Raw genomic sequence first — 72,089 nt, 5'->3', positions numbered from 1 at the left:
TTGTTTCCCGCTCCGGGTGACTGTCTGTGAGGAGTTGGTGTGTTCTCCCCGTGTCCGCGTGGGTTTCCTCCCACAGTCCAAAAACACATGTTGGTAGGTGGATTGGCTACTCAAAAGTGACCATAGGCGTGAATGTGTGTGTGTGTTGCCCTGTGAAGGACTGGCGCCCCCTCCTGGGTGTATTCCTTCCTTGCGCCCAATGATTCCAGGTAGGCTCTGGACCCACCGCGATCCTCAACTGGATAAGCGCTTACAGATGATGAAAGAATGAATTCATTGAATAAACTTGCCTAAACAACATTATTGGACATTTGAGTTATCTGTATTGTGTTTTGTCATTAATACACCCACAGTTTGTATCTTCACTTTGCATATTTTAATTGTTTTTGCTAGACAGGTTGCACGTTTTTTCTATAGTTTTGAGTACAAACAAAAGTGACTTTAAATTTTTTGATTTACATATATAGACACAGCTTTGTTAGCTTAAATATGTTAAGCTTTGTTTTCCTGCCATCAAGGAAAAGGGATCAGATATTTGGGTAATGGATAACTCTCAGAACAACAGTAACAGCCACATGTTTGTAGGAATTGGTGTGTATTGCACAGGTAGATATGGGCAGAAAAGATGGGAACTGATCTAAATGCAGCAACAAATGGGTTACAGTCAGTATCTGTAAACCTGCAAAGCGCACCTGTATGGGAGGTGTACCTGGTAAAAAGGTTAATGAGCATAATTAAATGGCTAATTTTGTTCATACGTGCAAAGTAAACAGGACATTAAGTATAGATTTAGATTTATAGATTTATTATGCACTTTGCAGAGTATTTGTTTATTTTATTACCCAGAAATGGATGATTATTTAATTTAATAAGCTATTTTGTAATACCTACCTTTTGGGTTCCATTGGCTGTATTTCAGGGTTTACAAGTGATTTTTTATTAAAGGTGTTTAAATAAAAATCCAGTTATTTATACAATTGAATGTGTGAGTGCAATCAGTGAGTTATTACAAGACAGCCATAAAAACAATTGGCCATTGAAATATTTTTAATATTGAACAATAATGTTTTGTCCATATGGTCATGTAAAATGTAGGTAATATTGTTCTGTACCAGTGGAAATAAGCGGTAAAACAAAGAGCCATTTAGGAGCCGAAAGAGCCAGCTCTTTATGAAGAGCCGAGCCAAAAGAGCCGAAATTCCCATCACTATTCCTTACAAATGTGGCACCATTGAAAAGAGAAATTTACAGGCTTCTCAACGGTATAAGATTTATTGCCAAGAAGCACTGTTACAAGAAATAAATAATCTACAAACGCAAATTTCTATATAAATATTTATAATATTAGAAATAACCAGACATTGTGAATACACACACAGACATTCAGTGTTTAAAGAAACTTTATGAATGAAACTCTGCACTTTGGGATATAATATCTGTACTACACCTTCTGTAATATCAATTTCAGATTCTTGATAATCTGACAATAAAAAATAAAAATGCCATAGGACATATACCCCAAAGTTCATGTTTCCACATGTTCATCATGTCACTTGCTATGTTCACAGGGCCATGACAAAAATTCCACAATGACATTTCTTCATATTCAGGATATTATTAGTCTGTTATATTGTGTCTTCAATGGGTCTTTCATATTTTTGGGACTGATTGAAAATAAAGATATAACGCCCAATGAATTTAACCATTTGTATCGATCCAAACATCGATAATATCGATACCAACGCTGGTATTGGTATTGATCAATACTCGTGTAAAAAGATCGATACTCAAGCTTTTTTTCTCTCCCGCTGCTGCGCACGCGGACTCATTAAAGTGTACTCTCTCTCTCTCTGGGTGTGACTCGTAGCGTAGAGCAGCGCAGAAAAAAAGTCACAGATGCAGTAAATACATATTCTACCCGATCTGATTATGTTCTCATCCATATCACAGCTTTCTTGTTTAGAAATACACAGTTCTAGGGATGTTTACAAAACAATAATTTATTGGTTGTTTTGAAAGTATTTTACAACGTTATTTATGGGTCATGATTTATTGATGTTCACTAATGAAGTGATTAAGTTTAACTTAATCCCGCTGATGCAGCTGAGATCACTAATAAAACTGGAGAAAGATCACTATTAAGTAATTGTGTGTTGTTATGGTAATGTTTTTCTCATATTTTAAATGCATACATTTATTTATTTAACACTTAGATCCACGTGAAAATGTATTGCAAGTACTTTGCTAAACATGGATAGTTAAGATAAGGACAGTTATCTGTCCTCATTCCATCGATGGCCTCGTTTTTCAGAGGATATTGAGTTGTGCATGTTTTGGATGTCTTTGAATATTCCCAATTTTCAATTTCACTAAGTTGCCAATCAGTGATTGTTAAACAAGTTAAAATCAAATTTGACATGTCTTTCCATTGTTTATTTTTTCCCTTTGCTAAGTAAATGTGAGGTACCTCCCCTCGAAACCATTGACTCTGATGTGAGGTTAAATTTACTGCACAGTCCGCCCATTGCTCTCCAGCAAATAGAGTGATTACAGAGACTAACTCACTGTCTCTACCTTGGGACACACACATTTGTTCCATATCAACAGGCCAGGTGTCCACACTAGCAGTGCAATGCACTGACATTATTCATTCATTCATTATCTGTAACCCTTGTCCAGTTCGGGGTCGCGGTGGGTTCAGAGCCTGCCTGGAATCATTGGGCGCAAGGCGAGAATACACCCTGGAGGGGGCGCCAGTCCTTCACAGGGCAACACAGATCACACCTACGGACACCTTTGAGTCACCAATCCACCTACCAATGTGTGTTTTTGGACTGTGGGAGGAAACCGGAGCACCCGGAGGAAACCCACGCGGACACGGGGAGAACACACCAACTCCTCACAGACAGTCACCTGGAGTGGGAATCGAACCCACAATCTCTAGGCCCCTGGAGTTGTGTGACTGCGACACTACCTTATCACTGACATTATCGTAATTAAATTTTGCCTGTAAGTTATTTAAAAAGGGTAACCATAGGTTAGATTTTTCTAACTCCCATCCCATCTAAACGTGTGTAGGATTGGACGAAATAAAATAATATAATAAAATAAAATGAAAGATTAAAAGATTTATATGGTTATTTTAATCATTATAAAATTAATGACTGATTTTTTCACCAAAACAAGCCTTGTAATGTGTGAAGAATAAATATCTCTACTTTTCTAGGTTGTTTTGATATCATTTGGTTCCATAGCTTTTAATATTTATTTGGTTATTGAATTCATTCATTGAAAACAAACAGATAAATAAATTTTTCACCAAAATTAACCTTAGTATGTAAGCAATAAAAGTGTGTACATTTGCAAGTTGATGTGACATCATTAGGTACAATAAGGAAAGAGATTAATATTTGGACATTAACATTAAACACCACACATTTATTCTAATTGTGCGACGGTCCCTAACGCTGGAGCTGGGCGCAGGGGCAAAAACAGTGATGATCGGCTGCGTTTCTGGTTTAATCTCAGCAAGTACAGTTTAGTAAATAAAGGTTATGGATGGCATTGTTTGGTTTCCTGCAACTGTACCGATGAATATACGTTTGGTAATTGGCGAAAAAAAAGCGGAATTACGAATGTCGAATATGAACCCAACTTTACCGCAGTGACTGTTTAACACACAGAATGCACTCAGAGGTCTTTCAACAACAAATAACACCGTTAAAACACCTTTAAACCTTAGTGTCTAATTGCGCACCCCCTGACTCCATTTTGTTTTGCTCCCCATATGTAAAAGTCCTAGGCTCAGAGCGAATATCACACTTTGTACTGATTTTATCCAGGTTACTGCATATAAATAAAGTCTTTCGTGCACAGAAAGCACTCAGAGGAACACGGCCTGGTTTGTGTACGTTATCGACAGCGAGAAGTAAGTCGTGTTTTAATCAGGTGTGACGTCAGCTGCCCAGGGGTCCTTGGGAAGGGGAATTAGGACGGGGATGTACAGTTAGTATTTAGCAGTGTTTGTCTAAAGAAGATGGTGTTCAACTTCAGATTAGCTTTGTGTACTACCTCAAACTCCTCTTTCCACTTGAAAGAAAATGGCCTAAATCACTTAGTTCAGAAAAATCAAAACATATCTCTGGCTGAAAATAGCAAAAGAACGTGATGACAGGTACATTCCAAGAAACACACTTGAGCAATCGTCACAGTGGAATTTGTAGAAAATAATCAGTAAATTTGCTAAACACCAAGAATTTGTGAAGGTATAACTTTGAAGAAGTATTTGTGGGAGAGGAAATTTTCTACAACCAAAAGTTCCACTGTCACATGTGCTCATGAGTTTTGCTCTAAATATACCTCAGTATGAATGGCACATGGGGTTAATGGGTTCATTTTCAAGAGCACATATATATATAATATGAACAGAGTCCACAGGTCATAGTCTACCAGAAGCAGTGCAACGCCTGAAAACCGCAGCGCACCAGCACGAACACACAGCACTTAGGACACACTCCCTCGGTCGACACCAACCACAGTCCCATCCGACAGAAGTGGAGAAGACTGCCAAACTGCGGCCATGGATGGGAGGTTGCAAAAACCTAAAAACTCCTGGATCCTATGGAAAAATAGACCCATGCGGAGACATGGACAAAACTGACCAATGCTGCTGTAGAGAGAGGGCAAGACTGCCCACTCAGTTATCATACAAACACAAACATTTCATAAATAAGTCATTAAAATATACAAACAACAAATGTATTCATATATACACTGCACCATTTTGGGTGTAGAAATTTATTTCATGTCACACACACTGTGCACTACAACTTTTTTTGTACCTCCCATTGTTCAAACAGTTATTTTCAACTTAAAGCCAAGGGGCTGCACGGTGGTGCAGCAGGTAGCGTGTCAGTCACACAGCTCCAGCTTTAGGGACCTGGAGGTTGTGGGTTCAAGTCCCGCTCCGGGTGACTGTCTGTGTGGTGTGTTCTCTCTGTGTCTGCGTGTGCTCCAGTTTCCTCCCACAGTCCAAAAACACACGTTGGTAGGTGGATTGGTGACTTGTGTGTGTGTGTGTGTGTGTTGCCTTGTGAAGGACTGGCACTCCCTCCAGTGTGTGTTCCTGCCTTGCGCCCAGTGATTCCCAGTAAGCTCCGGACCCACTGCAAAGCTGAACTGGATAAGCGCTTACAGACAATGAATGAACTTAAAGCCAAAACTGTCATTGATAAACAGTGGTATTGGCCAATACAATCGGGATATTAAGTTGCATATCATTTTGTGTCTACTCTGAACTAATTTTACCCTCTCTCATTACCTACGCTTTACTTACAGCTCAGCCAGAAAACAAAATGAAAACCGTTGAGAACTGAAATATAAATGGAGTAAATGTATTATAATTATATTATTACATCGTGTACTTACAGTACGTTTTGTACGTCTTACACAATGCAACGTCCTTAACTGAGAACAGACATATTCAAGGAATAAAACATTCTATTTTAGGAGCTAGATTCTGAATTTGAGTTTTCCATTGCACCTTAAACAATGCAGCAGAAACGTTCTGACAACTAAATCTTAATTCCACTTCAAGTGGCAGCTAACATTCGGGTACATATCATTTACTTTTGTGAAACCCTTCACCTCCATCATAACGGGGCCAAAACTCAAAAGTAACAGGTTTTTGAACTGAAAGTGAGACTGAGAAACGCAACTGAGAAAACGCACAATTAAAAGCAGTAAATAATTATTTATGAAAGTGAGATTCAAACCTGACAGTTAAATGACAGATATTAGAACGAGCGGACATTTGTAACACTAGAGAAGCCCTGAAGGGCCTGATAACTTCTTTCATTTACTTTTTGCTGCACTGATCAAGAATCAGTCCGGAGCCTACCAGGAATCATAGGGCACAAGGCAAGAATACATTCTGGAGCAGGCGCCAGTCCTTCACAAGGCAACACACACACACACACTCACACTCTCTCACACACACACACACACACACAAACTCACACTTATGGATACTTTTGAGTCACCAATCCACCTACCAGCATGTGTTTTTGGACTGTGGGAGGAAACCGAAGCACCCGGAGGAAGTCAACGCAGACACAGGGAGAACACACCAACTCCTCACAGACAGTCACCCGGAGGAAACCCACGCAGACACAGAGAGAACACAACACACTCCTCACAGACAGTCACCTGGAGGAAACCCACACAGACACAGGGAGAACACACCACACTCCTCACAGACAGTCACCCGGAGGGAACCCACGCAGACACAGTGAGAACACACCACACTCCTCACAGACAGTCACCCGGAGGAAACCCACACAGACACAGGGAAAACACACCACACTCCTCACAGACAGTCACCCGGAGGAAACCCACGCAGACACAGGGAGAACACACCACACTCCTCACAGACATTCACCCGGAGGAAACCCACACAGACACAGGGAGAACACACTACACTCCTCACAGACAGTCACCCGGAGGAAACCCACGCAGACACAGGGAGAACACACCACACTCCTCACAGACAGTCACCGGGAGGAAACCCACGCAGACACAGGGAGAACACACCACACTCCTCACAGACAGTCACTCAGAGGAAACCCACACAGACACAGGGAAAACACACCACACTTCTCACAGACAGTCACCCGGAGGAAACCCACGCAGACACAGGGAGAACACACCACACTCCTCACAGACAGTCACCTGGAGGAAACCCACGCAGACACAGGGAGAACACACGACACTCCTCACAGACAGTCACTCGGAGGAAACCCACGCAGACACAGGGAGGACACACCACACTCCTCACAGACAGTCACCCGGAGCGGGACTAGAACCCAAAACCTCCTCACACAGTCCCTGGAGCTGTGTGACTGCGACACTACTATTCTGAATAACAATTTATGATTTAATTCATGAATTATATAAAGTTAAATTATTGTTAAACTAATGACTGACAAAGAAGTAGTTTAGCAAACGAAACAGGTAAAATGTAAATTAAAGACAAAACGCAACAATGTCCAAATCATTTAAACCCTACATTTCATTTAAAATAGTACAGAGCATGGGTGGCTCATAAGTTAGGGCAATGGGGTGATGGAGGAGTTGCCCCAGAGTACTTTAGTTATAGACAACGTGAGGCTTGTTCCAAATTGTTCCCACTACTCGATTTCCTACATTGTTCACTATGTAGTGAAGAATACAGTGAATAGGGCGTTATTTTCCAGCACAACCCTGTAAGAACCATTGGAGCCGCTAGAGATCTGGTCAGTATGGCTACCATTGAAACTCAACAATGTAATGTAGCACTAATGCTGTCCCATACAATCACAGATACTGGCGTCTGAATTGTGCACTTATAACAAGCTGGATGGTCCCTCTCCTCTTTAGCCTGGAGGATGCACAATTCATGATTTTCAGATTTTGATTGGTCTGACCACAGGACACTTCTCCACTTCACTTCAGGCCATCTTACATTAGCTTGGGCACAGACTGCGTATCTGCATCCTGTTTAAATCTGTTTTTTCTTTTGTTTGTTTGTTTGTTTTTGCATTTGTGAGTTCTAACTTGCTTTTATGACTACAGTGATCAACTGTGTTCACTGACAGTGTTTCTGAGCCCATTTAGTAATTTCAGTAAAGAAATCTGTTTTCAATTCTGTACCATTTGAGGGCCCAAAGACCATAGCCAGCTAGTACTGGTTTTAGCCATTGTTTCTTTACTATTTTATGTTCAGAAACATTATTTTGGAAATTTCTATATTTATTTATTATAGAATTATTACGTCATTTGTTCACTGTCCCAAATTGAAATGGAATGTGTTGCTGGCATCAGCTTGAAAATGGGTAAATATAAATATATATATATATATATATATATATATATATATACACTGTCTTTGGTTTATTTTCAATTAAATACAGGTTTTGGATGATTTGCACATCATTATATTTAAATGTTTTTAGTTACATTTAGTTCAGCATCATTGGAGTTAGAAACTTAGCACTGATAAAGGACTAAAATAGAATAAACACAAAAGTGTATATATAAGAGAATAATATAAATTTTATGGCCTTAACTGCACTGTGTGCTGAAGTGGCTGTGTGAAACTGTCCACAGCTCTGTGTGTGTGTGAGTGACTGGGTGAGTGTGTGAAACTGTCCACAGGTGTGAGTGTGTGAGTGACTGGGTGAGTGTGTGAAACTGTCCAAAGGTGTGAGTGACTGGGTGAGTGTGTGAAACTGTCCACAGCTGTGTGTGTGTGTGTGTGTGTGTGTGTGGAATGATTCCAGGTAGGCTCTGGACCTACCGCGACCCTGAGAAGGATAAGGGTTACAGATAATGAATGATTAAATGTGTATTGATTGTGTTAACAAAAATGCATACATTTTTTAAATATACTACATATTTTTTAATTTTATGAGTAATTTTGGTGATGGGTGCACTTTTTTTGGTTTAAAATTTGCCCCCAAAAATTTCTGTGCACTTGCCAGGAGGAGAGAGACATGTGAGCAGTTTGAGGAGTGATTACTGAGTAAAGTCAGGAATCACTGATTTATGATCTTGTGAATAATACTTCAATCAGCCATAACATTAAAGCCACCTCTATGTTCCTGCCTTCATTGTCAATTCTAACAGCTCCACTGACTGCACACATGCACTTGGTAGATCCACAGTTACAGACTGTAGTCCATCTGTTGCTCTCTATGTGCTGTTTGCCCCATTTCATTCTGTTCTTCAATGGTCAAGACCCAAAATGTCAGATATGATTTGGGTGGTGGATCATTCTCAGCTGCAGTGACACTGATGTGGTGATGATGTCTTAATGTGTGTTGTGCTGGTATGAGTGGATCAGACACAGCAGTGCTGCAGGTAAAAGAGTGTAGAAACAAGCAGGTCATTTTTAATGTTTGGCTGATCAGGGTTTATAATAAATGAAGGATGATTAAGAGAAGTGAGATTTCTGGTGAAGTTCTGTTCTGAAGGTGTTTTGCATCGACAGAGGACACGCTTCTCTGAGTGCTCCATGCTTCAGTGCTCTGGGAGTGTTTATAGTCCTGAGTTTAACACTTCATCACTGAGAGCTGATCCAGAAACTTCTTCACCCACAGCAGCCATGACTTTAATCCCCATCTTCATCTGGACCCTGATCTTCTGGACTACAGGTCAGACTCTGTTTCAGATTTGTTTTTAAAGAGTAATATCACTAATATATTGTTATTTTATTGTTTTTATGTTCAAACTTATATGGTCCTATTCTTTTCCAGAGTCTGCTGGTCAGGTGACTGTGACTCAGACTCCTGCAGTGAAATCTGTTCTTCCAGGAGATACAGTCACTATCAGCTGTAGGTTCAGTCAGGCAGTGTACTATCACAGCTCAAATGGTCACTACTTACACTGGTATCAGCAGAAACCTGGAGAAGCTCCTAAACTCCTGATTAAATATGCGAATCAGCTCCAGTCTGGTTTTCCAGTTCATTTCAGTGGCAGTGGATCTGAAACTGACTTCACTCTGACCATCAGTGGAGTCCAGACTGAAGATGCAGGAGATTATTACTGTCAGAGTTTCCATTATATCAACAGCAAGAATGTGTTGCCACAGTGAAACAGAGCCGTACAAAAACCTCCTTCACTCCAGCTGCACAACTCAAACATCATCAGTTCAGTGAAGTCGCCCCCCGCTGGTCGTTCAGTAGAAACTGATACTTGTTGTAGCTCCTGTTGTCCATGAAGTGCTGGACAGTGTAGAGATGACCACAGCTGAGAAGAGTAGTCCAGACCTGCTTAAAGAAGTCAGGTTATAAAATGTAAGATAAAGCACAGTGTTTTTTTTTTATTTCTAACGTGTGCTTCCTCTCAGAGTTCCAGTTCACTTTCACAGACTGCATCTGTTTAAACGTGAGAGTGATCTCCTCTTCCTCTGACTCCAGCTCAGTGTTTAAAGCCTTGTGTTTGAAGCACAACATTAAGACCACCTGCCTAATGTGCTGTTTGAAGAAAGGGGGGATGTGTCAATATGACATTTATATCAATGTCCACATCCAGTGTCCTCCAGCAGAATATCATCTGTAGCACCTCATATTATTCCCCCGGGACATCAGAATTCAGGTTTGACAACCTAAGGCTTCACATATATTAAGCTTCATTCATTCATTCATTATCTGTAACTGCTTATCCAGTTCAGGGTCACGGTGGGTCCAGAGCCTACCTGGAATCATTGGGCACAAGGCGGGAACACACGCTGGAGGGGGCGCCAGTCCTTCACAGGACAACACACACACTCGCAAATTCACTCACACCTATGGACAATTTTTGAGTCACCAATAAACCTACCAACGTGTGTTTTTGGACTGTGGGAGGAAACCAGAGCACCCGGAGGAAACCCACAGGGACACGGGGAGAACACACCAACTCCTCACAGACAGTCACCCGAAGCAGGACTACCTGCTGCACCACCGTGCCGCATATTCAGCTTCAGAAAAATGAAAATGAAACATCAATGGGATCATGGTTCAGTTCCATTGTATACTGATTGTCTATTTTTCTTCTCAACAATGTTTTGTTAATATAACCATTAGGATTAGATTTTCAAGGGTAATTTTAGAAAAGGAACAAAGGACTTGTCTCCATTTTGCTGTGTACACTGATTGTCTATTTTAATGTTCTGTAAATATAACTTTTAGGTGTATAAATACGTTTAAAGCATTTTCATTCATTCATTCATTGTCTGTAAGTACTGATCCTGTTCAGGGTGGGGGTGGGTCCGGAGCATACCCTGAATCACTAGCCTCAAGGCAGGAACACAACCTAGAGAGGTAGTCAATGCTTTGCAGGGTGACACACTCACACATTCTCACCTAGGGACACTTTTGAGTCACCCGTCCACCTACCAACATGTGTTTTTGGACCATGGGAGGAAACTGGAGCACCCAGAGGAAACTCATGCAGACATGCGGAAAACACACAGAACTGCTTACAAGAGCAGGGCTTGAACCCACAACCCCAGCCTAAGCACCCTGGAGCTGTGTGACAGCGACACTACCTGCTTCGCCACCGAGTATTTTCATGTAAGGTGTAATTGCAATTCAAACATTATTTTGCCCATTTTTCATTTGAGGCATAGTAAAACAACAAATAACATTCAAGTATTAATACATTACTTTCAATGAAGAATGCTCTTAGGCATCACTCAGTACAACATCATAATAATTGCATCTCCCATTAAGATAACACAGTAGGATAATCACTTCATTATGACATCACAGCATCTCAGTATTCTATCATGACTTCACATTAGCTAAGTCTAATTTTATGACATCACAGTGGCTAAAGTGCTGGATCAGACACAGCAGAACTGCATGTAAAAGAGTGCAGAAACAAGGACGGCGTTTTAATGTTTTGGCTGATTAGTGTTTATAATAAATGAAGGATGATTAAGAGAAGTGAGATTTCTGGTGAAGTTCTGTTCTGAAGGTGTTTTGCATCAACAGAGGACACGCTGCACTGAGTGCTCCATGCTTCAGTGCTCTGGGAGTGTTTATAGTCCTGAGTTTAACACTTCATCACTGAGAGCTGATCCAGAAACTCCTTCACCCACAGCAGCTATGACTTTAATCTCCATCTTCATCTGGACCCTGATCTTCTGGACTCCAGGTCAGACTCTGTTTCAGATTCAGATTGGAGAAATTCCTCAAGAGGATCTTTAAAATATAATTTATATGATTTTACTTACTGTGTAAAATAGTTTTTCTTTGTCTGTTTCCCAGAGTCTGCTGGTCAGGTGACTGTAACTCAGACTCCTGCAGTGAAATCTGTTCTTCCAGGAGACACAGTCACTATCAGCTGTAGGGTCAGTCAGGCAGTGTACTATCACAGCTCATATGGTCACTACTTACACTGGTATCAGCAGAAAATCCTGGAGAAGCTCCTAAACTCCTGATTAAACTCGCAAATCAGCTCCAGTCTGGTTTTCCAGCTCGTTTCAGTGGCAGTGGATCTGGAACTGACTTCACTCTGACTATCAGTGGAGTCCAGTCTGAAGATGCTGGAGATTATTACTGTCAGAGTTACCATTATATCAACAGCAATAATTTGTTCACACAGTGAAAGAGAGTCGTACAAAAACCTACTTCAGTAAGGGACTGCACTGCTGCAGTGAAACCTACTGCAGGTAATGAGTTGAGGATGTGAAACTACACAGTCACACACAAACATCTACAAATTACAAAGATCTACAATGTGTTTTCAGTAAAATAATCTGGTCAGTTCAGTTACTGCTTTAGCTTCATTAGTGATAGTCTAATGCAGATGTTCCCAATCCCAGTCCTGGAGATCCCACACTGTGCACATTCATCCTGCATTGTCTCATTGAGCACAATCCAGTATCAAATGAACAAGCTCCTCATGGGCTGGGTCAGCCGTGTAGAGCTGGGAAAACACAACAAGACACAACACATAAGGTCTCCAGGACCAGGACTGAGCTCCACTGAACTAAAGAACCCTCCGCAGGACAACAGAGTCACAACTGAACAACATGAAATCCCTCTGCTGCAGTTCACTTCAGTTTAACACTGGTTTATTAATTTCCTCACAATGCGGTTAATCCCTGACACATTCATTTATATTAAGGTCGTGGTCGGTCCATTGTTCAGAGCATAATACCATCATTAACATTCTAGAGCTCTTAAACATTCTTAAGACAATAACCCTTAAGACATATGTATAACACTGTAAAAAGTAACACTGGTTTATTCATTTCCTCACAATGCGGTTAATCCCTGGCACATTCATTTACATTAAGGCCGTGGCCGTGGCCCTTATATTAAGGGGTTATTGTCTTAAGACAATAACCCTTAAGACATATGTACAACACTGTAAAAAGTTTCACCAGCTTCAACGTAAAAACAGTTCCAAAGGGTTCAAAAGCTGCTTTAAAATATTAAGCTAAATCCAATTAGATTGATTATTTATTTCAACTTAAGACTTTCAGTCAAATTTGGCTTTGAATTACTTTCTGCAAGTTGATTTGACTTTAAACTGCTTGTTTTTTGACTTAACTAAATACACTGAAAATACACATGACTCATTCCAACATAGGTACTTTAGTTAAAGAAATATTGACTTTACATTTTTAAACTTAATTATTGTGACAACCAGTGTCAAGAAGAATGTCCAGCATCATAGCTGCCTTTAACACTTCTTATTAAAACTCTCTGAAAATAACATAAAGGAATAAGCAACAAGCAGCATTTGACTGAGGCTGGTAAAGAGACTCAGCCGGACCCTTACCAATGCTGCAGTGTTTCACCCTGAGGGTGAGGGCTCAGACAAAACACTGTTCTCACTACAATGAAAGATCTAATAGGTCCAAACAACAATTAACAACCTAACCTAAAAGCATCATATATATTATTCCCACCATCACAGCACAAAACAATTAAAATAAAACCTCAAAATGTAATTTAAAAACTTGAGTTTAAAAGGCTGAAAACTCTAAAGTTAAGGCAAGGGACAAAAATGTTGTCATGACTTATTGCTTAACAAATGTTTTAAAGTGCACCATCTCTTTAATGGCACAACATAGGTCTTTACAGTTCCACCTTCAGTAACTTCAGCTCAATTTTCCTGACTTTGCCAGCAGCCATGAGGAATGTTTTGATGACCCATGAAGTGCCTTGGGCCAGTGGTTAGTTTTTACTTGGCTCTGACTAACACCACCTCCTTTTAATGTTGGGTTGACTGTTCTGCCATTTGCTTTGACTCTGAAGCGTCAAGAGGTACTTGTGCCTCCATCTTTCCCAGAAGCAAGAATCTGAACCCTTGTACACTTCTGATGTTACAAATCTGCCTGGAGGTGGAGGAGGATGAGGCTTCTGGGTCAGGATCTTTGCTGAGGCTAAAGGGAAAGTAGTGTTTGAATCAGTAGTAATTAGTATCAGTAATCTTGAGCTGATGAGAGCAGAAACCTCTGCCATAAAGTTTGGGAGAACCTCATGAGTGAACCTGGAGGAGTTGTTTAGTACCAGCATGAAAACTAAAATCCACTGTGAAAACACAATCATTCTTTACCATATGAGAACTACGAGGCTCCTTGAAAACCTATGTGCAGCCTTTTTCACTGAGGTACCTGGATACCTTCCTGAAGTTACTGCCACAGTGTGAACAAATCTGTTGAACAGGTCCATTAAGAAAAAAAGAAGCTCAATAGGGCATTGATAAAACTGGAAGTATCTACTGACTCAATCAGCTCTATATGCACTGCACAGATGCTGAGACATGTGAAAAGGACTGTCCATCTGCAGTGGATAGACACCTTCCAGGGAACAAATTTGTCCAGACTCACATTTAAGAAGGGCACTGTTACAGCCTAGGTAAACTGCAAGAAAAAAAAAAAAAAAGTCTCCCCCAACTCCTCCCACTCTATCCCACCAGACCAAGAAAACCACACAATGTCACAAGATTCAAGTCTCAAGATGTTTTAATGCTATAATGGAAGCAAAACGTCAGGAGTGATCTAGTCCCAAAATAATCAAAACCCCTTTCCACCCAACATATATAACTTAACCTAACCAAAAACAATTAAGAAAGAAAATACAAAAACATACCCTAACATAAACAATTCAACCCATTTAAGGAAAAGAAACTACACCCCCTACAGCTTCCAATTTAGTAGGATAACTATTGTGTTAACCCTACATTAAGTAGTTGAATTACACACAATCCTTAGTCTGACAGGAAGAAGCAATGGTTAGGGTGAAGAGGGGAGGCCCCTTTCAGCCAACCACCAGGGCTTTATATCTGTTCCGCCTTAATCCTGTCAGCCAACCAGAGCACTGTTCCAGCAGTAAATCAGCAGCAGCACCTGAGGAGAGAAACACAAAACACACAAATAAGTCACTAGACACAACAGACACTTCAGTACTTAGGCAGTCAGCAATTTTGTACTCAGCAGTCTTGCCACAGAGTTTATTCCATATGACTTATTTGTGTAATTATGTAACCAGGGTGCTTGACTCTAGCGTGGTAATGGTGTATGAGGAGAGAAACAACATGACTATAACCTGAGATAATAAGAGGACACTTCTCAATGGTATCAAGTTTGGCCTGTGGAATCCAACCTCAAATTCTAAGCAGAAAAGCTTCATCCAAGAAGGGACTAAGTGTGTGTTTGTGTGTTCACTAGCACAGATGGGTTAAATGCTGAATCAGTTACCCTAAGAGGATCAATAAAGTGACGCTACTTTTCAGGGCAAGAATACTTCCTGAACTGAACCCTAGTTGAGTACGCATGTGTGTGTGTCCATATATATATATATATATGCAGCATATAAGTGCTCATCAGAAAGTAAAAATAAACCAGGTGGTTAACTAGCAAATACGACTTCACTCTATTCAGGTGCTTTCCTGAAGATCCGTCCCACTATACTCAGATAACACTGAGATTAATAATATAGTCATCCTAATTTTTCCCTGTTTAGTGAAAAAACACAACCTCCCTCCCAAAGATTCTGTGGAACATCTGTTCTATATTTGGTTTGTAGGCCCCATGTTCAGGTGCACCTTACTGCATGCTTTATTTATCTGCAAATGTGATCTTGGTGAGTGAAAGGACAGAGGATCTACACAGCTGTTGGAATCACCAATTACAAAAGTTTAACAGACAGTGTTTCTGCCGTCATGATGCAACGACATCAGCCTCTGTCCAGCAACTACCTTGTTAATCCCAGAACATCCCTGAGAATGTGCTGACACCTCTTTCGTTTCTGATGCAGTGGAACATGAAAAATGAACACCCCAAAAGCAGGTGGTTAACAAGTTTTTCAGTTCCCAAGTAAACATTTCTTGAACAGTTTAGTAAAAGTAAAAATTTTTTAATTTTAAGTTATTTTTTAAATGTCATGTAAGTTAGATTTTACAGTGTACTGTAATCCCTCACTACTTCGCGGTTCATCTTTCACGGATTCACTACTATGCAGGTTTTTTCAAGGGGGCTTATGGCCGCTATATCCCGGATATTGAGGGAAAATCTAGGAAAACCATGAAAGATGAATAGCCAAAAAATTTCATTAATATTTACTTGTATTAGACTAGGCCTGTAGGTGACAAAATATATCATTTACAAGTATTTCTTACATACAGTACATGTATTGTTCATGTCCACATCCGAGTGAAATTTACTGACGCTAAATAAAACTTAGGAATTACTCTATTAAAGAAACTGGTGGGATATCACATGTAGTTCCAGCTGAAAAACATTATAGAATGACTGTTTCATACAAAGGGTGGGTTTTTAACAGCACAGGGAGGGTTTTAAAAGTCCAAATACTCGTTAAATACTTAGAAAAAATATCTTTCCTCTACTTCGCGGAAATTCGTTTTTCCGAGGCATCGGAAACGAGGAACAACCGGAATCGGAACAATCGGAAACAAACGAGGGATCACTGTAATACCAATATTAACAGCTAATATCCATTTTTCTGTTATGATTGTAGAGGATTCTGTTAGTATAACAGATGGGAGGTGCAGGCGAAGTGCCCCTGGCGTAGAGTTTTCTTCACAGGCGCGAGTGAGCTCTCCTCACAGGCACGTGCGAGCACATTTACTCACCAGCGCAAGTGAACACAGTTCACCGGCAATTAAAACACGTTCTCCCTCAGTTGGGAGTGTGGAGAGACCAGGAACAAACGCGACTGAGTGAGCCTTGGAGAGCTGAGCAGCAGTGAACTTGGGCTCCCCCTTGGTGGGATTATATGGTTATTTTGAATAAGTAGATTGCTTTGCTGCCAAAGAATATACTTATCTTGCTTGCCTGCTTAGGAAAGGTCAATTCTTATATCAAAAGGACATGAACTCAGTCACAGGATAACAGGGCATGAACCCAGTCACAAGGTGAAAATAGGAAACTCCTGAAGGCCACCGTTTAACCATAAAGATTATGTCCAAACGGGTGGCAACAATGCAAAACAGGAACAACGTCCTGAGTAGAAAATATGCTTACATCATTAACTAAAGTATTGAAAATGACAGCTTATCAATAGAGGAAGTCAAGGGAGGATAAATATGTGTGTGTAACAACTGCATGTCAGATCTCACTCGTACTGCGCTGTGAAGTGACATCTCCAGAGATCTCTGTCCATTAATCGTTTGAAGAGTGCACCCACTGTTGCCAGTCTTTCTTCCATGCATCAAAAAGAATACGCTGCGACACCCTCTTTGCAGTCAAGGTCTCATTCAAAGTTTCCATTCCACCTCAAATGGTACCAATAAACATTGTGTTTTAACACTGATTAAGGTAAATAACACTGAGAAAATTAAATAAAGTGTCCTGAATTTAAGTAAATGCCCTGGATGGAAACAACACACTGCCACTGTTCAGAGTCCTGTTGGAACCTTCTAGCAGTACTTTTTGTTCTCCAAATCGGAAAAGCCAGTCCAGTGTTGACACATCTCGTCTCACTATGTGCTAGCAGAGTTATGACACGGAATGGGTGCTAGTCCTTCACAGTGAGACACACACATTCCCTCACACCTAGGGACACTAATATTTGTTTCAGTCACCAATCCACCTACCAACATGTGTTTGGACCGCAGGAGGAAACTGGAGCACCTGGAGGAAACCCATGCAGACAGGGGGAGAACACACCCAATTCCTCACAGTCACCTAGAACAGGCCTCGAACCCACAACCCCAGGTCATATTAGTATCACTTCATTAGTGATAGTCTAATGCAGATGTTCCCAATCCCAGTCCTGTACACATTCTTTATGCATTGTCTGACTGAGCACAACCAAGTAACAAATGAACAAGCTCCTCTACAAATTACAAAGATCTACATTGTGTTTTCAGTGAAAAATCTGGTTAGTTCAGTCACTGTTTAGCTTCATTAGTGATAGTGTAATGCAGATGTTCCCAGTCTCAGTCACAACTGAACAACATGAAATACCCCTGCTGGCAGGTCACTTCTGTTCAGTCATGTTTATGGTTTTCAGTTCAGTTTTCAAGAAGGATAAATGGAGCAGACAATGCCATATTTTTTAAAATAATGATCCCCGTTCAGATGAGATAAGAAACTGTGTTCAGATAAAGATCTATAAAGCACATTTATTATCTGCAAACAGCGGCACGGTGGCGCAGCAGGTAGTGTCGCAGTCACACAGCTCCAATGGCCTGGAGGTTGTGGGTTCAGTTCCCGCTCAGAAGACTGAGTCCAAAAACACACGTTGGATTGCTGACTCAAAATTGTGTGTGTGTGTGTGTGTGTTGCCCTATGAAGGACTGGCGCCCCCTTCAGGGTGTATTCCCGCCTTGCGCCCAATGATTCCAGGTAGGCTCTGGACCCACCGCAACCCTGAACTGGATAAGTGGTTACAGATAATGAATGAATTATCTGCAAACAGATAAACTCAGAGATCAACAAAACTTTTTGAACAGAAACACATCCATCATTCACATCTTTCCTCTATTTCTCAGTCTAATTACACAGAGGTATTTACTGCAGCGCTTTTCTCACTGCAGGTTTGTTGGGTTCTTTCAACATCCCCCAATAAATTTAACCGCTGGTATTTCCCACTGTCAAGCCCTTCACTTTGGCTTCAGACACAAAATAGGTACGTAGACCATTTAAAAGCACAGATGTGATTAATATGGATCAACACTACAACTGTATACACACCACAAATAATGAACATGTAAATAATCAAAACAAACAAACAAACAAAGGTATAGTAAAAGAATGAATCACTTTACTAAATTCTCACTACACTAATAACCCACCAAAGACTTGATAGCGCTTTATGACTATACATTGTTATAAAATACACTTATATTGTCAGAGTTCTCTGAACTTTGTGTTACGTCCCACAATGGCTCTGTTACAGTACAATACCATACACAACACATTATACAAACAACACAAATTTCATTTAATTACATATATCACAATCAAAAACACTCAAACAGCATCTCAATTCATCATATACGTCATTTACCCAAATGAAACATCCACAACATGTGTCCTATCCATTGACTGACACTCTTGATTAAGCAGCAGTTCAACAGTTCAGCTGAGATGAGTATCATTTTAGTTAGCAACTAGTCTAGAAAATAGCAGCCAGGAAACATCTTGAGCTTCGGGGAGGAAAAAACCTACCTATCGAGCAAGTACATGTAACATGTGTCTGGTTTAGTGTTCTGTTTTGTATTGTTTCTTGTTCATGCTCCCCTTGTCATGTGACTGTTTCCCATCTTGTGCCTGGTTCTAGATTGTTTCCCCTGTCATGTAATTACTCTTCCCTGGTGTTTCTAATGTCACGTGTCTTGATTAGCTCCCGGGTGTTTCTTGTCTGTAGTGTCTTTTAATAGCCTTTGTCAGACCCGCAAGTAGCACATTGCCAGTCCTCAGTCTATGTTTCATGTTCAAGTCGAAAGGTTTCTGTGTTGCTTCTGTTTATTGTTTGGTGTTCTTTGCTTAGTTCTTAGTCCCTTGACCCTACCACTATATGCCAGTAAACAGCTCGGCATGACTTAAATCTGGTACACTCCCAAATCTCACCTGCTGTGTGAGGGCCCTCACTATTAAAAAACAGGTGTAAAGGGGCTAGGTAATTGTAGAACTAAAGAGTTCAACTGTATGGTCAGTGGAGCTGAAAAAATGACCAATGTCTATAGAACCAAGGAGGTCATGGTTTGGCTGATCAGGGTTTGTAGTGAATAGAAGGATAAAATAGATGATTAAGAGAAGTGAGATTTCTGGTGAAGTTCTGTTCTGAAGGTGTTTTGCATCGACAGAGGACACGCTGCACTGAGTGCTCCATGCTTCAGTGCTCTGGGAGTGTTTATAGTCCTGAGTTTAACACTTCATCACTGAGAGCTGATCCAGAAACTTCTTCACCCACAGCAGCCATGACTTTAATCCCCATCTTCATCTGGACCCTGATCTTCTGGACTCCAGGTCAGACTCTGTTTCAGATTCAGTTTGGAGAAAGTCCTCAAGAGGTTCTTTTAAATATTATTTATATGATTTATATAACTGTGTAAAAGAGTTCTCATTCATGTCTGTTTTCCAGAGTCTGCTGGTCAGGTGACTGTGACTCAGACTACTGCAGTGAAATCTGTTCTTCCAGGAGACACAGTCTCTATCAGCTGTAGGGTCAGTCAGGCAGTGTACTATGACAGCTCAAATGGTCACTGCTTACACTGGTATCAGCAGAAACCTGGAGAAGCTCCTAAATTCCTGATTAAATATGCGAATCAGCTATTGTCTGGTTTTCCAGCCCGTTTCAGTGGCAGTGGATCTGGAACTGACTTCACTCTGACCATCAGTGGAGTCCAGTCTGAAGATGCAGGAGAATATTACTGTCAGAGTTACCATTATATCAACAGCAAGCATGTGTTGCCACAGTGAAACAGAGCCGTACAAAAACCTCCTTCACTCCAGCTGCACAACTCAAACATCATCAGTTCAGTGAAGTCGCCCCCTGCTGGTCGTTCAGTAGAAACTTATTCTTGTTGTAGCTCCTGTTGTCCATGAAGTGCTGAACAGTGTAGAGATGACCACAGCTGAGAAGAGTAGTCCAGGCCTGCTTAAAGAAATCAGGTTATAAAATGTAAGATAAAGCACAGTGTTTCTTTTAATTTCTAACGTCTCCTTCCTCTCAGAGTTTCAGTTAACTTTCAGACTGCATCTGTTTAAACCAGAGGTGATGGCTCTAAGACTGCAAGGGAAGCTCAGCTTCCCCTAAAATGTCAAAAAATAAGTGATCAAATATATATTGTTGTGTGTACATGTCATTGAATAAATATATATTACAATGCGCTCAACTTTTGTTCAGAATCAGCTTCTTATCAGCTTTCCTCTCAATGATTCCCGCAGCCTCACAGTGCTTTAAACAGCGTCCACAGAGTTCAATAGCGAAGCAGCGAAGTACAGCGAAACGAGACGCGTGATTGGATAAATGCTGGGCTTTGTCCCGCCCATCGGACGCTCAGCGTCTCTGGGGGTCTATGGGGCAGTGTGCTGGCCTCGGCTGGCCCGGACGCTCAGCTTGTGCATGATGATTGAATGATCTGTCTGAGGCTGAATCCCTTTTAGATTGACAGCAAAATGAGTGAATCAGCGATCCTTTGGTGTAAAGATTCGTGGGAGCATTACATTTTCATTCTGTTCTGAGTTGAACCGGAGAATTTCTTAAACCTCTTAGCGGCATTTTCTTTGTTAAAAACGACTAGCGACAAATCGAGCTTCTATTTCTGGCTTTATTATTTTTTTTGTATCTGCTTGTGTTTGGAGACTGACTTCTATCACTCTTTCTGACTTCAATAGCAGTTTCTGTCCAGCGGGTGCTGCTGAGCCCTTTCACCGTCACAAAGCACTCACAGGCGGACACACTTCACATGGGCCAAGGCCGTTTAAGCAGCCTAGCTCTGCTGGCCATGGAAAAGTCCCTGGAAAAGACGCCTTATTGGTACGACAGGGTCACAGATCATTTTCTTGAAAAGGAACGGAGGGTAGAATTTACGTATAAATAAACCGACACATTTTATGATGTAGGCAGGAATTGAGCTTCCCCTCCTTGAAAGACCAGCATCCGCCACTGGTTTAAACGTGTGAGTGATCTCCTCTTTCTCTGACTCCAGCTCAGTGTTTAAAGCCTTTAGGTCACACACAGCTGCTCTGTTTGATCAGTTCTCAGACCTGAACCCAGAGGTTTCCATTTTAAACAGATTTGGGTGTTTAGGTTTTCAGCACTGGGCTTTATTTCTTACAACAGTGTTACACTAATGAAGCACAACATTAAGACCACCTGCCTAATGTGCTGTTTGAAGAAAGGATGTGTCAAACTAACATTTATATCAATGTCCACATCCAGTGTCCTCCAGCAGAATATCACCCAGAACACACTCCCTTCTGTGGCTTCTTCTCACAATACATTCAGTCTGAGGTCACCCACAATGTGCAGAATACACCTGGAGTTTATGACAGCACACCTTCTGCACCAGTGCATTCACCACACATCTCTATTAGGTAGAGCAGTATGAGAGACAGGGACTGAGCCAGGTTTCTCAGAAGGGGATGGTTAAGAGGACAGAAGTGACCACAGTGGCAGAATAAACCTCAGTGTCACACCCCTATTTTTATAATCTCAACACACTGGGATCTTTCAGGACCTTAGAGACTCAGCACCTTTAAGTTATGTCTGATCTGAAGAAGGCACTATTTACACAGTACAGTGCTCCTGTCACTGCACTCAGGCACTGGGATCCATACACAACACAGGGACAGCGTCCACTGTTGGCCCCAGCTAAAACACTTCCAGCAGCCACCCAGAATTTTGTAGAAGGTCTCCCACCCAAGCACTGGCCAGGCCCACACCTGCTAGCTTCAGTGGATTAGCATGCTCTGATGCTCAGGTGCTATGGCTGCAGGCTAAAGCATGGTCATAAGAGCAGCACAGTGGCTTGGTGGTGAGCACGTTTGCCTCCAAGTGCTGGCATCTTGAGTTCAAGGCCCATCTAGGTGGAGCGTCCATGTTCTCCCTGTGTCTGCTAGGTAATTTTAGAAAAGGAATAAAGGACTTGTCTACGTTTTGCTGTGTACACTCATCGTCTATTTTAATGTTCTGTAAATATAACTATTAGCTGTATAAATATGTTTAAAGCATTTTCATTCATTCATTCATTGTCTGTAAGCACTGATCCTGTTCAGGGTGGGGGTGGGTCTGGAGCATAATCAGAATCACTAGCCTCAAGGCAGGAACACACCCTAGAGGGGTAGTCAATGCTTTGCAGGGTGACACACTCACACATTCTCACGTAGGGACACTTTTGAATCACCAGTCCACCTACCAACATGTGTTTTTGGACCATGGGAGGAAACTGGAGCACCCAGAGGAAACTCATGCAGACATGCGGAAAACACACAGAACTGCTTACAAGAGCAGGGCTTGAACCCACAACCCCAGCCTAAGCACCCTGGAGCTGTGTGACAGCGACACTACCTGCTTCGCCACCGAGTATTTTCATGTAAGATATAATTACAATTCAAACATTATTTTGCCCATTTTTCATTTGATGCATAGTAAAACAACAAATAACATTCAAGTATTAATACATTACTTTCAATGAAGAATGCTCTTAGGCATCACTCAGTACAACATCATAATAATTGCATCTCCCATTAAGATAACACAGTAGGATAATCACTTCATTATGACATCACAGCATCTCAGTATTCTATCATGACTTCACATTAGCTAAGTCTAATTTTATGACATCACAGTGGCTAAAGTGCTGGATCAGACACAGCAGATCTGCATGTAAAAGAGTGCAGAAACAAGGACGGCCTTTTAATGTTTTGGCTGATTAGTGTTTATAATAAATGAAGGATGATTAAGAGAAGTGAGATTTCTGGTGAAGTTCTGTTCTGAAGGTGTTTTGCATCGACAGAGGACACGCTGCACTGAGTGCTCCATGCTTCAGTGCTCTGGGAGTGTTTATAGTCCTGAGTTTAACACTTCATCACTGAGAGCTGATCCAGAAACTTTTTCACCCACAGCAGCCATGACTTTAATCCCCATCTTCATCTGGACCCTGATCTTCTGGACTCCAGGTCAGACTCTGTTTCAGACTCTTTGTTTTTAAAGAGTAATATCACTAATATATTGTTATTTTATTGTTTTTATGTTCAAAATTATATGATCTTATTCTTTTCCAGAGTCTGCTGGTCAGGTGACTGTGACTCAGACTCCGGCAGTGAAATCTGTTCTTCCAGGAGACACAGTCACTATCAGCTGTAGGGTCAGTCAGGCAGTGTACTATCACAGCTCATATGGTCACTACTTACACTGGTATCAGCAGAAACCTGGAGAAACTCCTAAACTCCTGATTAAACTCGCAAATCAGCTCCAGTCTAGTTTTCCAGCTCGTTTCAGTGGCAGTGGATCTGGAACTGACTTCACTCTGACCATCAGTGGAGTCCAGTCTGAAGATGCAGGAGATTATTACTGTCAGAGTTTCCATTATATCAACAGCAAGTATATCTACACACAGTGAAACAGAGTCGTACAAAAACCTCCTTCACTCCAGCTGCACAACTCAAACATCATCAGTTCAGTGAAGTCGCCCCCTGCTGGTCGTTCAGTAGAAACTGATACTTGTTGTAGCTCCTGTTGTCCATGAAGTGCTGGAAAGTGTAGAGATGACCACAGCTGAGAAGAGTAGTCCAGACCTGCTTAAAGAAATCAGGTTATAAAATGTAAGATAAAGCACAGTGTTATTTTAATTTTTAATGTGTCCTTCCTCTCAGAGAGTTCTAGTTCACTTTCACAGACTGCATCTGTTTAAACATGTGAGTGATCTCCTCTTCCTCTGACTCCAGCTCAGTGTTTAAAGCCTTTAGGTCACACACAGCTGCTCTGTTTGATCAGTTCTCAGACCTGAACCCAGAGGTTTCCATTTTAAACAGATTTAGGTGTTTAGGTTTTCAGCATTGGACTTTATTTCTTACAACAGTGTTACACTAATGAAGCACAACATTAAGACCACCTGCCTAATGTGCTGTTGAGGAAGGGGGCATGTGTCAAAGTGACATTTACATCAATGTCCACATCCAGTGTCCTCCAGAAAAATGACACTTCTTACTTAGATCAACATCCTACCTCTTTCCCAAGCTGTTGATTAACCATTCTTACACTCTGCTGTTCTCGACTGGTGTTGTAGCTGGTGCACACAGTGCCATTGTCTGTATTAACCCTGTTTTCATTTCATTATTGTCTTAATTTACTTCTTCTCTGTAACCATCCACCAGACTCTCATTAGCAATACACTCTTTGTCTCTCTTCTATTTCTCCTCTTTCTCTCTCTCCCATGTCCTGAGCTGATCAGTGCTGTTACCCTGTTCCTGCCCTTTGTGCCGTGCTTTCTTTATCCAGCTTTTCCCCCTCATGCTGACATCTTGACATCTGTGATGGTCAGGTCCTATGACTGCTGGCTAAAGTATGGTCATAAGATCAGCATGGTGGCTTGGCGGTGAACACGTTTGCCTCTTAGTGCTGGGATCTTGGGTTCACGTCCCATCTGGGTGGAGCTTCCATGTTCTCCCTGTGTCTGCTAGGTATTTTTTTACAGCCACTGTCTGATCTATCAAATCAAATGAAATCAAATTTATTTGTATAGTGCTTTATACATGTAACGACACCGAAATGGGGCAGACGCTTGCAGATGAAGACAGGATTTATTCACACAGGGAAGGACATACACGAAGCCGAAGCTAACATACACGATAACTGAGAACACGAACACACAGTGACAGTAACGGAAGCCAGAAGACACCGGAAAACACAAACACGAAAGGAACAAGGTAATCGAAGTCCGAAAATAGCAGCTCAGTATAGCACCGTAACCGAAGGCAATACTTCGCAAAGAGCCTAAAACGGTTTGTCCTAATATACCCTCAAGCCGAGTTATCCAGGTGACACAGATTAGAACTCCGGGGATGATGAACGAGAAAGCCCTCCCTGATTGGCTGACTGAGGGCATGTGACAGGAACTTGAGACAGAGTGGGATCCTGGGAATTGAAGTCCAACCTGTCTTGAGGGTTACTAGAGAGGTAGGGAGACTCGTTAGGTATGACAATACAACTGATGTTGTCACAAAGCAGCTTCACAGAATTCTGGTAAGGCAATGTTTTGACATTCATTCTTTCATTCATTCATTGTCTGTAAGCGCTTATCCAGTTCAGGGTCACGGTGTGTCCAGAGCCTACCTGGAATCATTGGGCACAAGGCAGGAATACAGAAGTGAAATAGCTGCTGAAATTTCTGTTGTGTTCTGAAGCGCCACACAGTGGAATACAATATAGTTGAGCAGGAACACACCCTGGAGGTGGCGCCAGTAATTCACAGGGCAACACACACATTCACTCACACACTCACACCTAAGGATACTTGTTATTTTGGAGTCACGATCCACCTACCAACCGGAGCACCCAGAGGAACCCACGCAGACAGTGGGGGAACACACTAAACTCCTCACAGACAGTCACCTGGAGTGCGACTTAAAACCACATCCTCCAGGACCCTGGAGCTTAATTCGTTTGACACTGGCACATTTTGTCACAGTTTAATCTAAAATAAAAATCCCAAATTGCACATCATTCCACATCATTTTTCAAAATCTCTTGAGGCCTATTCACATCAGGTAGGACTTTTTTCAGAAGAATAAAACAAATGTGGGACTTTCAAATCCTGTGAGATGAGTGTTAGAACATGAACGACGGAAGAAGAAATGGATTCCTTGAGTAAGAGTGATTGTAAATTCAGAATTTTCTTAAAGCCCTGCAACTAAAAGGCTCAATTCCTAAAACCACTCCAGCAACTAACAGAACCTTGTAGAAGAGCTGAGGCATTTCCGCAAGAAGTTTTTGAGGTTGTCCTTTTCCCTTTGTGCTCTGCCATGAAGTTCTTCTAGCAGAATGCTTTTTACATTTTGCATTTAAGGTAATAGTATTTATTACTATTTATGGTGAGCTAGAACATAAGTCAAACCGATAACATTTTGCAGGCTCTGATTAAAAAATGGAGTCAGATTCAGACTCACTGATACACACGTGTCCATTCTCTAAACTTTTAAATTTTAAATTTAAATATTCATATGAGACCCAGTGTAAACTGACACTTAGCCTAAGAGGCTGAGAGGTGTGGCAGCTGTTATTTACTTCACACGGTGTGTGTATGTGTGTGTGTGTGTCTGTGTGTGTGTGTGTGTGTGTGTGTGAGAGAGAGAGAGAGAGAGAGAGAGAGAAACTTGGATTTGCATGGGTGGTTTCACACTCCTAGAATAGATCAGATCTTTGTGCAGATGTTCAGTATCCCCCCTAAACTCACGGTCACTTTACAGGAACTACTCAGTGTTTCCTCCACTTCAGTTTGAGTTCATAAACCACTGACCCTCATTACAACTTTACATTACCACTCTCAGGCTTTTCAAAATATATTTTATACCTCTTAAAAAGTACCATATAACATGATTTCATAATCATAAAAGAAACACCCTCTTCACAGCTCCTCCGTGTGATCTGGAGGTGCAGGTGCCTCATGTTTGTAGATTAAGATCATGAGATCAGTAATCCAGAAGAATGTATGATCATAAATCAAATCACTGAAGCCCTCCATAAACAACAACGGACAGTGAATGTGAGGAAGATATTTTATTTATTGATTGGTTCAACAATTCAAAAACAGATTCCATAAAGCAGACTGGGACGTATGTGCTCTAACACTTGGTCAGTGTTTCGCTGACCGTTGCGTGTGAGTCCTTGCTGGCCTCACAGATGACTGTGCTCTGGAGCCACTGCTGCTGTGTGAGGGTCAGTGTGCTGCTCCAGCTGTAGGAACCCCCATCCTTCTGCAAAAGCGCAGGACTGTTACTGACCCCTGAGCTCTGAACGGCACCGCCCACCTTCCAGCTCAGCGTCCAGTCTGAGGGGAAGCCCTCGGAGCCCACACACAGCAGAGTCACCTTCTCATCCACAGCTGCACTGGAGGGGGGCAGCACTGTGAGGGTAGGTGCTTTGTCACCTAGGACACACACACACACACTGTAAGAGTCTGATAGAAGGAGGTAGCTATCAGTCATCAGAACTGTGATGCTGGTGGGTGTATGTCCTAAAAGGGGGTTTATTAGCAAAGACATCTAGCTGACATGTGCCATGGATGAGTTTAATCTCAGGCTTATGCCCAGCTGTTCTCAAACATCCCATTTGATTTCATGCACAATTAAAGGTCTATATAGATGAGTTCAGTAATTGGAAAGTTCATCTAAAAACATTTAGATATATGGTATCTAAAATTTTCCACTTTTATTAAGAATCAAAAACCTCTTTCGGGCATGAGTTTATCAGCCACAAGATGTTAACTGCCTGTGTTTCGTTTCTCTAATTCTCGACAGAGCAGAACAGAGTTCAGTGGAGCATGAACGTCACTTTCAAATTCATACACAACTGGTGTAGTAACTCAATAAATAATTAATGACAAACAACTTTGACTCAAACCCTAATGAAATTTCTCATTACTTTCCAGAAAAAAAGCATCTGAAAGAGGATCGGATAAGAACTGTCTGATCTAATGAAACTTCATGATTTGACAGATGGTTCATAGGATTTTCATGCAGGGTCACACAGCTGTGACTTGTCACTCACACAACATTCGCACTCGCAAATTAACTACAAAAACAGACAGGGATGATCTTTAGTAAATTCCCTTTGTCTTTTTTACTGTGGTGTAGTTGTTAGGTTTAAACATAAAAAACATAATTAGCGAAGAATATCTCAGAGATGTGAGGTATTTATCTGCTGTTATTTCTCTTGTTACAACATTAACAAATACATTTTTCAAACATTTTTCTTTATACATAGGCTGTGTGACAAACTGTCATCAAATAAATCACATTTATTATATTTATTCATACTTTCTTTCATCTTTTTATGAATTCCAGAAGTTACCACTACCTCACAATGTATATTTTTTATCATAAAAATGAATCACATTTAAAAATATTTATAAATAAGAAGGTGATTAATTTTTTTTCAGCATTTTACACTCAGCAGTGGATTAAATACAGTTAGAGTAACACCTCTGCTCTTTAACTCTTCTGATATCCACCATATGTTGAGAAAATTTAATTGTGATCATAATTTAACATAACTATGATAATATTGTCATATTGCCCAGCCTTAAATAATAATAATAATAATAATAATAATAATAATAATAATCATTAATACTAATAATATTATTACCTTTTAAATGAGTTGTGAAACACTTCTGAAGACACTATCTTTCCTTTCACGTAAACATAAGCATGCAACATATAATAAATGTTAGAGCCACAACTCGTTCAGAAAAGACTTTTCTGAAAAGACTAGAATTTTGGAAACACTGTCACTTGATTTTGAACGCTGGTTTGTGTGTGTGTATATATACATATATATAAAGCATATATATATATATATATAGTTTTTTTATTAAGGGTCGGCAGCATATCTGTCTTGTTTATCTGTACTACATCTGTATGAATGCACATTTCTGCACATTTCCTTCTTTATTCAATAAAACAACTTAATAGTTCTTCAAAACCAAGTCATATTTCATTTAAATAAAACACAAAAAAAAAAAACAACAGGTAAAAAACCCTAAATTCTTATTTTTATAACTCATTCTCACAGAAGATTTCAGAAATTAGTTTTAATAAATATATATATTTACTCACGTCCTATAGAGAGTCTGGTTCCTCCACCGAAAGTCCACCACAGTGATACAAACTCATTCAGAGGCTGTACAAAAACCTCCTGCTCAAAATTCACACACACACACACACACACACACTGACTGTGAACTGTACCATAGGGAAGCCCAAGAGATTTCTGTATCATTAAATGATAAATATAGATTGATTAGCATTATATTAAGGTGTGTAATGTAATATTAACCTGTGATGACTATAAAACTCAATTTTGGACACCAACACAAACACATTGACATTTTACAATAAATAGTTGAAAAAGGTTGGATCTAGTTTTTGCCATAATGCCAAAAACTCTAGAGCAGTGGCGGGCAAACTATGACCCGTTAGGCTGTTTTATCCTGCCCTCTGAGTGTTTACACAATTGTCCTAAAACTGCATTAATTTCACCTTTTTCCTGCAATACCCTGCATTCAACCAGATGGTGCGCTAAAGCCGTGTCTATTAGGTCTACTGATATTTGCCATTACCCCTCTGGATTCACCGATCACGGCAGTGTGATCTAACCACTCGACTGGTTTAAGACGTCACACAGGCTCTTGGGCTGAAATGTTTCCCCATCCCTGCTCTAGAGTCTGAAACACAGATCCTCTACTGAAGCAACTGATTAACAGAAACAAAAAAAACAAAAAACAAACTCGTACTAGTCTTTTGATGTTTATCTTAAATGTGTTGCGTCTGGTTCACATAATGTACCAAATAAAATTGTAAAAAATAGATATCTGTATTGTTCGAAATGCTACCTAAAATAATTGGTCATCTTTCTTTGTAATTTATAGTGAAAGAAAGATAATATAAAAAAGTGAGATTCCTGGTGAAGGTCTGTTCTGAAGGTGTTTTGCATCGACAGAGGACACGCTGCACTGAGTGCTCCATGCTTCAGTGCTCTGGGAGTGTTTATAGTCCTGAGTTTAACACTTCATCACTGAGAGCTGCTCCAGAAACCTCTTCACCCACAGCAGCCATGACTTTAATCCCCATCTTCATCTGGACCCTGATCTTCTGGACTCCAGGTCAGATTACACTCAGTGGACATTACACTCTCTATGTCGAAATGTTTACAGGCATCTGTCCATCCAGGTATTATTCTGAAATGAAGGGTATTAACAGAGAGTTTAGCTCCCTTTACTGTAGTAATAGACTCTACACTAGATACTGGTTCATTGCTGAGTATTTGATTGCATTCAGTAAAAGGAGTATTAGAGCACTAAAGCTGTAGTCGCTGAAATGTATCAGGGGTTGGATGTTGGATGATTAATTCTGATCCACTCCAACTCATCCTAAAGGTACTGTATTGAACTCCACTGCTCCACAGATTTTTTCTCCTCTGGCTTACACTTGGTTTAGAGCGTGGAGACTTTTAGCACGTGTGACTCCTCCTTTCAGAGATGATGCAGAGTTGTTCACTTCTCCCATTAATCTTTTTTTTTTTTTTTGTATTTCTATTCATTTTGTGATCCTCTCTAGGATCCACTGCTCAAGTGACAGTGACTCAGAATCCTGCAGTTAAATCTGTTCTTCCAGGAGACACAGTCACTATCAGCTGTAGAACAAACCCAGCAGTGTATCAGGGCTTGAGCTACCAGCCATTGTCTTGGTATCAGCAGAAACCTGGAGAAGCTCCTAAACTCCTGATTCAGAAAGCAAATGAGTTAGTTTCAGGTATTCCAGCTCGTTTCAGTGGCAGTGGATCTGGAACTGACTTCATTCTGACCATCAGTGGAGTCCTGTCTGAAGATTCAGGAGATTATTACTGTCAGAGTTACCACAGTGGTAATGTGTTCACACAGTGAAACCGAGTCATACAAAAACCTTCTTCAGTAAGAGACTGCACTGCAAGAGCAGAGTTGAGGATGTGAAACTGCAAAGTCACACACTAAAGACACACACTATCTTTTACAAAGATCTACAATGGGTTTTCAGATAAAACAGTGAGTTTAGTCACTGTCTTAGTTTCATTAATGATGGACTAATGCAGACGTTCCCAATGCCAGTCCTGGAGATCCCAAACTGTGCAAACCGCGCCCTGCATAATTGGCACCCCTGGTTAAGAAGTTTTCTTTTAATAATATTGGACTTCAAAAAAAGAGAAAAATCTAAGCTTTAATTCAAGTGCCTTTATTTGGTGGGGAAAAAAAAATCACACATTAAGAACTAAATCTTTTGAATGAAATCATGTGTGCCACAATTATTGGCACCCCTGGTGTTAGTAGTTTGTACAACTTCCTTTTGCCAAGAAGACAGCACTTAATCTTCTCCTGTAACTCTTCACAAGATGGGAGAATACAGAAAGAGGGATCATCAACCATTCCTCTTTGCACAGCCTCTCTAAATCTTCCAGAGTCCTGGATCTTCTCCTATGCATTCTCCTCTTCAGCTCGCCCCACGTGTTTTCTATTGAGTTGGGGTCTGGGGACTGAGGACTGAGGAGAGGAGCTTGATTTTGTGCATTGTGAACCGATTGCGTCAATTTGGCCACATATTTACGGTCATTACCTTGCTGAAAGACCCAGTGACGACCCATCTTCAGCTTTCAGACAGAGGCCACCAGATTCTGATTCAAAATGTCCTAAAATTTCAAAGCGTTCATGACCCCATGTGTCCTTACACGGTTCACAAGTCCTTTGGAGGAGAAACAGGCCCACAGCATCACCGACCCTCCCTCATACTTAACAATGGGCATGAGGTATGTTTCTGCGTATTCATCCTTGGTGTTACGCCAGACCCACTTAGAGTGTTTGTTGCCAAAACGCTCTATCTTGGGCTCATCTGACCAAAGCACACGTTCCCAGTTAAAATCCCAGTACCGCTTGGCAAACTCCACCCTTTTAAGCTTATGAGTATAACTCAGAAAAGGCTTTCTCCGTGCATGCCTCCCAAACAGTTTGCTGGCATGTAGAAAGCACCTGATGGTTGTTTGGGAGACCTCATAACCCCAAGATGCTACCATTTGATTCAATTCTCTTACAGTGAGCTTTGGAGAACTTTTTACTTCTCTTACCATCCTTCTCACTGTGCATGGTGGCAAGATACACTTGCATCCTCTTCCAGATTGAGGGCATCTGCAGGTGAGTGGCTATTTTCTTATAGCCATTGCCTGATTTATGAAGGTTGACACACATTACTTGAATAGTGTGTTCTCTAGTCTTTCCATGTTTAAGAGTGAGTAAGGGAAATATGCCTCTGTGTAACGCCATATTTATACCCCAGGGAAACAGGAAGTGATGAATTACTAATTTAAGGTTCCTAGATACTTTGATCCACTTTATACACTACAGTAGAAATGACATAAATTGTTCAAATACATTTATTTCAAAGACATTGTTAATGGTGCCCGTAATTGTGGAACAGGTCGTTTTATGGGAAATAATTATTTCTTGGTCTGGGTTTTTTCTTTCTTCTTTTTTCACTTGAGTTGAACGTTGCTTTTTCTACATTTATTTCAGAGTGAGATTATGCCTCTGCAATAAAAAATGTATATATATATATGAAGTGCATTTTTGTAGGAAAGGTGCTGATCAAATGGACAGTTTCCAACTTTCTGATTTACCTTTATTGGGATGGAGGAACAATCAAAGGCACACGTGATAAGACTCATAGGTGGGCTTTGGAGGTCCTGGTTTGATAATGGTTTGTACTTTGTCTAAAAAGATTGAGAACCATTGCTCTAAAGGAAGAGAGCAGGCACGTGCACAGATAGACCCCTAGTGGTGCTCAAACACCTGCTCGTTTGCCCTGGAAAAGAAGAGTGCCATTTCTGCTGACGTCCAATATTTTTTCTTCATTCATCAATAAATAAAAATAAAAGTTACCCTCTCTGTCTTCAACTCCACCCAAAAATGTTTTGATATCTGACGGGCATTTATTTGAGTTCTTATTTGAGAATTCTGTCCAGATCTGATCCATGACACACACAAGCTCCCACCTTGCCCCTCCCTCCTCCTCCTCAGGTTAGCACTCATGCAGTGCTGAGCTCCAGGCCAAACTGCTACACACTTCTATAACCTACAGCATCAGACAGACAGGTAATGACAGTGTTTGTGCATTCCCTGACATTGTTTGATGCAAAATTAACCACAAAACTAAACATTATAGCACCGCTGAATACTTTACGTGGCTATTGGCCCAACGTATCTTTAAAAAAACAAAACAAAACGGTGGGGCGTTCAGACGTCACACCCGCCGAAAATGCTTGCCTTTTGTGAAGTTATGTAATATCATAATTTTGGGATTAAGACCACGCCCCAGACTCTTCCCCTCAGCCCTATATATAACCTGCAAACTAATTTCCCCGTTGAACAAACTTGCTCCCACCTCCACCCCGTCTCCACCCTTTTCTCGTATTCATTTATTCAACGGAGGTTCGGCTTCATACGCATTCATAAGGCACCCTCAACTCCTCCTCAAAGCCTTGTGAGTTCACCTCCCTGTTCCAGCCTCTACAGGTGTGGTCTGTACTAGCAAAAGAGGATCCATGCATCATGCATAACCAACAGGTGTTGTACTCATGTGTCATGAAATAAGTGCAATTTATGCAATTTGACAATTTGAGTTATTTGTTTAGATGTGTATTGTGTTAACATATATATACTACTTTTTTTACTTTTATGGATAATTTTGGTGATGGATGCCCTCTTATTGGCTGCCCCCAAAAATATCTTTGCACGTGTCAGGAGGATAGAGAAATGTGAGGAGTTTGAGGAGTGATTACTGAGTAAAGTCAGGAATCACTGATTTATGATCTTGTTAATAATACATCAATCAGCCATAACATTAAAGCCACCTCCATGTTCCTGCCTTCATTGTCAATTCTAACAGCTCCACTGACTGCACACATGCACTTGGTAGATCCACAGTTACAGACTGTAGTCCATCTGTTGCTCTCTATGTGCTGTTTGCCCCATTTCACCCTGTTCTTCAATGGTCAGGACCCAAAATGTCAGATATGATTTGGGTGGTGGATCATTCTCAGCTGCAGTGACACTGATGTGGTGATGATGTGTTAGTGTGTGTTGTGCTGGTATGATTGGATCAGACACAGCAGTGCTGCAGGTGAAAGAGTGTAGAAATAAGCAGGTCATTTTTAATGTTTTGGCTGATTAGTGTTTATAATAAATGAAGGATGATTAAGAGAAGTGAGATTTCTGGTGAAGTTCTGTTCTGAAGGTGTTTTGCATCGACAGAGGACACGCTGCACTGAGTGCTCCATGCTTCAGTGCTCTGGGAGTGTTTATAGTCCTGAGTTTAACACTTCATCACTGAGAGCTGATCCAGAAACTCCCCATCTTCATCTGGACCCTGATCTTCTGGACTCCAGGTCAGACTCTGTTTCAGATTTGTTTTTAAAGAGTAATATCACTAATATATTGTCATTTTATTGTTTTTATGTTCAAACTTATATGGTCTTATTCTTTTCCAGAGTCTGCTGGTCAGGTGACTGTGACTCAGACTCCGGCAGTGAAATCTGTTCTTCCAGGAGACACAGTCACTATCAGCTGTAGGGTCAGTCAGGCAGTGTACTATCTCAGCTCATATGGTCACCATCTACACTGGTATCAGCAGAAACCTGGAGAAGCTCCTAAACTCCTGATTAAACTTGCAAACCAGCTCCATTCTGGTTCTCCAGCTCGTTTCCGTGGCTGTGGATCTGGAACTGACTTCACTCTGACCATCAGTGGAATCCAATCTGAAGACGCAGGAGATTATTACTGTGTGGGTGTTCACTGCCCCAGTAGCTGTGTGTTCACACAGTGCAACAGAGTCGTACAAAAACCTCCTTCAGTTAAAGAGACTGCACTGCTGCAGCTGAGGATGTGAAACCGCACATTCTGGCTCTTACACATCCCTCAGAAATGAAAACAGCCAAGTTGTCCTTAATGCCTCTTTTAGTTTCTCCTAGAGAACCCTGTAGAGCATTGGTTCTTAAACTTCTTAGCTCAAGTACCACCCATTATCAAAACAATACCTCTAAGTACCACCTATGAGTCTTATGGTAATGTGTAAGGCAGGAATGTAAAGCTGGATTGGAGGGGTGTGGGTCTGGGACGGTAGACTTCACTGCTGAGCCTTTTGGAGGTGTTGTGGGCTTAATTCAGTGAAACACAGATGAGGGTGGGTGCCTACCTGATGACCCCTGTGAAGAGCTAGTGACACATTGGCTGGTTGGTACTCAAGGGCTGGGATCAATGAGTAACCGTAGTTCTTAAGAACAGCTGGTTGCTGATCAGATCATAAACAGCCACAGCAACCTTAGTGTTGAGGGGTAGGATTCCAACAACAGAAATTTTGTGGTTGCAGGTAGAAAGAGGTAGGCCCCATGTGAAGCTCTAATGGATTGGCATAGGATATTTTACACCTTCTCTTGTATATGATTGTAATTACACAAATATGTGCCCTTGGTTATTCCTCGGTCCCAAACTTACATAAGTGGCGCTGCATGTCTCATAGTGTGGTGTGATTGATTTACCAGGGTTGGGCTCATTGCTCTTTACATATGTCACTTTCAGTCATGAAATTAGCATCAATTTATTAAAGCCATTCATTTTTTAACCACTGTTTCTGACACTGCAAAAGAAGGAATCTGCAAAGAAAGATCTAAGCAAATTTAAGATATGGGAGTGTGACATACAGACGTAATGTACTCTATTAAAGCATTATGGAATATGTAATGTACACATGAAAACTCAAGATGTTCAGTTATTAAACAATTAATGTATTATTTAATAAGAAGTACATTTTTCAAGGTCATTTGGGACCTTGAAATTAACTTTTTTATACATGAACCTACAGCTTTTATGATTTCCAAAAATGTATATATAAAGCCGAATAAGATTATTGGGTCACCATACCCAATGCCAGGTGTAACCTAGTGTCAGGATCACGGGGGGCGGACTGACTGAGGCGGATGCACTTGCTAAAACACAGAGAACTTTAATTAAACAAAACAGAATACTACAGAACAGACTTCAGCAGAAAGGAAACACAATGACTGAAAAACAAATGAAAACAACGGAAACAAAACAAGGATGTGAAAAACAATGAAGTAGAAACAGCAGAGACAGACAGACTTGAGAACACAACCGACTTGACACGATACAAAGAACGAATGACCAACAAACAGGAAGTGCAGGAAGGGGACTTAAATACAAAACACAGACGAGACGCACCTGAGACAGATAACAAGGGGGCAGGGTAACAAATGACGGAAGGAGGCGGAACAAAGGCGGGACTAGAACAACAACAAACATAGCCATGTGCTAAAAGAGCACATGGCCCGGGGAAAACAGACATGACGAGGGCATGACAGATGCTCCCCCCCCCGAACGCGCAACTCCCGGGGCGCGTACAACTAAACCCCCCAGGAGCTGGCACAGGAGAGGGCACGGAAAACAAGACAGACTTAGACAAGACAAGGAACCATGGGAGACAGGACTCAGGAGAGGACGGGAACAGACACAGGAAATGGAGCTGGGAACTTGACAGGACTGGAAACTGGGGGCTGGACCTGGGACAGGACAGTAGACTGACAAAGTGGGGTGACAGGAGATGAAACAAGAGACTGGACAGGTGACTTACAAAATGGAACAGGAGACGGGACTAGGGACTGGAACAGACTAGACAGGACGGGAGTGGAAACACAAGGCTTGACAGGAGACTGGGGTTGGACATGACACTGGATGGGAATGGGGACTGGACATGAGGCAAGACAGGTGACAGGACTGGGTGCTGGGACTGGACAGGAGACGGAATGGAGAACTGGGAATGGACAGGGGACTGAACTTGAGACAAGACAGAGGGTTGAAACGGGGAACGGACTGGAGACGGCACTGGACAAGACTTGGCAGGGGAACAGGGACCGGGACGATTACGGGGACAGAAATGAACACAGTGACAGGGACTGGGACAGAGACAAACGTAGACACAGGTACAGGGATGAGGACAGGGACAGAAACCAGGACAGGGACAGACAGGGGAACCAAGACAACATGGGGGTGCCCAGGACTGGCCAAAGTCTGTGGGGCTGTCCAAAAGCCAGCCTGGGCACAGCTCTAGGGATCTACGGACATGACCAGGAGCGGCCGAAGCCACAGTCACAGGGGCAAAAGTGGCCGTAGCCACAGTCACAGGGGCAGAAACAGCCGTAGCCACAGTCACAGGGGCAGAAACAGCCGTAGCCACAGTCACAGGGGCAGAAACAGCCGTAGCCACAGTCACAGGGGCAGAAACAGCCGTAGCCACAGTCACAGGGGCAGAAACAGCCGTAGCCACAGTCACAGGGGCAGAAACAGCCGTAGCCACAGTCACAGGGGCAGAAACGGCTGAGGAAGCCGCCTTCGCTGGAACAGGTGCGGACGTGGGAGGCGCCGCTTTCAAGGAGACAGGAGCAGTGGGTGCCGCGTTCACGAAGACAGGAGCGGCAGGAGGCGCCGTGTTCACGGAGACAGGAGCGGCTGAGGAAGCCGCCTTCACTTGAACAGGAGCGGCTGAGGAAGCCGCGTTCACTGAGACAGGAGCGGCGGGCGCCGCGTTCACGGAGACAGGAGCGGCGGGTGCCGCGTTCACGGAGACAGGAGCGGCAGGCGCCGCGTTCACGGAGACAGGAGTGGCGGGCGCCACGTTCACGGAGACAGGAGTGGCTGGGTTCGCCGCCTTCACTGGGACAGGAGCGATTGGAGGCGCTGCGCACACTGGAGCAGCAGCGGTAAGCCGTCCTCGGAAACAGGGGGACCTGCGACGACGTCCACGGAGGCAGGGGAACCTGCGACGACGTCCACGGAGGCAGGGGCTTGTGCTGCTCGCCGGGCACGTTCCGGAGCTGTAGAGGGTTTAGGGGGTTTGACGGGTACACTCATGAGGGATGTCATCAAGCATGGACCCCCCAGAGGTGTGCCCCTGTTAGCCTCCTCTTTCTTGTCCTGAGGATGGAGGCTAACAGCCCCAACCCTCAACCCCCCCCCAAAATATTTCCCTGGACCTGAGGGGGTAATCCACCATCGAGGGGGTGACTCCAGCACGTTTCTTACAGCGATTCTTTCGCTTCCTGCTGGAGTAATCATTCGTCTCTTGAATCGAGTCCTCTGTTAGGGGATAAGGAACCGCGCCGGGCATGAGCTGGAGCCGTCGACTCCATTTCCGAGGCCACTCTTAAAGCCTCCTCCACACAGGATCTTTAGGGCCTGTACGAAATGGAGTCCGGCGAATAGCTCACCTCGCAAAAGGATAGTCTGTGCTAGCTGCGTCCTTTGTTGGGTCATTCATGCTGTCAGGATCACGGGGGGTGGACTGACTGAGGCGGATGCACTTGCTAAAACACAGAGAACTTTAATTAAACAAAACAGAATACTACAGAACAGACTTCAACAGAAAGGAAACACGATAAATGAAAAACAAATGAAAACAATGGAAACAAAACAAGGATGTGAAAAACAATGAACTAGAAACAGCGGAGATAGACAGACTTGAGAACACAACCGACTTGACACGATAAAAAGAACGAATGACCAACAAACAGGACGTGCAGGAAGGGGACTTAAATACAAAACACAGACGAGATGCACCTGAGACAGATAACAAGGGGGCAAGGTAACAAATGACACACACGAGGAGGCGGAACAAAGGTTGGACTAGAACAACAACAAACATAGCCATGTGCTAAAAGAGCCGGGGAAAACAGACATGACGAGACGAGGGCGTGACACCTAGGAGTGTATAAAGCCCACTAGCATGTAGCTTCAATGAAGTGGAACTATGTTCTCTGGTGTTACGGAACTCCATGAGTTTGAGTGGAATTTGTGATCCAAAACCAACCATCAACACCTGGATCTAACTATACTAACTGCATCTAACTTCACTGACTGCTACTCGTCCGTGTTTTTACATTATAGAGTTATTTCAGTGACAGACCATGCCCAAAACTACTCCTCCTACACATCTCAGTCCCCATAAATCCTACTCTCACTGAAACCCATCACCTCCCTCCTTTGAATGACTGCTTTCTCCTGTGGGAGAATGGGGTCTGGCTTCTGGGCCCAGAGCCACTCAGAAGTTGCCCAAAACCTCCTCAGAGTCCATCCAAAGGCAGATGATGATGAGCCAACTTTGGCAGAGAGGCTGAACCACTTCTTTGCACGTTTTGAAGTGGATAGATCAGGAACAGCAGCAGTTCCACCATCCAACTGCAATGGCTACAGCTTCATGGTGAAAGAACATGAGGTGAGGAGCACACTGAAGGCAGTAAATCCCAGGAAGGCTGCTGGACCAGATGGAGTTACTGGATGTGTCATCAGAGAATGTGCAGACCAGCTGGTTGGAGTCTTTACCAAGATCTCCAATGCTTCTCTATACCAGTCCTTCATCCAACCATGTCTGAAGTCAGCCACAATTGTGCCGATACCAAAAAAGACCAGCATCGGCAGCCTAAATGACTTTAGACCAGTCGCCCTGACACCAGTTATCATGAAGTGTTTTGAAAAACTGGTGAGACGTTACATCAGGTCCTGCCTCCCAGCCAACCTCAACCCATTTCAATTTGCATACAGATCGAACAGGTCAACAGAAGATGCCATAGCAAGAGCGCTCCTCGACACCATTTTTTCCACCTGGAACTGCAGTGGCGCTATGCCAGGCTGCTCTTTGTTGACTTCAGCTCTGCATTCAACACCATACTTCCAGACAGACTGACAGTTAAGCTAATGGGCATTGGTCTTCCATACACTATATGCAGTTGGCTAAGGAATTTCCTCACAGACCGTGTACAGAGAGTTAGAGTTGGCTCACATCTCTCCACAGCCCTTAACATCAACACTGGATCTCCACAGGGTTGTGTGCTGAGCCCACGCCTCTATACACTGTACACGTATGACTGCATCAGCAGCCACTCAGACAACGTCACAATCAAGTTCGCTGACGACACTACTCCGGTCGAACTGATCTCTGAGGGCGATGAAACGGCATACAGGGGAGAGGTTCAAAGGCTAGTGGAGTGGTGCTCAGTGAACAACCTGGTCATTAACACCCCCAAGACCAAAGAACTGATTGTAAACTTCAGAAGGAAGAAGTCCAACCTGCAATCAATCTGCATCAAAGGACAGGATGTGGAGAGGGTGTCCAGCTTCAAGTTCCAGGGGGTGTATATGGAAGCAGATCTCCAATGGGGTTCTAACACTTCAGCGGTGGTGAAGAAGGCCCAGCAACGTCTTTATTTCCTGAGGATCCTTATGAAGCTGAATCTGGATAAGAAATTGCTGACTGTCTTCTACTGCTGCTCCGTGGAGAGCGTTCTGACATACTGCATCTCTGTGTGGTTCTCCAGCTATACCACAGTGCATTAAAAGACCTTACAGAGGGTCATCAACACGGCACAGAAAATCATTGGACACTCTCTCCCCTCCCTTGAGGACCTCTACAGCACTCGTTGCCTCAGGAGGGATTACACTATTATCAAGGACTGTACACACCCAGGTCACCAGATGTTTGAACTGCTGCCCTCAGGCAGATGTTACAGACAACTTAAAACAAGGACAAACAGTTTGAGGGAATGTTTTTACAACAGGGCCATATCTTTGTTAAACAAACACCAAATAGTTCAGGTATGAACAGTCCTGGTTTTGTTTAAACTGGTTCAGTGCAATAACGGATGCTGCTAAAAGTTACATTGTGCAATAAGCGATGCTGTAGTTGTTAACTGTGTACATAGGAGAACTCATAGGTAATTATTTATGTTATGCTCTTAAGTCCTTTTAAATACCAATAGTAATGTATAAACAGATCTGGTTTGGTTTAAACAGGTTCAGTGCAATAACGGATGCTGCTAAAAGTTACATTGTGCAATAAGCGATGCTGTATTTGTGGATTGTGTACATAGAATAACTCATAGTTAATCATTTATATTAGGATCTTAAATCTGTTTACTGCTTCCTTAAATATTGTTCTTTTAATTGTTCCTTGTTTTAACTCCTTTTTCTCTCTTAATTGCACCAAGGGGAGGGGGTGCTGTAACCCAATTTTGTTGTATAATTAAAATGTACAATGACAATAAACGTTCATTCATTTATTCATTCATTCATCCTAATGTCCCAAGTTGGGTTTGAGTGTAGTCTGTGCAAATCATAAATATAAATAATAATTAGGGAAGGCACAGTGGCGCAGCACGTAGTGTCGCAGTCACACAGCTCCAAGGACCTGGAGGTTATGGGTCCAAGTCCCACTCTGGATGGGACGCCCCCACACCCGTGTCGGCATGGGTTTCCTCTGGGGGCTCCAGTTTCCTCCCAAGGACCAAAAACACACGTTGCTAGATGGATTGGCGACTCAAAATCATGCAAAGATGTGAGTGTGGGAGTGAATGTATGAGTGTGTGTTGCACTGTGAAGGACTGATGCCCCCTCCAGGGTGTGTTCCTTCCTTGCGGCCAGTAATTCCAGGTAGGCTCCAGACCCACCACGACCCAGAACTGGATAAGCGCTTACAGACAATGAATGAATGAGTGAATTAATAATGATTAGTCTTCTTAGATCTTTAAAATGACCCAATATTGAAATACTGAAAACTCTAATCTTCATGAACAGGACAGCTATTACTGTTCCTTTGAGACCAACGTGAGCTGCAGTTCTCTGTTCTGAAGGGTTCTAAAGGTCTTTTTTTTAAGTAAGATTAGAGATTTTCTGACTAAACCAGCAATAATTTTAAAACCACCAACATTCACTGTCCATTTTATCAGCTGCACGGCCACATATGTGCACATGTGGTTTTTCTACAGTTAGAGACTGTAGTTGATCTCTTGCTCTGCACATTTTGTTTGCCAACTTTCAAGTTTTTCTTCAATTTAAGAAGCAAATAATTACTGATTTGATTTTGGGTGGTGGATCATTCTCAAACCTGCAGTGACACTGATGTGGTGATGATGTGTTAGTGTGTGTTGTGCTGGTATGAGTGGATCAGACACAACAGTGCTGCAGGTCAAAGGGTGTAGAAACAAGGAGGTCGTTTTGGCTGATTAGTGTTTATAATAAATGAAGGACGATTAAGAGAAGTGAGATTTCTGGTGTTCCTTGAAGTTGATGGTCACCACGTCAGTCTCACTGCAGTGCTGACAATGATCCAATACTGAAATCAAACCTGCTCTGAGAGTGTCCTGATAATTGAGAATAAAGGTAAAATTTGGCATAAAAATGTATATAGAGCAAAAGACGACAACTGTCTGTAATTGTGCACATGTGGCCTGCGCAGCTGATACTGTGACTGTAGAAACATGGAGGTGGCTTTAATGTTGTTGATGATTGTTGTTTAAATCAGAAAATCATTTGCTGATTTTTCATTGATTCAGTGTTTTACTCTGTAATCACTCATCATACTCTTAAAGTTTATCTCATTCTTGAATGGATGGAATTGTCTAGACCACACAGAGCATTTCTACATCTCTCAACTGAGCTGCTGTGATATCATAATCGGAGATATATTTTATGCCATAATAGTCCATAAAGCTACTATGTATATTATATTTATTTATTTTTTATTGTGATAAAGCTACTATGCATTGTGATATGTGTGTTGGAGATTAGGTTATTGTGTCACAATGCGAGATTCGGCCACTGAGATGTCATAAAATAGGACTTAGCTAATGTGAAGCCATAATGGAATGCTTAGCTACTGAAATGTCATAATGAGATATTCAGATACTGTGATGTCATAATAGATTAAGCTATAATGTTATGAAGGGAGATTAAGTCGAACACCTCCATACAATCCTGCAGTGAGAAGAGAGCTGGCAGTAAATACCTCTGAATGATTAGACTGACATATGGATGAAAGTTGTCTGTGAATTAATGTGCCCCTAGTGAGGGAAACTTCAAACTGGAGGAGCAGGTCAGCCTTGACCTTAAGCGAAGGAACATCTCACACCCTGCAGAAACTGACGACATAATCTCTAAAAACAACCATCATCTGTCCAGAAGTGGTGTGTGAACTGGGTTTGTTCAGTTGGTAGAGCATCAGTCTGTGATTCAGTCCACACCCTTTAGACATACAGAGGGAAAGTGTACCCTCACTTAAGAACAAGGCTGCTCTGTTTCTCCTGGATGGAATGAGAACACAAGCAGACCAGAGGCTACAGTGTAACACTGATTTTGTTGAGTTACCATTTAATAAATTTGCTTCAAAATTTAATGTTTCCAGGACACTCAATTCTTTATCTCATATAATGATTTGAAATCACTACTTCAAAAAAAAAAGACGTTAGACAATATAACAATTAAAATATTGCAATGAGAAAAGATATGATTAATAATGTTTTAAAATTATTATAGAAAAATTTATACAAACAATAAAATAAAAAAAAAGAATATTAAAAGATTATGAGAAGTATTATACTCAAGTCTGAAGTCTCCCTGTACCCCAAGTTAATGGCACCTTGAAGCCATTAACCACTTCTTAATGGATTTCAATGTTTGTCTGATCAGGGAATACAATAAAAGAAAGATGATTAAGAGAAGTGAGATTTCTGGTGGAGTTCTGTTCTGAAGGTGATTTGCATCGACAAAGGACACGCTGCACTGAGTGCTCCATGCTTCAGTGCTCTGGGAGTGTTTATAGTCCTGAGTTTAACACTTCATCACTGAGAGCTGATCCAGAAACTTCTTCACCCACAGCAGCCATGACTTTAATCCCCATCTTCATCTGGACCCTGATCTTCTGGACTCCAGGTCAGACTCTGTTTCAGATTCAGTTTGGAGAAAGTCCTCAAGAGGTTCTTTAAAATATTATTTATATGATTTTTATAATTGTGTTAAATAATTCTCCTTCATGTCTGTTTTCCAGAGTCTACTGGTCAGGTGACTGTGACTCAGACTCCTGCAGTGAAATCTGTTCTTCCAGGAGACACAGTCACTATCAGCTGTAGGGTCAGTCAGGCAGTGTACTATCACAGCTCATATGGTCACTACTTATACTGGTATCAGCAGAAACCTGGAGAAACTCCTAAACTCCTGATTAAATTTGCGAATCAGCTCCAGTCTGGTTTTCCAGCTCGTTTCAGTGGCAGTGGATCTGGAACTGACTTCACTCTGACCATCAGTGGAGTCCAGTCTGAAGATGCAGGAGATTATTACTGTTTGGGTGTTCACTGCCCCAGTAACTGCATGTTCACACAGTGATACAGAGTCGTACAAAAACCTCCTTCAGTTAAAGAGACTGCACTGCTGCAGCTGCTGAGCTGAGGATGTGAAACTGCACATTCTGGCACTTACACGTCCCTCAGAAATGAAAAAAGCAAAGTTGTCCTTAATGTCTCTGTAGTTTCTCCTGCAGGACACTGTAGAGCATTGGTTCTCAAACTTTTGGATCAAGTAACCCCCGTTATCAAAACAATATCTCTAAGTACCACCTATGAGTCTTATCACACAACATGTGCCCTTGGTTATTCCTCTGTCCCAAACTTACATAAGTGGTGCTGTACTGTCTCATAGTGTGGTGTGATTGATTTACCAGGGTTGGGCTCATTGCTCTTTACATATGTCACTTTCAGTCCTGAAATTAGCGTCAATTTATTAAAGCCATTAATTTTTTAACCACTGTCTCTGACACTGCAAAAGAAGGAATCTGCAAAGGAAGATCTAAGAAAATTTAAGATTTGGGAAAAATTGATTGACATACTGATGTAATGTACTACATTATATCTGTGCCCACATTCATTCATTCATTATCTGTAACCCTTATCCAGTTTAGGGTCGCGGTGGGTCCAGAGCCTTCCGGGAATCATTTGGTGCAAGGCAGGAACACACCCTGGAGGGGGCGCCAGTCCTTCACAGGAACAACACACACATTCACACACAGACTCACACCTACGGACACTGTTGAGTCACCAATCCACCTACCAAGCTTTGTTTTTGCAGTAATAGACTCTACAGTAGATACTGGTTTATTGCTGTGAATTTTTGATTGCATTCAGTCACAGGAGCATTAGAGCACTAAAGATGTAGTCGCTGAAATGTATCAGGGGTTGGATGTTGGGTGATTAGTTCTGATCCACTCCAACTCATCCCAAAGGTATTGTATTGAACTCCACTGCTCCACGGATTTTTTCTCCTCTGGATTACACTTGGTTTAGAGCGTGGAGACTTTTAGCTCATGTCTGACTCCTCCTTTTAGAGATGATGCAGAGTTGTTCACTTCTCCCATTAATATGTTTCTGTATTTCTATTCTTTTTGTGGTCCTCTCTAGGATCCACTGCTCAGGTGACGGTGACTCAGACTCCAGTAGTTAAATCTGTTCTTCCAGGAGACACAGTCACTATCAGCTGTAGAACAAACCCAGCAGTGGTAATGTGTTCACAGAGTGAAACAGAGTCATACAAAAACCTTCTTCAGTAAGAGACTGCACTGAAAGAGATGAGTTTAGGATGTGAAACTGTAAAGTCACACAATATTTTTTACAAAGATCTACAATGGGTTTTCAGATAAAACAGTGAGTTTAGTCACTGTCTTAGTTTCATTAATGATGGACTAATGCAGATGTTCCCAATGCCAGTCCTGGAGATCCCACACTGTGGGAGCCTTTATTTGGTGGGGAAAAATAAAATCATACATTAAGAACTAAATCTTTTGAATGAAATCATGTGTGCCACAATTATTGGCACTCCTGGTGTTAGTAGTTTTACAACCTCCTTTTGCCAAGAAGACAGCACTTAATATTCTCCTAAAACTCTTCACAAGATGGGAGAATACAGAAAGAGGGATCTTCTACCATTCCACTTTGTACAACCTCTCTAAATCTTCCAGAGTCCTGGATCTTCTCCTATGCACTCTCCTCTTCAGCTCACCCCACAGGTTTTCTATTGGGTTGAGGTCTGGGGACTGAGGACTGAGGAGAGGAGCTTGATTTTGTGCCTTGTGAACCGATTGCGTCGATTTGGCCACATGTTTACGGTCATTATCTTGCTGGAAGACCCAGTGACGACCCATCTTCAGCTTTCAGGCAGAGGCCACCAGATTCTGATTCAAAATGTCCTGATATTTCAAAGAGTTTGTGATCGCATGTGTCCTTACAAGGTTCACAAGTCCTTTGGAGGAAAAACAGGCCCACAGCATGACCGATCCTCCCTCATACTTAACAATGGGCATGAGTTTTTTTCTGCGTATTCATCCTTGGTGTTACGCCAGACTCACTTAGAGTGTTTGTTGCCAAAAGGCTCTATCTTGGTCTCATCTGACCAAAGCACATAGTCCCAGTTAAAATCCCAGTACCGCTTGGCAAACTCCACCCATTTAAGCTTATGAGCATAACTCAGAAAAGGCTTTCTCCGTGCATGCCTCCCAAACAGCTTCCTGAAAAGTAGAAAGCACCTGATGGTTGTTTGGGAGACCTCATAACCCCAAGATGCTACCATTTGATTCAATTCTCTTACAGTGAGCTTTGGAGAACGTTTTACTTCTCTTACCATCCTTCTCACTGTGCATGGTGGCAAGATACACCTGCGTCCTCTTCCAGATGTTTTGAACCTTTTGCTGATTGTTCTGACAGTAGTTAAAGGCATCTGCAGGTGAGTGGCTATTTTCTTGTAGCCATTGCCTGATTTATGAAGGTTGACACACATTACTTGAATAGTGTGTTCTCTAGTCTTTCCATGTTTAAGAGTGAGTAAGAGAAATATGCCTCTGTGTAACGCCATATTTATACCCCAGGGAAACAGGAAGTGATGAATTACTAATTTAAGGTTCCTAGATACTTTGATCCACTTTATACACTACAGTAGAAATGACATAAATTGTTCAAATTCATTTATTTCAAAGAAATTGTTAATGGTGCCCGTGATTGTGGAACAGGTCATTTTATGGGAAATAATTATTTCTTCGTCTGGATTTTTTCTTTCTTCTTTTTTCACTTGAGTTGAAGGTTGCTTTTTCTACATTTATTTCAGAGTGAGATTATGCCTCTGCAATAAAAAATGTATATATATATATATATATATATATATATATATATATATATATATATATATATATATATATATTGAAGTGCATTTTTTTAGGAAAGGTGCTGATCAAATGGACAGTTTCCAACTTTGTGATTTACCTTTATTGGGATGGAGGAACAATCAAAGGCACACGTGATAAGACTCATAGGTGGGCTTTGGCGGTCCTGGTTTGATAATGGTTTGTACTTTGTCTAAAAAGATTAGGAACCATTGCTCTAAAGAAGAGAGCAGGCACATGCACAGATAGACCCCTAGTGGTGCTCAAACACCTGCTCATTTGCCCTGGAAAAGAAGAGTGCCATTTCTGCTGAAGCCCAATTTTTTTCTTCATTCATCAATAAATAAAAATAAAAGTTACCCTCTCTGTCATCAACTCCCCCCAAAAATGTTTTGATATCTGACGGGCATTTATTTGAGTTCTTGTGAGAATTCTGCCCAGATCTGATCCATGACACACACAAGCTTCCACCTTGCCCCTCCCTCCTCCTCCTCAGGTTAGCACTCATGCAGTGCTGAGCTCCAGGCCAAACTGTTACACACTCCTATCACCTACAGCATCAGACAGACAGGTAATGACAGTGTCTGTGCATTCCCTGACATTGTTTGATGCAAAATTAACCACAAAACTAAACATTATAGCACCGCTGAATACTTTACGTGGCTATTGGCCCAACGTATCTTTAAAAAAACAAAACAAAACAAAACGGTGGGGCGTTTAGACGTCACACCCGCTGAAAATGCTTGCCTTTTGTGGAGTTATGTAATATCATAATTTTGGGATTAAGACCACGCCCCAAACTCCTCCTCTCAGCCCTATATATACCCTGCAAACTAATTTCCGCGTTGAACAAACTTGCTCCCACCTCCACCCCATCTCCACCCTTTTCTCGTATTCATTTATTCAACGGGGGTCCGGCTTCATACGCATTCATAAGGCACCCTCAACTCCTCCTCAAAGCCTTGTGAGTTCACCTCCCTGTTCCAGCCTCTACAGGTGTGGTCTGTACTAGCAAAAGAGCATCCATGCATCATGCATAGCCTACAGGTGTTGTACTCATGTGTCATGAAATAAGTGCAATTTATGCAATTTGATCATTTGAATTATTTGATTAGATGTGTATTGTGTTAACAAACATTAATATATTTGTAAAATATACTACTTTTTTTACTTTTATGGATAATTTTGGTGATGGATGCCCTCTTATTGGCTGCCCCTAAACATTTCTGTGCACGTGCCAGGAGGATAGAGAGACATGTGAGCAGTTTGAGGAGTGACTACTGAGTAAAGTCAGGAATCACTGATTTATGATCTTGTTAATAATACATCAATCAGCCATAACATTAAAGCCACCTCCATGTTCCTGCCTTCATTGTCAATTCTAACAGCTCCACCAACTGTACACATGCACTTGGTAGATCCACAGTTACAGACTGTAGTCCATCTGTTGCTCTCTATGTGCTGATTGCCCCATTTCACCGTTCTTCAATGGTCAGGACCCAAAATGTCAGATATGATTTGTGTGGTGGATCATTCTCAGCTGCAGTGATACTGATGTGGTGATGATGTGTTAGTGTGTGTTGTGCTGGTATGAGTGGATCAGACACAGCAGTGCTGCAGGTAAAAGAGTGTAAAAATAAGCAGGTCATTTTTAATGTTTTGGCTGATCAGGGTTTATAATAAATGCAGGATGATTAAGAGAAGTGAGATTTCTGGTGAAGTTCTGTTCTGAAGGTGTTTTGCATCAACAGAGGACACGCTGCACTGAGTGCTCCATGCTTCAGTGCTCTGGGAGTGTTTATAGTCCTGAGTTTAACACTTCATCACTGAGAGCTGATCCAGAAACTTCTTCACCCACAGCAGCCATGACTTTAATCCCCATCTTCATCTGGACCCTGATCTTCTGGACTCCAGGTCAGACTCTGTTTCAGACTCTTTGTTATTAAAGAGTAATATCACTAATATATTGTTATTTTATTGTTTTTATGTCCAAACTTATATGGTCTTATTCTTTTCCAGAGTCTGCTGGTCAGGTGACTGTGACTCAGACTCCTGCAGTGAAATCTGTTCTTCCAGGAAACACAGTCACTCTCAGCTGTAGGGTCAGTCAGGCAGTGCACTATTCCAGCTCATATGGTCACTTCTTACATTGGTATCAGCAGAAACCTGGAGAAGTTCCTAAACTCCTTATTAAATTTGCAAATCAGCTCCAGTCTGGTTTTCCAGCTCGTTTCAGTGGCAGTGGATCTGGAACTGACTTCACTTTGACCATCAGTGGAGTGCCGTCTGAAGATGCAGGAGATTATTACTGTCAGAGTTACCACAGTGGTAATGTGTTCACACAGTGCAACAGAGCCGTACAAAAACCCTCTTTACTCAGAGACTACACTGCTGCAGTGAAACATACTGCAGGTGCTAAGTTGAGGATGTGAAACTGCACAGTCACACACTAACAGATGAAATTAGGAAAGTTATTATAGGATAATAGGGTGGCACAGTGGTGCAGCAGATAGTGTCACAGTCACACAGCTCCAGGGTCCTGGGGTTATGGGTTAGATCCCCGCTCCAGGTGACTGTGAGGAGTTTGGTGTGTTCTCCCTGTGTCCATGTGGGTTTCGTGGCAGTCTCCGGTTTCCTCTCACAGTCCAAAAACACATATTTGTAGGTGGATTGGTTATGATAAAGTGTCCATAGATGTTAATGTGTGTGTGAATCTGTGAGTGTGTCACCCTGCAAAGGACTGGCACTCCATCCAGGGTGTGTTCCTGCCTTGCGTCCAGTGATTCTGGGTAGGTTCCGGACCCATGCCACCCTGAATTCGATAACCGTTTACAGACAATAAACGCATGAATGAATTACTGGTTAGTTACCTATTACAAAGATCTACAATGTTTTTTCAGTGAAATAATCTAGTCACTGCTTTAGCTTCATTAGTGATGGATTAATGCAGACGTTCCCAATCCCAGTCCTGGAGATCCCACACTGTGCACATTCTTCCTGCATTGTCTCATTGAGCACAACTTAGTAACAAATGAATAAGCTCCTCATGGGCTGGGTCAGCTGTGTAGAGCTGGGAAAACATGATGCAGCACATAGAGGCTCCAGGGCCAGGACTGGGCTCCAGTGAACTAAGACTCTCAGAGGCAATTATATGAGATAAAGAAGTTTCTTGGTGAGATAAAGGTCTTTGAACAAGGTTATTACCTGGTGATTCAGTAAAATCAGTGTCACAGTGTAGCCACAGGTCTGTTTGTGCTCTCACTCCAACCACGAGAAACAGGAGCACCATTCCCCCCTGTATATGAACTGTTCTGGACTGAATCATAGACTAATGCTCTACCACCTGAACACACCCAGTTCACACAGAACTTCTTTAAAGCTGATGCTTGTCTTCAGAGATTGTGTGATCAGGTTCTGCAGGTTGTGAGAAGCTCCCTCACTTAAGATCAAGGCCACACTGTTCCTCCATGTTGAATTTGCCTTTGCCAGAGGAGTCCTTCTGAGTTTCAGAGTTCCTCTGAGTCCAGGGTGCTGCGTCTGTGATGACAAACTGAACTTTTAGATTAGAAACACATTCATTCAGAGACAAAGTTCATTCAGTTATCAGTTTAATCATTCAGAGGTATTTACTGCCAGCACTGTCTTCACTGCAGGTTTGTTTGGAGTTCGACTAAAGGCTGTCCTTCATCTGAGAGAGGGAGGATTGTTTACACATCACAGTTACTAAGAATTCAATCATGCCATCACATTAGCACAATTTTGTGACATCACAGTGGCTGAATTTCAAAGTATGACATGCTAGCTTGCTCACCCAAGATGACTTCACAGAGTCTGCAGTATGACAACACAGTAGTTGAATATCTTATTATGACATGAGTTTAATCTCTAATTATGACATCACAGTATCTGAATCTCCCATTATGACATTGCAGTAGCTAAGTATTCCATTATGACATCACATTAGCCAAGTCAAATTTTATGACATCATAGTAGCTGAATCTCCTGTAATGACACAGTAGCACAATCTCTAACAAACATAACACTGTTTGAATTATAACAATACTTAGTAGTTAGTAGTTGACTCTTCCATCATGTATAGAAAGAGAGAGAAAACTTAAGTTTTTCTTAACCTTAACCTTAAAAGTTTGAGGAGTGATTACTGAGTAAATGACACTGAATCAATGACAACTAATTTTACACAAATTAGCATAATATTAAAGCCAGCTACATTCTCTGTCCAACATATCAGCTGCATGGGCCACATATGTGCATATGTTATTTCTACAATAATGCCTGTAATCCATATGTTGCTCTGCACACATTTTGTGCCAACTTTCACCTTTTTCTGCAATGGTCAGGAGCAAATAATTGCAGATATGAAGAAGTCTATGCAGTGGTCTATTAATTTATCACCCTTTCATTTAAGCCCAACTGGTAACCAATTAATTACTACATACATGTTAAATAAACACATATGCATTTTGTTGTAATTTAATGATATTACAGAGAGTTTGGTTCCTCCACCAAAAGTGTACCAAAGTGATATAAAGTCATTCACAGGCTGTACAAAAACCTCCTGCTCAAAAACACTGCTGTCTTCACACCCCATTGAAGAAACAAATAACATTTCTATCTGTCAGGTGTGAAACATATAAAATCATCTACATAAAATATACATATACATAAAAAATATGCCCAAAATTATCACCTGAATGTCACCTGAAAGTTGACAATGTTCCTCAGATTTTGCAAATGATAGCTATTTAAGTAGATATTAACAGTATAAATTAATGACAGAGAAAACTAAAGATACTACAAAAAAGATGAAAACTGAAAATATTCTGTAACTTATGCCTTTTCATGGGGGTCTAAAACAAAATTCCATTCAAAATTTCAGCCTCGCATTTCCACTTCGAAAATACTAGGAACATTAACACATGCAAGATCCACAAAGTACCATCAAAAACCAACCACAGCTACAGTTTCAGCTGAACCTCCTGAACCTGTCCCCTGCTGGCAGTTTACACAGCTGCAGGGCCCTGCAAAACTGTTCAGTCTCCCTTAAAATCAGTCACCACATTCATCTGGACTACAGAAGCCGCTTTGATACTTTCTATTGTGTCATGTTTTATGTGAAAATATGGGCCCTCCAAATGGATTAATTGGCTGATACAGGTCCTAGGGGAAGATAACATTGCTGCTGTCCAAAGAAAAAACATGTATCTCCATTTTCCTTGTATTTAATTTCCATTGTTTCAACACATCAGCTGCACTTTACACTGTATGAAAATGTCACAAAAGATGGACAGATAATACACTCCAAATGTATTGTTCTGGAGCCTAGACATGCATGGTTTTATTTATTTTTTGGACAGTGACAATATTTCATGACAAAAATGACTGTGAAATAATTTTCTGTTTTAATCAGACATAACATTAAAATCTACTCATAATGGAATGTTAAAATGCGGTGTAAATTAAATATTCATTGCTATCTCTGTCAATAACCTGGACTAGGTTTACCAGAACCCCACCTTAGAGCCAGGCCCGACTCTAGATCGCTGTGACGGGGACAGCAAAACATAATAGGTGGGTTAAATAGTCTTTAGTCACATTTAGAAAGCTAGAACTGTATTCTGGGTTTGATTTGAGAGGGGATGCCAGTTACATTTAGGGACTGCATACTACATAAACATGAAGGCATGATTAAAAGTAATTCAGAGATTTTGGGAAAGACGACAACAGGACGAATTAAAAGTATTTATAAAAAGAAGAGCAGCAGATGTCTGACACGTAATCAATTTTATTCATGACTTGCTTCATGAACAGCTGTTTTACAGATGTATAAAATGAGGCTGCTTTTTATTCCCACAAGCCTGTCAGACCATTATTAGCTGAGCTTCAAAATAGCTCTGGATTATACTGAGATTCTACTTCAAACAATTCAGTAGTGTTTTGTGTCACAGCTTTATCACGTCATCTTCAGCATTGTTGTAAAAAAACAAAATGTTCAAGCTATGAAGAGATTGTTAAGCTGGTGGATCAATTGACTGTTCTCTTTAGAAGTGAACCTTGGTTGTTGTGGAATTGAAAGTGGCTCAGAGATCCCTTTACTATTGGTTCAAAGACACCCCAAAATGAATGGGAGAGCATGGGCACACTCAAATGGTCACCCCATTGGTGGACGGCCCAGGTGAGGGTAGCTGGTATGTGAATTGCATCCGATTTTATATTTTAATTTTTTGGTCACTTATGTAAATGACCACAACTAAGTGCAACCAATGGTAATTTTCCACTACATGGTACTTACCCTGCCCTGTGAAGGACTGGCGCCCCCTCCAGGGTGTATTCCCGCCTTGCGCCCAATGATTCCAGGTAGGCTCTGGACCCACGTCGACCCTGAATTGGATAAGTGGTTACAGATAATGAATGAATGGTACTTACCCTGCTAGACTCAGCTATTTGCTTTTCCATTACACGTGGACGTCATTAGACCTGTTTTAGGAGGTTATAGCTCCACTAAATGTCCTTTAGCACCCCCAGTTATGTCAAAAATGTTTTTCTGTCTCCAGACAACCATTGGCTTTTGGTCTGTATTGCTGTCTTGGCAGAATATGCACACCATCCCTTAAAATAAGGAATCATCCCATATTCGGACACTAACAGGTGCATTCCGTTTTGAACCGATACGGGAAATGATTTGTTCCATATATTTGAGGTCACACTTATGGCAATAGACAGAAACACACAGCTATCTCTCAGCCAGAGCAAGGGGCAGATTATCCATGGTGACCTTTATTTATCTAATCAGCAGCCAGGATTATCCATCATTCAGATCAGCAGCCAGTGGAGTTAGTCTCTCCTACAGTGGGTTGTTTTGCAGCTGCGCCGAGAGCAGCAGGTCAGTGCTGAAACACTGAGAACAATATGGAGCTATATTAGGGTCAAAAGTTTTGTTAATTTGAAAAAAAAAAAAGAATTCTGAAAATGAAAGTTCAAATCTTGAGATTGAAATTTGAAAAATACAACACTGAATTTCTTTATTCAAAGAAATGTAATAATTCAATCAAAGTTCTATTTAAACTGAAAAAAATCATCATACAATTTTAATTTTGAATACATTGTATTTTTCAAAGCTCAATATCAAGATTTGACCGCTCAGTTTCTGATTTTTTTTCAAATGAACAAACCTTTCACCCTAATGAAGCACCATATAGTTCTCAGTGTTGCAGCACTGACCTTAGTCAGTAATTTGAGTATTTAGATGCCGCAGCGGTAAAGGGGTAATAATTGCAAAATACGATATAGTCAGAGTTGGTCTTAAGATTGCCAAGATCATTGCGTCAGCGAAACTCAAATTGATTAACTACTACTTGAATTTTAAAATATCACCAGCTAAATGTCATTAAGCTACAGTGTCACAATAATAGTGACGTTAATCTGAGGCCACCATGATAGTGCATCAGACTGGGTGCATTGGACAGAGTGTTGCTAAGTCCAATTTCTACTTCAGTGTAATTGGTGGTGGATGTGTAATGGTGAAGGGTCTGAGGCTGGCAACAATAGGTGGAAAATGGATTAGTAGCAGTCAAATACTACAAAGGGGCAGCACTAATAAAGCAAGATGTCCTTCATTGGCAGGTGTGCCATGGTGGTGCTTTTCCAATGAGGGAATTGAAATCGGAAGTGTGATCTAGAGGGATGACAGATGAGGCCAAATAAGAAGCCCAAAAAGGGTCAGAACTGCAGGAATAGCGAGAAGGCAGTTTGTCACACAGCAGGAAACACTGAAAGAGACCAAATCCAAAAGTGCTGAGGAGCTCAAGCAAGGGGCAAGGTAGAAAGATGACTCAAAAATAGCGAATATGCTTAGATTCTGAAGAAAAACAGGTGCCAGAGAAGAGGCAGCATGTAAGAAGGCGAATTGAATTTGAGGGGATATCAAGTGCCTGAGTGCTGGGTAGGGGGCTGGTCCAAGGCAACGCCTGAGAAAAGAGCATGCGCTGGAATTTAGGGGCTCAGAGCAGTGTGATTGCGAAGAGAAGAGGTCAGGTTGAAGGCCCACAGCTGCCCACAGAAATCAGTGTGATCAGTACCATAACAGGCAGCGTGACGTGCAGTCACTAGCAGAGAGATGAAAGATGAAGGTCCTTGGTGGCACAAGCTGGAAAGTTAGAAGCTGAGAGCAACGTGGCTTCAAAGAGGAGAGAATGGGATGAAGGTCCATGACAGTACCTGATAAAGTAAAATAGGCTGAAATAAGATAGGAGCAGTGTAATCGGAAAGGAGAGAGGCTGGGCCAAAGGTCTGTGGTAGGAGAAAGCACGAGCTGCAAAGCTAGGGCTGGGAGAAGCTTAGCTGCAAGCAGAGAGGCAGAAAGTAAGATCCAGCAGGAGCGAGTGCAAGCCGTACAGTGGACGCAGGGCACTGTTTGTGAAGGGGAAGGCATAGGGATGAGCGTCCACAGCAGCTTCTGATGAGAGAGCGCAAGCTGCGAAGTTGGAGGCAGGCGGTGTGGCCACAAAGCTAGGTATTGGGACGAAGGTCCGCGGCATCAGAGAGGAGGGCTGTAAAGGAAGAGGCAGGATTTAGCGAAACCGCAAAGAGAAGGGGATTAGGATGAAGGTCCACATAAGGAGAGACTTTGTGCTGTAAAGGAAGAGGCAGGGTGTGGGACAGCCGCAAAGGGGAGAGGATTAGGACATGGTCCATAACAGCACCTGAGAAGATGATACGCTGGAAAGTTAGAGACTGGGAGAAGTGCAGCAGCAAAATAGTGGGGGATGAAGGTCCACGGAAGCACTTGAAAACAGAGCATGAGCTAGAGGCTGTAGAGTGTGAGCAGCAAGGCAGCACAGGGGAGGGTCCGGTACAATAGTCCCCAGCAGCGTCTGAAAACAGAGTACAAACTGGAAGCTGTAGAGTGTGAGCAGCAAGGCAGCACAAGGGAGGGTCCGGTACAATAGTCCACAGCAGCATCTGAAAACAGAGTACAAACTGGAAGCTGGAGGGTGGGAGCAGCACAGCCGCAGAGGAGTCAGGATGGCTGTGGAGGGTCTGCAGCAGCACCTGAATAGAAAAGTGAGAATTGTAAAGTTAGAGGCAGGGTATGGCACGGCCGCAAATTGAAGAGGTTGGGATGAGCGTCCATGAAGTACACAAGCTGCTGATGAAGAGGCTGGGGGAATGAGACGATAGGATGAGAGCAAATCTAGAATGAGGAAGCTGTGCAACAAGGAGACTGCATTGAGTGTCCAGAGGGCCGGGCAGGAGACAGGCCCGCAACAGCAACCTGTAGAGGGGGTGCGAGCTGGAAAGTTTGATTCATAGAGCGACAGCTGCCGTGGAGTAAAGGGTGGGATGAAAGTGAATCAACAACAAGAAAGCCATGCAGTGAGGAGACTGCATAGAGTGCCCCCAGCACAGGCCTATGGAGGGGTGCAAGCTAGAAGGTGTGAGGCATGTAGCTGCAGCTGCAACAGGGTAGGGGTGGGATGATGCGTAGAGACAGATGTAGAGGAAGAGAAAGGGAGGGGTGGGGATGATGTGTAGAGACAGATGTAGAGGAAGAGAAAGGGAGGGGTGGGGATGATGTGTAGAGACAGATGTAGGAAGAAGGAGCAAGGAGGGGTTGAGAGGATAAGAGAGAACGAAATGAGCATGGAGGGCTGCGTCAAAACGGGTGTAATGCTGTCAATCAAGGCACTGTTCAGAGGGAAGGAGGCGCCGATTCAGAATGAAGGCTTAAACATGCTGCCTGCTTTCGTTTCCAACATTTCAAATAGGACCATCTTGGCAAACAGTGCAGGTGAACTAGTACCCTGTGATGTGCATAAATAATGCAGATTGCAAGCCATTATGCAATGCAGCTCAGGTCATTATATCATTATCAAAACAGCCCTCTATGGCACCGACTTCTGAGACAGCAAAGACTATAAGACATTGAGGCTAATGCCTCCAGCTTAGACACAACCAGGAAGGGTAACAGGAAGACGAAAAATGCTCTAGTAGGGGGGGGGTTGAGTCGGAGATAGGATTGTGACGTCATCGCATTGCTGCGCTTGGTCTCCGTACACTGGCAGATGGGTTTCTCTGTTTAGCTGAGTGAGTGAAAGGGAAGCCATTGTTTCAGAGCATGTTACTGGAACATTGAGTCTGCTGGAGAGGAGGAAATGGGAGTCTCAAGGCGCTGCAGACCACGTAGCAGTGGAGCAGCATCCATGACGACGGTAGATTCTCGTTCCCCAAACATGAGGCCATCCCGTAGCAGCATAGACGGAGATGAAGGTAAGGGGAGGCTCAAAGCTGTGCGCCAGTGTTGGAGACAGATGTGGGGGATCACTCAGGAAGCTGGTTGCAGTGGGAGAAGAAGCCGGAGAGCAGAGCACCGATCTGGAGCGGGAAATACCGCAGAGCATAGAACAGTCGAAGCGGTTTGCCGGTGCGACAATGGCCAAACATAACTTCAAATACCAGGCAGTCCCATAGCAGTTTAGCCAGAGAAAGGGAAAAACAGGAGGCTCCGTGAGCTTGATAATGGCTGAACACGGATCCAAATATGAGGATCAGCGGAAATTACCTAGCGCGGAGGAGCGAGATGAGGTAGTGAAGTAGTCGAGTCAAGATCCGTCTCGTGAACTAAATGAAGCAAGTTTGTCCGATGCTGAAAAGACGTGAATTTGCGGGGTATGTAGAGGCCTGAGAGGAGGAGTTCGGGCCTGGTCCTACTCCTGCAATAGCCTGCATTCAACTAGATGGCACACTAAAGCCATGTCTATTAGGTCTATAGATATTTGCCATTACCCCTTGTAATTTATGTATATTCGTTCCCACTCCCCATAACCCCCACCTTGCCCTGCCTGTTAAGTCCCAATGTAGCCCTTGACCCTTGAGTACTGAAACAACTGTTTAACAGGAAACAACAAAAAGGACAAACTCATACTAGTTTTTTGATGTTTATCTTATTTGTGTTGCAACTGGTTCGCATAATATGTCAGATAAAATTGTAAAATAAATCGATAAAAAAAAGTAGAGAACAGATTCCAGATCTGTACTGTTCAAAATACTATGTAAAATAATTGGTCTTCTAATTTTGTAATATATAGTGAATGAAAGATAATATAAAAAAGTGAGATTTCTGGTGAAGTTCTGTTCTGAAGGTGTTTTGCATCGACAGAGGACACGCTGCACTGAGTGCTCCATGCTTCAGTGCTCTGGGAGTGTTTATAGTCCTGAGTTTAACACTTCATCACTGAGAGCTGCTCCAGAAACTTCTTCACCCACAGCAGCCATGACTTTAATCCCCATCTTCATCTGGACCCTGATCTTCTGGACTCCAGGTCAGACTCTGTTTCAGATTCAGTTTGGAGAAAGTCCTCAAGAGGTTCTTTAAAATATTATTTATATGATTTATATAACTGTGTAAAATGGTTCTCCTTCATGTCTGTTTTCCAGAGTCCGATGGTCAGGTGACTGTGACTCAGACTCCTGCAGTGAAATCTGTTCTTCCAGGAGACACAGTCACTATCAGCTGTAGGGTCAGTCAGGCAGTGCACCAAGACTCAGCAGGCCAACGCTTATTCTGGTATCAACAGAAACCTGGAGAAGTTCCTAAACTCCTGATTAAATTTGCGAATGAGCTCCAGTCTGGTTTTCCAGCTCGTTTCAGTGGCAGTGGATCTGGGACTGACTTCACTCTGACCATCAGTGGAGTCCAGTCTGAAGATGCAGGAGATTATTACTGTGTGGGTGTTCACTGCCCCGGTAGCTGTGTGTTCACACAGTGAAACAGAGCCTTACAAAAACCTCCATCAGTTAAAGAGACAGCACTGCTGCAGCTGCTGAGGATGTGAAACTGCTCAGTCTGGCTCTTACACATCCCTCAGAAATTCATTCATTATCCGTAATCGCTTATTCAATTCAAGGTCACTTTTGAGTCACCATCCACCTACCAATGTGTGCTTTTTGGACAGTGGGAGGAAACCGGAGCACCCGGAGGAAACCCACGCAGACACCAACTCCTCACAGACAGTCTCCCGGAGCAGGAATCGAACCCACAACCTCCAGGTCCCTGGAGCTGTGTGACTGTGACACTACCTGCAATGGTTCTCAAACTTTTGGATAAAGTACCCCCCGTTATCAAAACAATATCTCTAAGTACCACCTATGAGTCTTATCACACAACATGTGCCCTTGGTTATTCCTCTGTCCCAAACTTACATAAGTGGCGCTGTACTGTCTCATAGAGTGGTGTGATTGGTTTACCAGGGTTGGGCTCATTGCTCCTTACACCACTTTGTCACTTTCAGTCATGAAATTAGCGTAAATTTATTAAAGACAGTCCTTCACAGGAACAACACACACATTCACACACACATTCACACCTACGGACACTTTTGAGACACCAATCCACCTACCAAGGTGTGTTTTTGCAGTAATAGACTCTACACTAGATATTGGTTTATTGCTGTGAATTTTTGATTGCATTCAGTCACAGGAGCATTAGAGCACTAAAGCTGTAGTTGCTGAAATGTATGAGGGGTTGGATGTTGGGTGATTAGTTCTGATCCACTCCAACTCATCCCAAAGGTACTGTATTGAACTCCACTGCTCCACAGATTTTTTCTCCTCTGGATTACACTTGGTTTATAGCGTGGAGACGTTTAGCTCATGTGTGACTCCTCCTTTCAGAGACGATGCAGAGTTGTTCACTTCTTCCATTAATATGCTTCTGTATTTCTATTCTTTTTGTGATCCTATCTAGGATCCACTGCTCAAATGACAGTGACTCAGACTCCTGCAGTTAAATCTGTTCTTCCAGGAGACGCAGTCATTATCAGCTGTAGAACAAACCCAGCAGTGGTTATGTGTTCACAGAGTGAAACAGAGTCATACAAAAACCTTCTTCAGTAAGAGACTGCACTGAAAGAGCTGAGTTGAGGATGTGAAACTGTAAAGTCACACAATATTTTTTACAAAGATCTACAATGGGTTTTCAGAAAAATTAAACAGTCAGTTTAGTCACTGTCTTAGTTTCATTAATGATGGACTAATGCAGACGTTCCCAATGCCAGTCCTGGAGATCCCACACTGTGCAAACCGCACCCTGCATAATTGGCACCCCTGGTTAAGAAGCGTTCTTTGGCTTCTAATATTTTTTTTATAATATTGGACATCAAAAAAAGATAAAAATCTAAGCTTTAATTCAAGTGCCTTTATTTGGTGGGAAAAAAAAAATCACACATTAAGAAATAAATCTTTTGAATGAAATCATGTGTGCCACAATTATTGGCACTCCTGGTGTTAGCAGTTTTACAACCTCCTTTTGCCAACAAGACAGCACTTAATCTTCTCCTATAACTCTTCACAAGATGGGAGAATACAGAAAGAGGGATCTTCTACCATTCCTCTTTGCACAACCTCTCTAAATCTTCCAGAGTCCTGGATCTTCTCCTATGCACTCTCCTCTTCAGCTCACCCCACAGGTTTTCTATTGGGTTGAGGTCTGGGGACTGAGGACTGAGGAGAGGAGCTTGATTTTGTGCCTTGTGAACCGATTGCGTCGATTTGGCCACATGTTTACGGTCATTATCTTGCTGAAAGACCGAGTGACGACCCATCTTCAGCTTTCAGACAGAGGCCACCAGATTCTGATTCAAAATGTCCTGATATTTCAAAGAGTTTGTGATCCCATGTGTCCTTACAAGGTTCACAACTCATCTGGAGGAGAAACAGGCCCACAGCATGACCGATCCTCCCTCATACTTAACAATGGGCATGAGTTTTTTTCTGCGTATTCATCCTTGGTGTTACGCCAGACTCACTTAGAGTGTTTGTTGCCAAAAGCTCTATCTTGGTCTCATCTGACCAAAGCACATAGTCCCAGTTAAAATCCCAGGAATGCTTGGCAAACTCCACCCATTTAAGCTTATGAGTATAACTCAGAAAAGGCTTTCTCCGTGCATGCCTCCCAAACAGCTTCCTGAAAAGTAGAAAGCACCTGATGGTTGTTTGGGAGACCTCATAACCCCAAGATGCTACCATTTGATTCAATTCTCTTACAGTGAGCTTTGGAGAACGTTTTACTTCTCTTACCATCCTTCTCACTGTGCGTGGTGGCAAGATACACTTGCGTCCTCTCCCAGATTGAGGGCATCTGCAGGTGAGTGGCTATTTTATTTTAGCCATTGCCTGATTTATGAAGGTTGACACACATTACTTGAATAGTGTGTTCTCTAGTCTTTCCATGTTTAAGAGTGAGTAAGAGAAATATGCCTCTGTGTAACGCCATATTTATACCCCAGGGAAACAGGAAGTGATGAATTACTAATTTAAGGTTCCTAGATACTTTGATCCACTTTATACACTACAGTAGAAATGACATAAATTGTTCAAATACATTTATTTCAAAGAAATTGTTAATGGTGCCCGTAATTGTGGAACAGGTCGTTTTATGGGAAATAATTATTTCTTCATCTGGATTTTTTCTTTCTTCTTTTTTCACTTGAGTTGAAGGTTGCTTTTTCTACATTTATTTCAGAGTGAGATTATGCCTCTGCTATATAATATATATATTTGAAGTGCATTTTTGTAGGAAAGGTGCTAATCAAATGGACAGTTTCCATCTTTGTGATTCACCTTTATTGGGAATGAGGAACAATCAAAGGCACACGTGTCTCTGTGATAAGACTCGTAGGTGGGCTTTGGAGGTCCTGGTTTGATAATGGTTTCTACTTTGTCTAAAAAAATTGAGAACCATTGCTCTAAAGGAAGAGAGCAGGCACGTGCACAGATAGACCCCTAGTGGTGCTCAAACACCTGCTCGTTTGCCCTGGAAAAGAAGAGTGCCATTTCTGCTGAAGCCCAATTTTTTTCTTCATTCATCAATAAATAAAAATAAAAGTTACCCTCTCTGTCATCAACTCCCCCCAAAAATGTTTTGATATCTGACGGGCATTTATTTGAGTTCTTGTGAGAATTCTGCTCAGATCTGATCCATGACACACACAAGCTCCCACCTTGCCCCTCCCTCCTCCTCCTCAGGTTAGCACTCATGCAGTGCTGAGCTCCAGGCCAAACTGCTACACACTCCTATCACCTACAGCATCAGACAGACAGGTAATGACAGTGTTTGTGCATTCCCTGACATTGTTTGATGCAAAATTAACCACAAAACTAAACATTATAGCACCGCTGAATACTTTACGTGGCTATTGGCCCAACGTATCTTTAAAAAAACAAAACAAAACAAAACGGTGGGGCGTTTAGACGTCACACCCGCTGAAAATGCTTGCCTTTTGTGGAGTTATGTAATGTCATAATTTTGGGATTAAGACCACGCCCCAGACTCCTCCCCTCAGCCCTATATATACCCTGCAAACTAATTTTCGCATTGAACAAACTTAATCCCACCTCCACCCCGTCTCCACCCTTTTCTCGTATTCATTTATTCAAAGGAGGTCTGGCTTCATACGCATTCATAAGGCACCCTCAACTCCTCCTCAAAGCCTTGTGAGTTCACCTCCCTGTTCCAGCCTCTACAGGTGTGGTCTGTAGTAGCAAAAGACGATCCATGCATCATGCATATCCTACAGGTGTTGTACTCATGTGTCATGAAATAAGTGCAATTTATGCAATTTGACAATTTGAGTTATTTGATTAGATGTGTATTGTGTTAACATATATATACTACTTTTTTTTACTTTTATGGATAATTTTGGTGATGGATGCCGTCTTATTGGCTGCCCCCAAAAAAATATTTGCACGTGCCAGGAGGATAGAGAAATGTGAGGAGTTTGAGGAGTGATTACTGAGTAAAGTCAGGAATCACTGATTTATGATCTTGTTAATAATACATCAATCAGCCATAACATTAAAGCCACCTCCATGTTCCTGCCTTCATTGTCAATTCTAACAGCTCCACTGACTGCACACATGCACTTGGTAGATCCACAGTTACAGACTGTAGTCCATCTGTTGCTCTCTATGTGCTGTTTGCCCCATTTCACCCTGTTCTTCAATGGTCAGGACCCAAAATGTCAGATATGATTTGGGTGGTGGATCATTCTCAGCTGCAGTGACACTGATGTGGTGATGATGTGTTAGTGTGTGTTGTGCTGGTATGAGTGGATCAGACACAGCAGTGCTGCAGGTGAAAGAGTGTAGAAATAAGCAGGTCATTTTTAATGTTTTGGCTGATTAGTGTTTATAATAAATGAAGGATGATTAAGAGAAGTGAGATTTCTGGTGAAGTTCTGTTCTGAAGGTGTTTTGCATCAACAGAGGACACGCTGCACTGAGTGCTCCATGCTTCAGTGCTCTGGGAGTGTTTATAGTCCTGAGTTTAACACTTCATCACTGAGAGCTGATCCAGAAACGTCTTCACCCACAGCAGCCATGACTTTAATCCCCATTTTCATCTGGACCCTGATCTTCTGGACTCCAGGTCAGACTCTGTTTCAGATTTGTTTTAAAAGAGTAATATCATTAATATATTGTTATTTTATTGTTTTTATGTTCAAACTTATATGATCTTATTCTTTTCCAGAGTCTGCTGGTCAGGTGACTGTGACTCAGACTCCTGCAGTGAAATCTGTTCTTCCAGGAGACACAGTCACTATCAGCTGTAGGGTCAGTCAGGCAGTGTACTATCACAGCTCAAATGGTCACTACTTATACTGGTATCAGCAGAAACCTGGAGAAGCTCCTAAACTCCTGATTAAATTTGCAAATCAGCTCCAGTCTGGTTTTCCAGCTCGTTTCAGTGGCAGTGGATCTGGAACTGACTTCACTCTGACCATCAGTGGAGTCCAGACTGAAGATGCAGGAGATTATTACTGTAAGAGTAACCATTATATCAACAGCAAGGATGTGTTCACACAGTGAAACAGAGCCGTACAAAAACCTCCTTCACTCCAGCTGCACAACTCCAACATCATCAGTTCAGTGAAGTCACCCCCTGCTGGTCGTTCAGTAGAAACTGATTCTTGTTGCAGCTCCTGTTGTCCATGAAGTGCTGGACAGTGTAGAGATGACCACAGATGAGAAGAGTAGTCCAGACCTGCTTAAAGAAGTCAGGTTATAAAATGTAAGATAAAGCACAGTGTTATTTTAATTTTTAATGTGTCCTTCCTCTCAGAGTTCCAGTTCACAATCACAGACTGCATCTGTTTAAACATGTGAGTGATCTCCTCTTCCTCTGACTCCAGCTCAGTGTTTAAAGCCTTTAGGTCACACACAGCTGCTCTGTTTGATCCGTTCTCAGACCTGAACCCAGAGGTTTCCATTTTAAACAGATTTAGGTGTTTAGGTTTTCAGCACTGGGCTTTATTTCTTACAACAGTGTTACACTAATGAAGCACAACATTAAGACAGCCTGTCTAATGTGCTGTTTGAAGAAAGGGGGGATGTGTCAATATGACATTTACATCAATGTCCACATCAAGTGTCCTCCAGCAGAATATCACCCAGATCACACTCCCTTCTGTGGCTTCTTCTCACAATACATTCAGTCTGAGGTCACCCCCAATGTGCAGAATACACCTGGAGTTTATGACAGCACACTTTCTGCACCAGTGCATTCAACACACATCTCTATGAGGTAGAGCAGTATGCGAGACAGGAACAGCCAGGTTTCTCAGAAGGGGATGGTTAAGAGGACAGAAGTGACCACAGTGGCAGAATAAACCTCAGTGTAACACTCCTATTTTTATCATTTCAATGCCCTGGGATCTTTCAGGACCTCAGAGACTCAGCATCTCTAAGTTATGTCTGATTTGGAGATGACACTATTTACTCAGTACAGTGTTCATGTCACTGCACTCAGGCACTGGGATCCATACAGAACACAGGGACAACATCCACTGTTATCCCCAGCTAAAACACCTTTTGTAGAAGGTCTCCCACCCAAGCACTGGCCAGGCCCACACCTGCTAGCTTCAGTGGATTAGCATGTTCTGATGCTCAGGTGCTATGGCTGCAGGCTAAAGCATGGTCATAAGAGCAGCATGGTGGCTTGGTGGTGAGCATGTTTGCTTCAAAGTGCTGGCATCTTGAGTTCAAGTCCCATCTAGGTGGAGTGTCCTTGTTCTCCCTGTGTCTACTAGGTATTTTTACAGCCACTTTCTGATCTACGAACTGAGAACTATTTTCTCATTTAATATGTATATTCTCAAACTTTCCTCTTGTGGATGACAAAGAGAAACAGAATTTGTCCTTTGTAGCACCTCATATTATTCCCCAGGGACATCAGAATTCAGGTTTGACAACCTAAGGCTTCACATATATTAAGCTTCATTCATTCATTCATTATCTGTAACCGCTTATCCAGTTCAGGGTCATGGTGGGTCCAGAGCCTACCTAGAATCATTGGGCGCAAGGCGGGAATACACCCTGGAGGCGGCGCCAGTCCTTCACAGGGTAACACACACACTCGCAAATTCACTCACACCAATGAACAATTTTTGAGTCACCAATAAACCTACCAACATATGTTTTTGGACCATGGGAGGAAACCGGAGCACCCAGAGGAAACTCATGCAGACATGCGGAAAATACACCAAACTGCTTACAAGAGCAGGGCTTTAACCCACAACCCCAGTCTAAGCACCCTGGAGCTGTGTGAAAGCGACACTACCTGCTGCGCCACCGAGTATTTTCATGTAAGGTATAATTGCAATTCAAACATTATTTTGCCCATTTTTCATTTGATGCATAGTAAAACAACAAATAACATTCAAGTATTAATACATTACTTTCAATGAAGAATGCTCTTAGGCATCACTCAGTACAACATCACAATAATTGCATCTCCCATTAAGATAAAACAGTAGGATAATCACCTCATTATGACATCACAGCATCTCAGTATTCTATCATGACTTCACATTAGCTAAGTCTAATTTTATGACATCACAGTGGCTAAAGTGCTGGATCAGACACAGCAGATGTAAAAGAGTGCAGAAACAAGGACGGCCTTTTAATGTTTGGCTGATTAGTGTTTATAATAAATGAAGGATGATTAAGAGATGTGAGATTTCTGGTGAAGGTCTGTTCTGAAGGTGTTTTGCATCGACAGAGGACACGCTGCACTGAGTGATCCATGCTTCAGTGCTCTGGGAGTGTTTATAGTCCTGAGTTTAACACTTCATCACTGAGAGCTGATTCAGAAAGTTCTTCACCCACAGCAGCCATGACTTTAATCCCCATCTTCATCTGGACCCTGATCTTCTGGACTCCAGGTCAGACTCAGATTCATGTTGGAGAAAGCCCTCAAGAGGTTCTTTTAAATATTATTTATATGATTTATATAACTGTGTAAAAGAGTTCTTCTTCATGTCTATTTTCCAGAGTCTGCTGGTCAGGTGACTGTGACTCAGACTCCGGCAGTGAAATCTGTTCTTCCAGGAGACATAGTCACTGTCAGCTGTAGGGTCAGTCAGGCAGTGTATTATTCCAGCTCATTGGGTCACTACTTTCACTGGTATCAGCAGAAACCTGGAGATGCTCCTAAACTCCTGATTAAATTTGCGAATCAGCTCCTTTCAGGTTTTCCAGCTCGTTTCAGTGGCAGTGGATCTGGAACTGACTTCACTCTGACCATCAGTGGAGTCCAGTCTGAAGATGATGGAGATTATTACTGTAAGAGTTACCATTATATCAACAGCAAGCATGTGTTCACACAGTGAAACAGAGCCATACAAAAACCTCCTTCACTCCAGCTGCACAACTCAAACATCATCAGTTCAGTGAAGTCGCCCCCTGCTGGTCGTTCAGTAGAAACTGATTCTTGTTGTAGCTCCTGTTGTTCATGAAGTGCTGGACAGTGTAGAGATTACCACAGATGAGAAGAGTAGTCTAGACCTGCGTAAAGAAGTCAGGTTATAAAATGTAAGATAAAGGACAGTGTTATTTTAATTTCTATCGTCTCCTTCCCCTCAGAGTCCAGTTCACAATCACAGACTGCATCTGTTTAAACGTCAGAGTGATCGCCTCTTCCTCTGACTCCAGCTCAGTGTTTAAAGCCTTTAGGTCACACACAGCTGCTCTTTTTGATCAGTTCTCAGACCTGAACCCAGAGGTTTCCATTTTAAACAGATTTAGGTGTTTAGGTTTTCAGCACTGGGCTTTATTTCTTACAACAGTGTTACACTAATGAAGCACAACATTAATGTGCTGTTGAGGAAGGGGGTCATGAGTCAAACTGACATTTAGATCAATGTCCACATCCAGTGTCCTCCAGCAGAATATCTCCCAGAACACACTCCCTTCTGTGGCTTCTTCTCACAATACATTCAGTCTGAGGTCACCTCCAATGTGCAGAATACACCTGGAGTTTATGACAGCACACTTTCTGCACCAGTGCATTCACCACACATCTCTATTAGGTAGAGAGTTAAGAGAGACAGGGACTGAGCCAGGTTTCTCAGAAGGGGATGATTAAGAGAACAGAAGTGACCACAGTGGCAGATTTAAACCTCAATGTGTTGTAAATTGTTTTTCATTTATTTGAATTGTACCATAATGATTTGAAATTATCATAGAGCAAAACAAATAAACAATTAAAAAATATATTAAAAGATTAGGAGAAGTATTATACACAAGTCTTGAGTCTCCCTGCACCCCAAGTAAAGAAGAGCACCTTGAAGCCGTTAACCAATTCTTAATGGATTTTAATGTTTGTCTGATCAGTGAATAAATTAAAAGAAAGATGATGCAGACAAGTGAAGTTTCTGGTGAAGGTCTGTTCTGAAGGTTTTTTGCATCGACAGAGGACACGCTGCACTGTGTGCTCCATGCTTCAGTGCTCTGGGAGTGTTTATAGTCCTGAGTTTAACACTTCATCACTGAGAGCTGATCCAGAAACTTCTTCACCCACAGCAGCCATGACTATAATCCCCATCTTCATCTGGACTCTGATCTTCTGGACTCCAGGTCAGACTCTGTTTCAGATTTTTAAAGAGTAATCAGTTTTAATAACACATGAGAGAAAATTTCCCTATCCCTAAAATATTGTTATTTTATTGCTTTTTATATTCAAACTTATATTGGTTTATTCTTTTCCAGAGTCTGCTGGTCAGGTGACTGTGACTCAGAATCCTGCAGTGAAATCTGTTCTTCCAGGAGACACAGTCACTGTCAGCTGTAGGGTCAGTCAGGCAGTGTACTATTCCAGCTCATATGGTCACTACTTACACTGGTATCAGCAGAAACCTGGAGAAGCTCCTAAGCTCCTGATTAAACTCGCGAATCAGCTCCAGTCCTCTCCCAGATTGAGGGCATCTGCAGGTGAGTGGCTATTTTATTTTAGCCATTGCCTGATTTATGAAGGTTGACACACATTACTTGAATAGTGTGTTCTCTAGTCTTTCCATGTTTAAGAGTGAGTAAGAGAAATATGCCTCTGTGTAACGCCATATTTATACCCCAGGGAAACAGGAAGTGATGAATTACTAATTTAAGGTTCCTAGATACTTTGATCCACTTTATACACTACAGTAGAAATGACATAAATTGTTCAAATACATTTATTTCAAAGAAATTGTTAATGGTGCCCGTAATTGTGGAACAGGTCGTTTTATGGGAAATAATTATTTCTTCATCTGGATTTTTTCTTTCTTCTTTTTTCACTTGAGTTGAAGGTTGCTTTTTCTACATTTATTTCAGAGTGAGATTATGCCTCTGCTATATAATATATATATTTGAAGTGCATTTTTGTAGGAAAGGTGCTAATCAAATGGACAGTTTCCATCTTTGTGATTCACCTTTATTGGGAATGAGGAACAATCAAAGGCACACGTGTCTCTGTGATAAGACTCGTAGGTGGGCTTTGGAGGTCCTGGTTTGATAATGGTTTCTACTTTGTCTAAAAAAATTGAGAACCATTGCTCTAAAGGAAGAGAGCAGGCACGTGCACAGATAGACCCCTAGTGGTGCTCAAACACCTGCTCGTTTGCCCTGGAAAAGAAGAGTGCCATTTCTGCTGAAGCCCAATTTTTTTCTTCATTCATCAATAAATAAAAATAAAAGTTACCCTCTCTGTCATCAACTCCCCCCAAAAATGTTTTGATATCTGACGGGCATTTATTTGAGTTCTTGTGAGAATTCTGCTCAGATCTGATCCATGACACACACAAGCTCCCACCTTGCCCCTCCCTCCTCCTCCTCAGGTTAGCACTCATGCAGTGCTGAGCTCCAGGCCAAACTGCTACACACTCCTATCACCTACAGCATCAGACAGACAGGTAATGACAGTGTTTGTGCATTCCCTGACATTGTTTGATGCAAAATTAACCACAAAACTAAACATTATAGCACCGCTGAATACTTTACGTGGCTATTGGCCCAACGTATCTTTAAAAAAACAAAACAAAACAAAACGGTGGGGCGTTTAGACGTCACACCCGCTGAAAATGCTTGCCTTTTGTGGAGTTATGTAATGTCATAATTTTGGGATTAAGACCACGCCCCAGACTCCTCCCCTCAGCCCTATATATACCCTGCAAACTAATTTTCGCATTGAACAAACTTAATCCCACCTCCACCCCGTCTCCACCCTTTTCTCGTATTCATTTATTCAAAGGAGGTCTGGCTTCATACGCATTCATAAGGCACCCTCAACTCCTCCTCAAAGCCTTGTGAGTTCACCTCCCTGTTCCAGCCTCTACAGGTGTGGTCTGTAGTAGCAAAAGACGATCCATGCATCATGCATAGCCTACAGGTGTTGTACTCATGTGTCATGAAATAAGTGCAATTTATGCAATTTGACAATTTGAGTTATTTGATTAGATGTGTATTGTGTTAACATATATATACTACTTTTTTTTACTTTTATGGATAATTTTGGTGATGGATGCCGTCTTATTGGCTGCCCCCAAAAAAATATTTGCACGTGCCAGGAGGATAGAGAAATGTGAGGAGTTTGAGGAGTGATTACTGAGTAAAGTCAGGAATCACTGATTTATGATCTTGTTAATAATACATCAATCAGCCATAACATTAAAGCCACCTCCATGTTCCTGCCTTCATTGTCAATTCTAACAGCTCCACTGACTGCACACATGCACTTGGTAGATCCACAGTTACAGACTGTAGTCCATCTGTTGCTCTCTATGTGCTGTTTGCCCCATTTCACCCTGTTCTTCAATGGTCAGGACCCAAAATGTCAGATATGATTTGGGTGGTGGATCATTCTCAGCTGCAGTGACACTGATGTGGTGATGATGTGTTAGTGTGTGTTGTGCTGGTATGATTGGATCAGACACAGCAGTGCTGCAGGTGAAAGAGTGTAGAAATAAGCAGGTCATTTTTAATGTTTTGGCTGATTAGTGTTTATAATAAATGAAGGATGATTAAGAGAAGTGAGATTTCTGGTGAAGTTCTGTTCTGAAGGTGTTTTGCATCAACAGAGGACACGCTGCACTGAGTGCTCCATGCTTCAGTGCTCTGGGAGTGTTTATAGTCCTGAGTTTAACACTTCATCACTGAGAGCTGATCCAGAAACGTCTTCACCCACAGCAGCCATGACTTTAATCCCCATTTTCATCTGGACCCTGATCTTCTGGACTCCAGGTCAGACTCTGTTTCAGATTTGTTTTAAAAGAGTAATATCATTAATATATTGTTATTTTATTGTTTTTATGTTCAAACTTATATGATCTTATTCTTTTCCAGAGTCTGCTGGTCAGGTGACTGTGACTCAGACTCCTGCAGTGAAATCTGTTCTTCCAGGAGACACAGTCACTATCAGCTGTAGGGTCAGTCAGGCAGTGTACTATCACAGCTCAAATGGTCACTACTTATACTGGTATCAGCAGAAACCTGGAGAAGCTCCTAAACTCCTGATTAAATTTGCAAATCAGCTCCAGTCTGGTTTTCCAGCTCGTTTCAGTGGCAGTGGATCTGGAACTGACTTCACTCTGACCATCAGTGGAGTCCAGACTGAAGATGCAGGAGATTATTACTGTAAGAGTAACCATTATATCAACAGCAAGGATGTGTTCACACAGTGAAACAGAGCCGTACAAAAACCTCCTTCACTCCAGCTGCACAACTCCAACATCATCAGTTCAGTGAAGTCACCCCCTGCTGGTCGTTCAGTAGAAACTGATTCTTGTTGCAGCTCCTGTTGTCCATGAAGTGCTGGACAGTGTAGAGATGACCACAGATGAGAAGAGTAGTCCAGACCTGCTTAAAGAAGTCAGGTTATAAAATGTAAGATAAAGCACAGTGTTATTTTAATTTTTAATGTGTCCTTCCTCTCAGAGTTCCAGTTCACAATCACAGACTGCATCTGTTTAAACATGTGAGTGATCTCCTCTTCCTCTGACTCCAGCTCAGTGTTTAAAGCCTTTAGGTCACACACAGCTGCTCTGTTTGATCCGTTCTCAGACCTGAACCCAGAGGTTTCCATTTTAAACAGATTTAGGTGTTTAGGTTTTCAGCACTGGGCTTTATTTCTTACAACAGTGTTACACTAATGAAGCACAACATTAAGACAGCCTGTCTAATGTGCTGTTTGAAGAAAGGGGGGATGTGTCAATATGACATTTACATCAATGTCCACATCAAGTGTCCTCCAGCAGAATATCACCCAGATCACACTCCCTTCTGTGGCTTCTTCTCACAATACATTCAGTCTGAGGTCACCCCCAATGTGCAGAATACACCTGGAGTTTATGACAGCACACTTTCTGCACCAGTGCATTCAACACACATCTCTATGAGGTAGAGCAGTATGCGAGACAGGAACAGCCAGGTTTCTCAGAAGGGGATGGTTAAGAGGACAGAAGTGACCACAGTG

At 42.0% G+C, this 72,089-nt stretch overlaps 1 long non-coding RNA gene and 9 gene segments (V, D, J or C); all 10 read left to right on the top strand.

Annotated features, from left to right (window-relative positions):
• LOC136693737 (uncharacterized) overlaps positions 1 to 888 on the top strand; it is a 6,062-nt gene extending 5,174 nt beyond the window's left edge. The window contains exon 3 of the long non-coding RNA XR_010802099.1: positions 1 to 888. This exon is cut by the window's left edge and continues 768 nt beyond it. This is a non-coding gene — a long non-coding RNA (uncharacterized lncRNA).
• An 8,254-nt stretch (positions 889 to 9,142) lies between these two features.
• LOC136694950 (probable non-functional immunoglobulin kappa variable 6D-41) lies at positions 9,143 to 9,631 on the top strand. The segment is given in 2 exon segments: positions 9,143 to 9,191; positions 9,294 to 9,631. Coding segments are annotated over 2 exon segments (387 nt in total).
• A 13,952-nt stretch (positions 9,632 to 23,583) lies between these two features.
• Positions 23,584 to 24,075, top strand: LOC136694949 (probable non-functional immunoglobulin kappa variable 6D-41). The segment is given in 2 exon segments: positions 23,584 to 23,632; positions 23,738 to 24,075. Coding segments are annotated over 2 exon segments (387 nt in total).
• A 6,212-nt stretch (positions 24,076 to 30,287) lies between these two features.
• Positions 30,288 to 31,116, top strand: LOC136694948 (immunoglobulin kappa variable 3-15-like). The segment is given in 2 exon segments: positions 30,288 to 30,336; positions 30,791 to 31,116. Coding segments are annotated over 2 exon segments (375 nt in total).
• Positions 31,117 to 34,445: 3,329 nt separating this feature from the next.
• Positions 34,446 to 35,140, top strand: LOC136694947 (Ig kappa chain V region K16-167-like). The segment is given in 2 exon segments: positions 34,446 to 34,458; positions 34,743 to 35,140. Coding segments are annotated over 2 exon segments (411 nt in total).
• Positions 35,141 to 43,973: 8,833 nt separating this feature from the next.
• LOC136694946 (probable non-functional immunoglobulin kappa variable 6D-41) lies at positions 43,974 to 44,472 on the top strand. The segment is given in 2 exon segments: positions 43,974 to 44,022; positions 44,138 to 44,472. Coding segments are annotated over 2 exon segments (384 nt in total).
• A 4,683-nt stretch (positions 44,473 to 49,155) lies between these two features.
• On the top strand, positions 49,156 to 49,722 carry LOC136694945 (Ig kappa chain V-V region L7-like). The segment is given in 2 exon segments: positions 49,156 to 49,204; positions 49,310 to 49,722. Coding segments are annotated over 2 exon segments (462 nt in total).
• A 13,963-nt stretch (positions 49,723 to 63,685) lies between these two features.
• Positions 63,686 to 64,174, top strand: LOC136695231 (probable non-functional immunoglobulin kappa variable 6D-41). The segment is given in 2 exon segments: positions 63,686 to 63,734; positions 63,837 to 64,174. Coding segments are annotated over 2 exon segments (387 nt in total).
• Positions 64,175 to 66,479: 2,305 nt separating this feature from the next.
• On the top strand, positions 66,480 to 66,975 carry LOC136694944 (Ig kappa chain V-V region L7-like). The segment is given in 2 exon segments: positions 66,480 to 66,528; positions 66,638 to 66,975. Coding segments are annotated over 2 exon segments (387 nt in total).
• A 3,819-nt stretch (positions 66,976 to 70,794) lies between these two features.
• LOC136695251 (probable non-functional immunoglobulin kappa variable 6D-41) lies at positions 70,795 to 71,298 on the top strand. The segment is given in 2 exon segments: positions 70,795 to 70,858; positions 70,961 to 71,298. Coding segments are annotated over 2 exon segments (387 nt in total).
• Positions 71,299 to 72,089: the final 791 nt, after the last annotated feature.

The sequence above is a fragment of the Hoplias malabaricus genome, chromosome 4 (assembly GCF_029633855.1).
Source record: "Hoplias malabaricus isolate fHopMal1 chromosome 4, fHopMal1.hap1, whole genome shotgun sequence".
Lineage (NCBI taxonomy): Eukaryota > Metazoa > Chordata > Actinopteri > Characiformes > Erythrinidae > Hoplias > Hoplias malabaricus.
The sequence above is the reverse complement of the archived record's forward strand: the minus strand, read 5'-3'. Positions and strand labels throughout refer to the sequence as shown.